This window comes from Cricetulus griseus, chromosome 2 (assembly GCF_003668045.3).
Source record: "Cricetulus griseus strain 17A/GY chromosome 2, alternate assembly CriGri-PICRH-1.0, whole genome shotgun sequence".
Lineage (NCBI taxonomy): Eukaryota > Metazoa > Chordata > Mammalia > Rodentia > Cricetidae > Cricetulus > Cricetulus griseus.
Genome location: NC_048595.1, coordinates 140316112 through 140388200, shown reverse-complemented (window position 1 = coordinate 140388200; position 72089 = coordinate 140316112).

Here is a 72089-nt window from a genome sequence, read left to right as displayed (position 1 = left end):
GTGCTGATATTAACAAAATGTTTAAGTATATTAGGTTTGGGTATATACATGAAATCAAATACTATACAATTTTAATAAACAGAATAATTTATTAGGTACTGATGTGGAATATTTCAAAACACAGTAGGTGAGTCAAACAAGATACAGGGTATTCAAGATTTGTGTTAAAAAGAGATAAATGACTACCTTCTTATACTTGTACAAAGACTAAAAACAAAAATAAAACCTATGATGAAAAACACATAATGAAAAAAGTTACATGGTGGAGGTAAAGTGTAGAAACTAACTGGTTACAGTGTGGGGTGGAGAGTAATCTATTCACTGTGTTTTAATAATTTCATCTGTTTGTGCCTTGTGAAATCGTTTTAGCTTAATTTACACTGTGGTACAGAAATTCTGTTTTAATGAATTCCCACCAACAAGACTGCCTAACGATGAGCTGGAAGTGGTGATACCAGTAGAAATGCCAAAGTCAACAAGAAAAAATCCCCAGGCCTCAGCTCCACACAAAGAATCCCAGGAAACTAAGGAATGCTGGTCATGGTAAAAATAGTTGTCCCCAGGAGAGAGCACAGGTATTGATTGTCCATTATGAAATGGCCAGCTCTGATAGCATATATCCAAGTAACATCTTGTGGACTGAACATATTATATTTATGAATTATATTTACATACATATAAATTCATACATGTAACAATAATTAATGAACGAAGAGCCCATGAATTTGAAAGAGTCCAAAGAGGTTTTTGAAATGAGGGAAGGGAAGGGAAAATGTTGTAATTATATTGCAATCTCAAAAATAAAAAATGTGTAACTGAGTCACTATCTTTGTTTCAAGTCCTGTTGCCCTGATGAAAGGACTTTAACAAAAACAACTTAAAGGAGAAAGTTTATTTTGCTCACAACGTTATAGTCCATCAGTGCTGAGAGGAGTATGTAGCAGCAAGTCATATATAGTAGAGAAGAGAGGAACAAACACTTGCATTCCTCATGGAGACTTCCCTCCTAGCTGACTCTAGGTTGTGTCAAGCTAACAATTAGAACTAAGCACCTCACCCTGCACAAGCGCTCCTCAGAGGCTCTGTGGAAAACCTGACATTCATATTCATCATCATAACAGGGGAGAGGATTGATCAAACGTAAAACAATCAAAGGCTGAAACTGAGCAGAGGCTCATTACTGATTTACAAATGTTTTGTTCCCATCTCCTTAGCCTTGGCTTCATTTTTTTGAGGCCTCAGTTACTGCTGTGTTAACAGCAGTTTGAAAATATTAAATGCAATGCTCCAGGAATGAATAATTCATAAGCTTTAAATTGCAAATTACTGTGAAAAGCATGATGAAATCTTGTACTCCCCTATTCCCTCCTTCCCAGGATGTGAACTTCTGGTTCACCTGGTTAACGACACAGTATTTGCTCCCTGCTTGTACCGTAAGGATAGTTATCTCAGTTTTCAGATCATCGATCATGATATTGCACTGCTTGTGTTTAAATGGCCCTTATACGATTTACTAGTGGCCCCAAAACACAAGGAAATGAGACTAACCATTCAGGTATGCTAAACAAAAGATATAAAAGGCTTCCTTTAACTTCAAAGGTCAGAGAGAGGCAGTGAACATGGCTCAGTGAGCACATATGTACATGAAGACCAGAGTTATCATCCCTCCCTACCACACATCTTGAAGCCAGGCCAACATCCCAACATCCATGAGGCCTTGGCAAGGATTCCCCAGAACAAAGCTGGGAAGCCACAGTAGCTGATCAGCCAGCTGAATTTTTCTGAGAAACTCAGTCCCAATAAATAAATTGGAAAGTGATCAAGAAAAAATACTTTCTATGTGCTCTGGCCTTCACACATATGAACACACAAATATACACAAATACACACACACATACCAAATACATATACATATTCAAGAAAGCAAATAAAAAATGAAAGTCTTCAAGTGAATAAGAAAAGGAATACACCATAGGTTTATATTGCTAGGTTCTATGTTAATGATGAATCATATGCTAAGCCTGAATCAAGCATTAATCATCTGTGTGGAAGCCTATGGTAATACGGAAATCTGTAGAAATCTCAAACTGTAAATGTTTATAGGAATGGATGAAATGCATTAAATTTTCCAGTTGAGCTCATTAACAAAATCTGTGTTCTGATTGACAGCATCATGTTGGCCCAGAATGTCTTGAGCCTATTTGAAGCCTTCAGCAAAGGATCAATGAGAACAAATGATGTTATTATGGACTGCAAGCAATAGATAATTACACAGATTCTGAAGTGTGTTTAAACTGGAAGACATGAAAATTGCTTGCCAGGACTTATGGCATGAATATGAAGTACCCTCCCTTACAAACAAAGGCTTATGTACAAAAAGCTTGGTCCTCAGATGATGGTACAATTTTGGAAGGATCTAGAAATTTTTGAAATTGGTAACCAGTTGGAAGAAGTAGGATGCCAAGATCATGTTCCTGTTGGGGACTGTACCTTTATATGAGCTCTTCTTTCTTCCTGTTCCCCCAGAGATGATTACCATGTACTGCATAATCTCACTGCCATAAAACACATTTCCATGGGCCCAGCAGAAACAGAGGCACTAACCATGGGATGAAAGTACTGAAAAGGTGAGATAAAATTATTTTTTTTCCTCTTTGGAAGTTATTTTTCTCTGGTATTGAGGTATCTGTGACCTCACTTGCAGGAAAGGTGAAGTCAATGAGGCAGGATCCTATGCAATAAAACTGGTCTCTACTGGAATCACATGACAAGCAGAACCTACATTGGTAAAAATGATGAGGAGGAACCAGGACACAGAATAAGAAAAAACAGACCAACGTTGTAGTGTATGCAACAAGGCTAGGTTTCACATACAAAGAATGCACACACTTGGGGGGAAAAAAGAACAAAATATTAACATTAAGAGAAAGACAAAAGGAGAGTACATTGCTATAATTGTATTAAAATGATGAAGCTAATTGTTATATTTTCCCGTTCTATGAGTAGTATTGGTTACTTTCCTTGTTTCTCTGGCTAAATGCCTGATGAGAATCAATAAGGGATGAAAGGTAAAATTTGGCTCGCAGTTTGAGGGTGTAGTGCACCATGATAAGGAAGTCGTGGCAGCAGAGCATGAGGCAGCTGGTAACATTCTGGCCACACTCAGAGATGAAAGATGGTGTTCTTTCTCCTTTTCATTTGGTTCGGGATAATATCTGGTGGAATCATGCTACCTACATTCAGAGTGGGTCTTCCTTCCCTCCTTAGTTAAAGTTGTTTTGAAACACCCTTATAGAAGGATGGAGATGGTTACACCCCATGAAATTTTAAGTCTCATCAAGTGAGAAAGTAACCATCATGGTATTTATCCTAATTTTTTACAATGGAAGTTCTTAAATTAAAACTTTGTCATAAGGGCCGAGGAGATAGATCAGCAGTTAAGAGCACTATCTGCTCTTGCAGAAGACCTGGATTCAGTTATCGCCACATGTATTTGGCCATTCACAGCCAATTCACAACCTGTTGCTACCATACCAGGAGAGACAATGCCCTCTTCTTTATGTGGCAGCTCTTTAATACACGTTACACACACACACACACACACACACACACACACACACACACACACACACACACCAATGAAAACTAAATAACTTTTAAATTTAAAAAAAACTTGGTCATAGAATACAGAAAGGATATACAGGATTTAGAAACGCTTCTGGTTTCAGACATACACTAACCACCATAGAAAACATCTATCATATATAAGAGGCAAATAATCTATTGTAATGATTATCTGTTGCTGTAATTTGGAAATGAATGTCTGCTAACATGACTTGAGAAATCAGACTATGAAAGGAAATCATTGAATTGCACATGTTTTTCACTAAAGGACAATCATCTGAAAAATGAAACAAAATGGCACCTGTTAAGTCATTTGAAGTATTAATAAATGTTTAACAAACTGTTCATCATTGAGCTCTGGGGCTTTGGCTTGTCATGCTTGCCAATTTAATTGGTTTAAGTAATCCTATAATAGTCAATGTGAAATTAGTAAAACAACCTCATTTATTCTTTATTGTTTTCTTTTTTATTTTTATTTATTTATCTGTTTGTTTGTTTGTTTGTTTGTTTGTTTTTCGAGACAGGGTTTCTCTGTGTAGCTTTGTAGCTTATCCTGGCACTCACTCTGGAGACCAGGCTGACCTCTAACTCAGAGATCCACCTGCCTCTGCCTCCTGAGTGTTGGGATTAAAGGCTCACACCACCACCCTCTGGGCATTTAAAACACTTTTGAGATTAAAACTTCTGTTCTTTGTCTACCCCCTGGATTTCCATAATATATTTGTTTCATCTCTATGAGTATACATCTTAAGATATTCTAATATGTTCCTTCTCTTTTCTCTTTTTATTTAAATTTTGAAGTTGTTATTGATATTCATACTCATTCATACTCTTCATACTCATTCTTTCTTCAGCCATGTCTAACAGACAAAATCATCAAAGGCTTTCTTCCATTACATTTTATTTCCAGTAGTTCCACTAAATTGTTTCTTTGATTCTGTTGTCTTTGAGTCTTTTGAATATCTTTTTTTGCCTCTCTGCCCATTTTCCATCACCATACTCCAACATATATTGACTTCTCAGTCTAAGTTTTAATACCCCTGGTGGTTGAATATGCTTCTCATTATACTGTTTTTTTCCCATTCCTTTCTGTTTTGCATTTTAGTTGGTTTTGTAAATATTTCTGTGAAAACCTGATTATAAAAGCTGGAATGGAGCTGGTTCTATGGAAAGCTGGCAAATAGAGCTGAAGTAAATAGACTCACAGTGTGACGTTTCATGTAATCCTGACTAGTTCTATCATATTTCCTGTTTGCTAAAGTACATTAATCAGAACCTAAATCTCTTTTAGCATCCTCATAATTTTTTGGTTGTTTGGCTTTTTAATTGTTTCATTTGTTTTTTTCCCATCTGACTGACAGCACATTTGGAGCTCTCTAGACACTTCTTTCTAAATAAGTCCTGGGATATACAGTCCCTTCACTTCTAAACTTAGTTACTGCATAGAAGCCCTTGTGACACTATACAAATGTAAAGGAATAGAAGCAGTCTAAAGCACTTGTGATTAAATTTCAATATTTTGATGCATTATATTATTTGGCTATGACCTCCATCATGGCTTCTCAGTTATTTCTCCTTATATGAAAAGACTAGAAAAGTCTCAACTTAATCATACATTGTTCTTATTACTTTGTTTATCCATCTAGGTGTAATTTCTTTTATGTTTTTTATTATTTAATTTTAATATCACATATGTGTGTTTTTCCATTTACCTGTTTTTTTCCATTTTCTCTCGAATTGTTTTCATACCCCCCACTCCTTCTTAAATCCATAATCTCTTTTTAAAAAATTATTGATATACACATAGGTAGATAATAGATGATGACATAGATAGATAGATAGATAGATAGATAGATAGATAGATAGATAGAACCTTTGGAGTCCATTTAGTGTTGCTCATATGTGTATGTTTTTAGAGCTGGCCACTTAGTATTAGGTAACTAATTAGAGGACTCATTCCTAGGCAAGACTAATTCTCCCTCTCTTGGAAGTTGTTAATTTGCCAAGAACTCTTCATTAAAGGTGGGACCCTGTCAATCTATGGGGCCTCTGGTAGTGGGTCAGTACTATCCCTAGTATGCAAATGGACTTTTGGAGCCCATTCCACATAGAGGGATACTCTTTCAGCCTAGACACACAGAGAAGGACCTAGGCCCTCCTCCAAATGATATGACAGACTTTGAAGATCCCCCATGGAAGACCTCACTCTCTCTGGGGAGAAGGGAGGGGATGAGATAGAGGGTCAGTGGAGGCAGGGAAGGAGGGAAGGGAGAGGGAACTGAGATTGATGTGAAAAACAAGCTTGTTTCTAATTTAAATTAAAAGGGGGGAAGGTGGGGCCCTGTGATATTTCCCTCATCCACACTGTCATGTCAACTGGTCATTGTTCAGATCTTGTTGTTTAAGCTGCCATATTGTTATTATTTCATGGGTGGAGCTTTCCTATCTTACAAAGATATCCAGTCTCTTAGGGTACGTCCTGGTCTTCTGGCTCTTAGCAACTTTTCACCCTTTCTTCCATGAAGGGTGCTTTAGGTGCAGGAAGTGTGTTGTAGATTTATTAATTGATGCTAGGCATTCCATGGTAAGCTGGTCTTTGCATTTTGACTAGTCGCTTATTTTTTACTGTAGCAAAAAGAAGATTATTTGATGATGGGTGAGAGATATATTTATCCGTGGATAGATGTAGAGAGCTTCGAAGTGCCGCGCCTTAAAGATGGCACTGGTTTCTGCCTTCCACCTTCCCAATGTCAGCGCTCTCTGTCATAAACAACTCCATATTTGGCTAGGGCTGAAGATCTGGCTTGCTTCCACATATGTGGACCTATCTGCTGAAGATCTGGCTTGCTTCCACATATGTGGACCTATCTGCAATCACCACGTGGCATGCTGGGGTTGGCTACTCCTAGGCTAAATAAGCAGTGGGTTGGCTTTCCCCGGGGTCAGAAGATTGTTCAAGGTTCCTGAATAAACTGCTTAAAGAAGAGTCCAAGTGTTGCGTCTTCCTTGCTGGTCGAGGTGGCACGACAGATAGAAGCATATGCATTTGGGATGTGGTTAGAAATTATACTAGTTTAGGAAAGCGGCAATAGTGGGTTGGTTCTCCTATGAAACACATGAATATTATTAGTCATTGCTGGTTGGCTACGTTCACAGTTCCAGGCATGAATTTCCTTCTACTGACCAGGCTTTAAGTGCAATTAGATACATAGTGGTTACCTCCAAGATATGTGCCACTACTGTACTCTTGGATACATCATACCATGTTGTAATTGTTGTGGTTCATAGGCTGCACAGATGCTTATGGCTATTGATTGCTTTTCTCCCACGGCAGTTTGCACAGCACCTTCTCATGCTATGAAAGCTAGTCACCAGGGAGGATGCTGTCAGGTCAGTTCCAGTTAGAATCCTCTGAATCTTACTCAGGAAGTGCACAATGTTTTCAGCAAATGGACTTACCTTCAAATTCTGGGATATAAGCAACAGCAATGGCCTGCATAATTTTAGCAGTTGCTTAGATCCCTCTGATCAACATTTAAAAAGTAGTTTCCTGATGAATGTATAGTGAGCTTGTTTTGTTTTTTTTTTTAGCTAGTCTATTGCTTTGGGGAATGGGAATTGTCACCTCAAGTGACATAACTTCATTTAAACTACACACACACACACACACACACACACACACACACAGATAGACAGATAGGTAGATAGATAGATAGATAGATAGATAGATAGATAGATAGATATAGATATAGATATATGTTTAGCTAAATATATTGTCCTAGAGATTTTCAAACATCTTTGATGCTATTTATCCCTCCTCCCTCTTTCTCATTATTGTTCTCTCTCACACACATACAATTAAATCCCCAAATTTTACATAGTTTCATTTAGTTTAGAAAATAATCTTATTTTACATATCAATCCCAATAACCTCTCCCTCCACCCTCCCATTCCCCCCACTGGCCCCCTATCCCATCCCTTCCACTCCTCAGGGATGTGGGGATCCCCCCAGCCTTGCATGGGGGATCATAAAATTCTGCCACATTATTTGGGGCAGAACCTAGGCCCTCCCTGGTATATCTAGATTGAGAGAGTGTCCCTCTATGAGGAATGGGCTCCTGAAGTCCATCTTTGCACTAGGGATAAATACTGGTTGCACTGTCAGAGGTCCCATAGACTTCCCAGATCGCCCAGCTGGCACCCACATTCAGGAGGCTTGGTTTGATCCTATGATGGTTCCCCAGCTGTCAGACTGGGGTTGTGAGCTCCCACTTCCTCAGGTCATCTGTTTCTGTGGGTTTCCCCAGTGTTGTCTTGACCCCTTTGTTCATCACTCCTCCCTCTCTACAACTGGATTCCAAGAGTTTGGCTCTGTACTTACCTGTGGGTCTCTGCTTCTGCTTTCATCATCTACTGGATGAAGGCTCTAGGATGGCATGTAAGGTAGTCATCAATCTGATTATAGGGGGAGGGCATTTAAAGTAGTGTCTCCAATTTTTTTATTCCGTCTTCCACCTGTATCCTATCACCCTGCACAAAATTCATTCCAATTGTATCACAGACCTGAAAGTGAAACCCTGAAAGTGTTACAGAACCCTATAAGATGCAGTATAAACAAAGGCCTTTCTGAAAAGGATTCCATTTGCCTGGAAATTAAGGCCAACAGTTGATATGTTGGACCTCAGAAAACTGAAAAGCTCCCATACAGCAAAGGAAATCGGTAATGCAATGAAGATAAACTCCACAGTGGGGAGAGAATCTTTGCCAGCTATTCATCTAAAAAAGGTTTACTTTCCAGAGGATACAAAAAGAGAACTCAAAAACCAAAAGTCAACTAATTTAAAAAACCAACTAATTTAAAAGTTGCCTAAGGATCTGCACAAGGAGATCTTAAAATAAGAAATAAAAACTATTGAAAATATCCCCATAAAGTATTCTTTCCGTTTTTAAAAAGAGGAGCCTGGGGCTTGCCTAACATTCACAAGGCCTTGAGTTTGAGTTACAACTCTACATAAAACTGGACATCACGGCATGCACCTGTAATCTCAGCAGTCAAGAGATAGAAAAAGGAGCATCAGAACCTGAAAGCCATCTTTAACTACATAATGATTTTTGAGGGCATCTTGAGATGCAAATGACCCTGCCTCAAAACAAAACAAAAAATGAAAATATACCTACTTAAATTTACTACTTCTTATCATATGTAGATTCCACTTTCTTGTTTCATTACAATTCTAGTAACTTTGTGCTTAAAATTGTACATTTATCATTAAAATAATGTCTCAAATCTTGAAACTGAGCACTCCTCAGCATTTGCTGTTTTTGACACACTTTGTTGACTACGCTATACTCTTGATTATTTCTATTGTGTCAGCATCATTGTCCTATGCAGCAAGGTGAAGTCATTCCTCAGTAGTGATAAGACATGTTTCTATTAAATACCTTAAAGTGACAAGTCCCAGGCTCCAGTGAACATCATTGCATTTGTATTTTTGCATGCACTTAATATTGAGGGACATATTTTTTCTTGGGTTTTCAAGACAGGGTTTCTTTGTGTAGCCCTGGCTGTCCTGTAACAAGCTCTGTAGACCAGACTGACCTCTAACTCACAGAAATCTGGCTGTTTTTGCCTCCCAAATGCTAGGATTAAAGTTGTGCACCACCACAGCCTGGCTGAGGGACATACTTCTAACTCTCCCTTATCCCTAACTCTAGCTCCTGCATGATGATTTAGTCTTCTGGATTCTTCTTTAGACCTATTCATGAAGATAGATGTATACACTCCGTTTTCTGGTTGTCTGGAGTGTTTTGGAGATTTCCAAAGCCCTCTTTGACCTCTTATGCCCTAGTGATGGTTTTTTTGGTTGGTGGGTTAATTGTTGTTGTTTGTTGCTGATGCTGTTGTTGTTGTTTCTTCTTCTTCTTCTTCTTCTTCTTCTTCTTCTTCTTCTTCTTCTTCTTCTTCTTCTTCTTCTTCTTCTTCTCCTTCTCCTTCTCCCTCTCCTCCTCCTCCTTCTTTTTCTTCTCCTCCTTCTTCTTTTTCTTCTTCATCTTCTTGTTCTACTTCTTTTTATTCTTCATCATCTGCTTCTGTTTCTACTTCTTTTTCTTCCTCATCATCTCCTCCTCCTCCTTCTTCTTCTTTTCCTTCCCCTGTTCCTTATATAACTTTTGTTTTGCTCATTACTAGCTTAAATTGGTCAATACTTTGCACAGATTGGTTAAAGGTCAACAATTACCACTGAATTTTAGTTACACTGTAGTAAGCCTTCCATATGGAGTAAAGTTTTTGTTAGGCTACCTAGGGAAACTTCAAAACTGCCTTCTAAAAAGCTGTCAGGGATGTCAAGAAGTGATGTTTCTATTCCAAGGGGTTTTGAAGCACTCCTAGACAATTCTGTTCTTTCCAGTTGCTTCTAGAGTATACCATTATTGATTTTCACCACCATAGTGATCATAGGACGACTGACATTCAAGACAATCCTTAGTCCTGGGGAAAACAAGGCAGGGCAGAACAAGTTAAAGCCTACTATTTTTATTAAATCATCTTTGAGTAGTTTTGTTTCATGGACTATTGGAAGACAGATTAATTTCCAGTATCTAGAATATTGATTTTGATGATTTTTATTTAAAAAGTTTCATGCTGTTGCTAAATTGTTTATTATTAGTTTTCAATGAGGATCTAAGATATATAATCTGTAATAGTGTCTTATTATTCTTTCATTTTTAAAGAGTTGCAACAAGTTTGAGATTTTAACATGACTTCTACACATTAAGTTACTCTGTCACATTTTCAAAATTGCTGTCAGAATATATACACACTAGGATCACTTGACAATAGAAGCTTTTTTTTGGACCTTAAATATCACAGGAACGAGTAATGAGGCAAAGTTTGGTTTTTTTTCATCTATATGTCTGTCTACCATCTGTCTATCACTCCCTTATCTATTACATATTTAAGTATCTCTGTTGGTGCTATGGCTTTCATACATTATAATGTTTTGTGCTCCCCAAGACTTTAGGAGCTAAAATTTAGTCCTCACTATGAACTATTAGAAGCTAAAAACAAAATTTGACTATGACTTTGAGAGGTGGGACATTTTATGGGTAATGAAAGTGAGATAAAGTCAATATGATGTATCTCCATAGCTGGCTGCTGGTGATGTTATAAGCAGAAGATTGAAAAACATGTGTGCACTCCTTATTTCTTGCCACATGAGTCTCCATACCACAATGAAACTTTCATATCAAAAAGGACATATCTAGTTGTGATCCCTGATCTTGGACCAGAAATTAGCCAAAATAAACCTTTTTTCTTTATGAAGTCTTTATAAATTCATTATGCTGCTTTGTCATATCAAGACAAAACAGATCAATTCAGTGAGTGCACAACCGATAAGGAACTCCAACATTAAGGACTTAAATCTTTTCATAATGTACTGGAGGCAAATGTTGCCTTTTCATTGTCAGAAAATAATATTTTTATCAAACTACAGACCATCATTTTTTACCACACAGGAGGAATTGTGCATAAAATTGGTTTATTCTACAGATGTGCTTAAAAAGATTGTCTAAAATAAAGTATTTCCTTATAAGATATGAAGATATACAAGGTTGGCCTTAGAGAATCATTCCCAACATCACAGGCCAGACACTTAGAACCCGTGTATCATATGTATTCTTTAGATATCTGCAGAATAAAGTCTATAATGATTTCTATTCTGACACATTCTGTATCCACTAGTAAAAGCAACACACATGTCATTCATTGAATTTACACAGAATTCTTGTATAAAATCCTGAGTAAATGTTTATGTTGAAATTCTCTACACTGGTATGGTAAACTGAGATTATAAAAACTAGATTGGCTTTGATCACAAATAGAAACTACATATCCATATGGTGACCCTTCAAAGATATTCAGTCTTCTCTTTAGTACCTTTCCTGCCTCAGCTTGTGAAGGACACATTGTTATATTTGATCAAGGCAGGAACATTAGTTGAAATCACAATTATACAGTTTTGATCTTGTCCATTTATCCTCTGAAGTTCATAGAAAAGTAGAGAACTAAAGAAAATGTGTGTGCTAGGTAGCAAAGAGTCAAATATCTCACTTATTTTCTGTCCTGTTCCTTCCATGCCCCAGGTCCTCAGCTTGAAAAGAATGCTATACAATCGTTTTAACTTCAGAGGTAGAAGTAGACAGAATGAGACTTTTGTCTGTCTTTTCCTGAGTACTTCAGGACAGAATCCACTTAACAAAAGAGACCCATTTACTCCCCAATTCATGTCACTGTCATTCTTTCCCAGAACTTTGAACCAACTTCTTACATTAAATGTCAAGCTTTTTTTGGTCCTACTTTGTCTTTTGAAAGACAGACATGGCCTGAGTTCAGGATCGCATATGTATAAACCTCCATTTTCATTCAAATTCTGTGTAAAGCACACACATAACACATTCCTAAATATTAAACACATGCAAAGGACATTGCCTCTCCATCTTGCATTTGCTCATGTTACACATTCTGCCTCATGATTTCTTTAAACAAATAGAAAATGCTATAAATGTTATTTACATAATTTAGCACTAACAAAGAATAACAGCATTATTTTTATATCTGCATAGTTTTATGAGCAAGAATATTATGCTATTTTCACATACAAATTACTTCTCATATTTATGTTTTATTGCCTTTCCTTTGCATGTTTAAAATTTATATAATTTTTGTTGTTTCTTACTTTGTTTTGTCATTGAAATAGATTCATTTTGTATATTCTGCAAATACACTTACCACTGTGAATCATTTATGTTTTCAGTGTCACCAGCTGAAGTTTATACCGTTCTTCTTCTCCACTAGTTATTCTTTTTACTATAAATGTTTAAATTTCTTTATTTAACTCTCATTGAGATTTCTTATTTCTCCAGTATAAATGGCTTTTCCAGATCAGTAATATTATTTGAACTCATTTAAGCTTCATAACTGAAAATATTATTTATTCACAATTTTCTTATTCTTCACAAACCAAATATCTCTACATTCACACTCACAATTACTTTTGAATTAGCTGATTCTAGTTTAAAGGCTATGACAATTACTTTCAGTGCTCAGCCTATCAGAGTGAATAACCATCGATCTTCACAAGCTTTTCATAATGTGCAGGTCGGTCCCCTTGCCTTTCAACCTCTGGTTTAACTGTAAATACAAGGTAACCCTTAAACTATGAGAAATTATTAATAACAAATAAATAATTTTAAAAGAACAAGAAAGAAGGAAATTTTTGTCCAGTTTTCTTTTGTAGTTGATTCTTCTGTTCTCCCAGGGGTGGGGAGGGAAACCATACTAATCTCACATTTATTGTACTTGACAATTTTTCACGTAAAAAGAACCATTCCCCAGAAGTTCTGAAGGTGGCATATAATTTTAATATTCTAACCTAAGCATAGTGCTCAAATGATAGATCCTTAAAACTACTAAATGAAAAATTACAATATGAACTTGACCAAGTAGGATATATAAATATCACATAAAGCTTTTGTGATAATTTTCCTCATTTTTCAGATGAAGAAACTGAGATTAATTTTACACATTTTGTGGTGGTTAAACTAGAAATTAATATGAATTCTTCCACATTACACCTATACTATTTTAATATGACAATTTTATGGATCTCAGTTTGGAAGCAAATTAAAAGACATTTCAATAATGATTTCTCTATCACAAACCAAGTTGTATGTTTTGTCTTAATAGATATTTTATTATGTTATTCAACTTCTGTCTCTTAAAAAAAAATGGACCAAAGTATCAAGGTAGAAAACGCTGAATAAAGGAGACATTGGTTTTAAAGTTTTTTCTTATAAAACTGTTATTTGCAACCTGCAATAAATTTGTCTGAGAGCATCAGACACATCTAAGTAGCATGATGCACTACCTTTTCTGTGTGCCTCTCTTCTGTATACCAGTCATGACAGAAACAGCAGTGGCACTGTGGTTGGCGCGCCACCGTCATGGCTATGCCCTTCTTAGCCTAAGCAGGAAGCTCTACAATGTCTTTTCAAAACATGTTACTGGGGAGAGGTAAGGTTTGAATATTAAAATCTAAAGACATGCTAAAATGGGCAATCTTCAATATGCTTTACAGAAGAGAAAAACCCCTCTGGGACATCTCTGCTACTTTCATTCTGTCTACACATTACCTTATATTTCATTTTTTCTCAGAGCCTTTACACTTTGTCATGTGTCTCAGGAGTAGCTTCAAGTGGCAGGCCTCATGGATTTTTTTTTTTAAGATCTAAAGAAGAAATGTTTTCCAAAGGACTGCAGTATTTACTTGGAAAGGGAAACTCTCTGAAGGACACATCTCCCATGCATAGCTCCTTTTACTGTCCCTTCAGCACTGCTCTGTACATTAACACAGCCTCTTAAAGGAGTGAAGCATGACTTTGGGGGGAAGCAAACTGTATCTTTGGACAGAAAGAAAATGAGGAAACTTCATGAAAGCTGTGTGCCATCACCATTAAGTATGAAAAAAAAAAAAAAACACTTCACTCCAAGTAGAGAGAATACAGATTTTAGCAACGGGGACTTTCCCTGGGTCAGCCCTGGGGCATCAAACCACCTAGTAGAAAAAAAATACTCAGAGAAAAGAACCCTTCCTTTGGATGGGAAAAAAAAAAAAAAAACTCTTCAAAACCTATGTTCTCTCTAGAATAAAGATTGATTGAAACTGTGAAGATCTGATGAAGCCCCTGGATGCCATATAAATCTTTTAGCTTTTCTAAAACACTGAGTTTACTCTAAGGTTACCCTACCATAGGAAATGTGCTTCTGAGTACTCAGTCACCTCATTAAGGATGCTCAGGAGGTAGGAAACTAAGGTCTTTGTAGAATGCTGAAACAATGTGCAGGTAAAACACAAGCACAGCTCTCAGAAACTGTGAAAAATAACCTATTTCAATATCATCTCTTTTATTATATATCAAAATATAGTGTATGAGCAAGTGAAATTATTCAAAATTATGGTTGCAGACTCTAATCATGATATTGGATTTTAGAAGTGATTTGTCTTCAAAATCCCCAAATAACCCATGTTCTGAAAATATAAATGCTAAAGTGAAAAGGGTTGGCTTTGGATATGTTCCTCTTGTTGAAAGCCTCCCTATCAATGTATCTCCACTCCAGTTCAGTTTTGCAGGGTCTTAAAAGAAGAAAGTCTACTTGCATAACTATTGTGCAACAGCTACTCCTTCTTACATAATACAGCAAGCTGGGACACACTCATTTGGGATATGTCACTGGTACACAGTTCTCATGCCTCTCTCCAACTTGTGTAAATGCCCATGAATGCCTGTGTAAATCCATTCAGACTGTCTTAACAAAATAATACAAACTAAATGAACGGAAGAACAGAAATTCATTTTCCTAAAGTTCCAGAGACTAAAAATCCAAGATTAAGATGCCATAACATTTGTTTCTGGTGTGGTTTCCTTGAAACTTGTAGCTGCCTTTTCACAGTGGCCACAAGTGATCTTTCTTCTGTAGGCACTTCCATTAAGGGGAACTTTCAAACTTCTCTTTCTCTCTGTCTCTCTCTGTCACCCATCCTCCATTCTTCCTCCTATCCCTACCTTTCTTCCCTCCTTCCTTTCTCAGAACCCCTGGCAATCTTATTGTTGTCTTACTTACCTCCATTAAAATTACATTCCTCATCAATTGCTCTATTCCTACATTTCATGAATAGTGCTTGGTGAGCATAAACCTTCCATAGCATTTGATGCTATTGCTCAAAAATCACTTTAATCATGACATCATAATCTACATTCCCATTTTCTACCTTGGTACAATCACATCAGTCTTCGACTGGGCACTTTCTTTCTGTATGTAGTAAGAATATAAGGTTCTCCTTCCAGCTGTCATCTGCTTGGCATGTATGATCTTAGCTAGTGCTGTTTATAGTCTCCATTTCATCCAACACTCACACTTCACCATGAACTATTCTATGTCCCTTGCACTCACCACTTAAACACAAGTTAGATAATGAAGAAATAAAAAGAACTCTGAAAGCTGCTACTCTGATCTTCTCTCCACCACACTGTCAGTAAAAATATTTTTTTTGTTTTTCAAGCAAGATTTCTCTGTGCAGCACTGGCTGTCCTGGAACTTGCTCTTTAGACCAGGACGGCTTTGAACTCAGACATCTGCCTGCCTCTGCCTTCTGAGTGCTGGAATTAAAGGCATGCTCCAACACAACACAATAAAAATATACTGTTTACAGAGCTTTTGTTTATTATTATTAGTTCAAGTTAGGGAACAAGATTGTTTCACATATAAGTCCCTTCTCCCTTTCCCTCCCCTCACCTCTACCCTCCTCCCCCACCCCCAAGCTACCCCCCACCCCATCCACCCACCACTCCCCAGACAGGGTAGGGCCCTCAATGGGGGCTCTGCAGTGTCCACCAAATCTTCCTGTGCTGGGCCTGGGCCCTTCCCTATGTGTCCAGGGCCAGAGTTTATCCCTTCATGTGGGATGGGCTCTCAAAGTCCCAAAGAGCTTGAGAGATGGCTCAGCAATTAAAAGCGCTTTTTGTTTTCCAAAGGACCTGATACCCTAACACCCATGTCAGACAACTCACAGTCCTTGAAACTCCAGCTCTGGGGAATGTGACACTATTTCTTCACCTCTGTGGAACACACACACACACACACACACACACACACACACACACACACACACACACACACACACACACTCACACCATTCTTCAGTGTACATTTGTAGTAAACACAACCCTCTGTATGCCTGCAGATCACAGAGTCAAGGTTCTAAATTCAGCTGAAAATACAATCATCTGGTTATTCTATGTAGCACACACATTCCTGAGGACCTTAAGACCTGCTGAATCAGAATTCATAAAGTATAAAATAAGTACTTGGATGATTTTGTACAAATAGCATAAAACTGTTTCATAACCATAGTTATAGGTATAATGGACATAAGTGAATAATCCTTCCAGTTCACAAAGTTTTAGAATACTGCCCTCTATTACTTCAATTTTGTCACATGATGAATTAGAGCAGGTAATTCAGGCATCTAAACTTGATAATTATTCCATTTTGCATTTTAAATAGATAAAAATCAGAGCAAAACTTTCCAAAATAAAAGGTATCACATTTTCACCACATGGCCTTACTTAGGGAAAGAAAGTTAAATAATTGTAAAAGCATCTAACCAGAGAAATGAAACACACGAATTTGGGTCATTATGCCATATGCTGAATACAACTCTTGTGTAGATTTAAGACTTCTGCAAGCACCTCTCTTTAAAATAATCCTGTGTAACTTATTTTCTTAAGAAAAAAAAACATTTTTTCTTATAGGAAATATGACACTGTACTTTTTGTCCAACCTCTTTTGATACCTTATTTTCCTTCCACTTACCAATATACAGTCTATGCTACATGAGAGTAGGAGGGAAAAGATCCCTTGCAGTTCTTTTTCTCCCTTCTAGATTGATCTTTAAGATGGGTGTGCCCTTACTTTGCTTAATTGGAAAATTCCTACTCATATTCAAATCCTGACTGGACTCCTGACTCCTGACTGTTAAAGCCTGATCTGTGGCCCTTCACAGGGATGCCTCCTTCCTGTTCTGTTTCTAGTTCTGTTTTTATGAGTATTAAGTGGCACACATCTACTGGATTATTATGGGGTATGTGTTTACCTTCACTGTCTTTGGAGTTCCTCTGAGATTTAGTTCCCTGGCTGTGTCTGGTGTATGAGCTCATTGAGCCATGCAGCAGAGGGTGCTTTGATAATATTGTGCATATGGAAAACCCATTCCCAGCTGTGATATTCTACAACTGCTTAATTGGATGACTTCAGATTACCCCTTGTTTCCTAAAAACTTCTAGTAGTATAGAGATGGTCTTTCAAAAGCAAACCAGTGTCCTCATAAACTAGATTTCTCATCAGGCTCATGCACACGGTTTCCCCAGGTAGTAAGTAGTCCTTTCTTTTCTAAACTTCTCTTCTAAATCTTTCCAGTAACTCCCATTTCTTATTCACCAAGTTGAAACATTTCTCCTTGATTATTCTTAGTATCATCATTCTTAATTAGCCTACTCAGAAGCTCCCATTGATCTGTGGACCTAGAATTTCAGTTACATCTTTATACCTACTGTGTTTATCTGTGGAGCCTAGATGATTCTCAGTGTCTTGTGTTGATTTTCTCACAGGGAGTCAAATGAGACTACGATGTTGATGAACAAATTTTAAGTGAGCTCAATAATGATAGGATGTTGTTCCATCAGAAAAGCAGCTTTGGGAACAGACTAATTTTGAGCCCAAAGAACATCATCCAAGCCAGCTACACATGGCAGACACAAACCAGTGGTTTGCCTTTACCTGGCCTGAGTACCTTTCCTAAGGTACTTCACCTGTACCTGGAAGCATTTTGAGATTTGGTCACTGCTTCCTGATTGATGACCCCTCAGTGGATCTGGTCAAGACTCACCATCAAAAGTGTAGATTTTCAAACAGGATTCTGAACACTTTCCTTTTCAAAGAAGGAAACTAAAGCAAACCAGATGACAAGGATTTCAAATGGTACAATGTTCTGGTTGTCAGATTTAAATAGAGATTTCCTGTGCAATGAGAGGCTAGCTGGTGCCAATTTCACATTTTGTTCTTTAGTATCTCGTCGAAGCATTCTGTGCCAGAGCTGACAGGTCGACAGTGCTCCATGAATGTGGGCACAGGGAACATTTTGTTTTGCCTCATGTTTCTATGTTTCTCTGGGTAAAGGCCCTATTCACAGTGAAAAGTGCTGGGATTAATTATCAGGAAAGATTCTTCCATTTCCTGGGTACCCACATTGGGATCTGGTTTAGTCAACAGTGCCTATAAAATAAATGATATATTGAAATGAAAAAATGTATCACCGATGTGGCCAGAGGGATTAAGGGAGTTGGCCACTCTGACCACAGGAGATGCCTCTGATTTAGAATCTTAACCATGAGCACAATGATGGTGATGAAGGAGCTTACAGCACATAAGGAAGTCAGAAGGCATATTAATCCACCTTTGGCAATACTTCTGATTTAAAAGAATGATTAGCCTTCCTTCCCACTTGATCCCACCTGGCCTGGGTTTTATGTCTCTCCAAATGCTAGCAGTCTCCATGCTTATGGCTTCCATTAAGTAGCATTTAGCATCCACAAAAACTTCCTTCATGAAGTAATTACGTTTGAGACCGTAGACATTTCAGATGGGAAGAGAGAAAAGAAAAGGAGGCACAAGAAAGGGGAACTAGGAAAAAATAAGAAAATATAAAAAAGTCAAAGCAGCTTGATTCAAAAGGTACTTTAAAAATTATTTGAAAACTGCAGGAGTAATGCTCATTCACTCTATTTTAAATAAAGCACTCCTTTAGATGTTAAGAATTGTGACTACTTATTAATTAATGAATCATAAAAGCCTCTAAAACCAACAATATAAAGACAGCAGTCTCAGGATACACAGACCCTAAAGCCTAGGAACCTAACCCTTACTGGAGACTAGGTATCCTTCTATGTGTGTGCATAAGAAAGAGAAGAAATATTCTAGAAGTTGAAGATTACAAAATTTAGGTGCAAAGTAATGCTTTGCTTTAGAAAAGTGGGTGCATCTTATTTTTTCAGAGACTCCCCTGGGAATTCTGTACTTCTAAAGAAGAACATAATTAGCAAAATACTCATTTGTTTGTCTCTGTTTTACCTCACTAGCAACATCCAGACAGGCTTTTCTTCACATTATTTGGCTTAGAATTCACACCTTCCTGGATAGATTGCTTCCTGTTCTTTTTTTCAAACCTATCTCCAGGTTATTGGGCACAGTGTGATCCTCAGATAAACTACAAACAGTTCTGGAAAAATCAGAAAAATGTTGCTCATTATCAGTACTAGTAGGATTCGATCAGAGGCAGAGTAAGTGATGTCATCAGAACATCTTCCTGATACACTGGTACTCAAAATAGACAAATGATAGGAGGAATCAAGGGGAAAATCAAACAAGGGTAGCATTTAATTACTTTGTAATTATTAAGATAACAATGAGTTTGATCATATTCCATGAAAATAATAATGTAAAATCCCTCCAGTTGACACAACAACATAGTAGAATCTCACAAATCCCCAATCTTCCCTAAATCATACTCAGCCACTAATACTGCTCTGCCTGAAAAAACTAATGAAAAGAGCTACTGACCCAAATCAGTCATATAAATATTAGAATCAGACCTTGTGTAGATGAACATTCATTCTCTGAAATGAAGTTAATTCAAATAAAGAAGAGATTCTTAGCCGGGTGTTGGTGGCACACGCCTTTAATCCCAGCACTCGGGAGGCAGAGGCAGGCAGATCTCTGTGAGTTCGAGGCCAGCCTTGTCTCCAGAGCAAGTGCCAGGATAGGCTCCAAAGCTACAAGAGAAACCCTGTCTCGAAAAAACAAAAAAAAAAAAAAAAAAAAAAAGAAGAAAAGAAGAAGAAGAAGAAGAAGAAGAAGAAGAAGAAGAAGAAGAAGAAGAAGAAGAAGAATAGATTATTTCTCCAAAAGCTATCATTGGAGGCTGCTGAGATGGATCAACAGGTTAAGGCATTTAGTGTCAACTGTGATGACCTTAGTTCCATTCCCAGATGTCTTAAAATGGGATGAGAGAACTGACTTCGACAACTTTTACTCTGACTCCCACTTGGGCATGTAGATGTGTAGCATGCATCCATGCATATACCACACACACACACACACACACACACACACACACACAGAGCAAATTAATTAAATAAGTGTTAAAAAAATAAAAATCACCTTTATAAAAGAACTAGGGCCCCTCAGTATCATGTGCAATGTTTTGCTCTGCAAACGATATATTAACCAGAAGGAGAACTGACCAAGAATAATTTTCCCAGGGAAATTTTTAACTTATGTATACATAGGAGAATACTACAAAAGCTTTGCTGAATTTATTAATGTGGAGAAATTCTATGCCAGCCCCTTAAATACAAAGGCATGTTAGGATGAAATTTTGAGATCCCTACCTATTTAAGAGTCAATTGTATGAACCACCACGGTGTAGTAAATCTGGGCACCAATGAGAAATTGAGTTTCTTCAATAAACTAATTACAGAGCTAAATCATGTCTCTTATGATGAACTTTCCTGCAACTGATTCTTGTGGCTCAAATGTGAAGGCTAATGTTCAAAAGCTGAGACAGAATCCTTCCACTAGAAAATTGTCTTAAAATGTTGCATTAGAAAATCTCAAAAAAATTAAAAAAAAACACTAAAAAATAAAAAGAAAGGAAATCTCCTCTCTTGGGCCAATGAGATGGCTCAATGTTGTATGCACATTTGTTCCAAGCCTGATAACCTGAGTGTGATCCCTCAGACACAGAAAGGGGAAAGAAAGAATTGACTACTTCAAGTTTTCCTCTGATTCCCACACAGGAGCTATGTCTCCCCTACATTTATAAATAAATTACTCTTTTTAACTGTATTTTATTTGGGCTGGGGTGAAGATCAATGATAGGGTCCCTGAAGAACATAAGGAAGGCCCAAGGTTCAATCTCTAGCACTAAAAGTTAGCAATCTCCTCTGCATATATTCCTTATTGTTAACACTCTATACTTCAGAAAAAAAACTGATTATTGATGTTATGATTTACAGGCTAGAGTCACAGGGGAATAGTGAACCTTTGACATATCCAGGTCACAGCCCTTGTTAAGAGAATTCAGAGTGCGAGCCAAAGTATATTGAGAAACAGTGCTTACTTGCTTGTTTGCTCTTGCTCATGCTTAGACAGCCATCTTAACTGAACTTGGGAAGACTACAATTTGCATCATATTCTATTTAAAAAGGCAAAAAAAAAAAAGGAGAGAGGGCTGACTTTCCCACAAATGCCCTAATCAATGTCAGCTGTGGAGAGAAACATGAACAGTTGCCTTATAGCTCAGTGGTGACCGATCTGCATTCTCTCACCTGTGTATGCTGTGGAAAACACTGATTGTGGGGATTTGCATGCAATTTGGAAGAGAAACCAAGTAAAGCAGACTCATTAACACTACTTAACTAGTGCAGCTAATGGGCTTCCAGAGTTCCAAGCAGAAGGAATGGGAAAAGAAATTTAAATCTCATACATTCTTTAAGAAGGCAAAAAACTGAAATGCTTCTACCCTGGTTTTATGGTCTAAAGGGCAACAAGCGTAATTGCTCCTTGTCAAAACAAAAATCAATGTTTTGCAGAAATAAAATCTAATTAAGAAAACTAGAGTAAGCACATTATACCAAATACATTTGTTTCATTCCTTGGCTTTAACTACACAAACTCTATCCACAGTTTCCAGAGTGACCGTTGATGTTTCCCAAGAATGCTCCCACAGTGATCCATTCAATTAGTGGATGCAATGATGTCTCAGAAAGTGAATGTGTTCAGTGAGCATGATGGAGGCAGGGGGATGGGAGATAAATGGAATGAAAGCATCTTCTCACTTGGGGCATTTAGAAAGCCTTATCTTCTCATGGGTCTTCTATTTCCTCCTTATCTTGTATTTCCTAACGTGTATTTTATAATATCTAATAAGATAAAATAGAAAATTCTCCAAGAAAATGGATAAAAATAGTTCAGTGTAGAAAATTCTTCCTGTTCAAAATGGAAATAAGCTGGACATAAAAGGAAATATAACATTTCTGAAGTAAATTAATGAAGCATAGATGCTTTCAAATTGTGCCCACATACTCATTGAGTGGTCTATAAATGACTTTTCTTCACATTTTAAAGAGGATAATAGGTGAAATCTCTATTTTATAATAAAAATATATAACACTAGTTTACTTTGTTTTGTTTTACTTTTATTTCTTGATTAAGGTTCCAGCAAATGATGTAGTAGAGCAATCTGACCAAGATCCCTGTCCATGAGCATTGGTAACCTCAGTGGATGCTGCAGCTGAAGATGGTATCAATCACTATGTACAATATGATTTTCCTATAAATATATGTCCATGGTAAGATTTAATGCATACATTAGGGCAGTGAGAGAGTAACAATCAAAACAAAATGTATCTTAACAACATATTTTGGTAAAAGGTGTGGCCTGAATGCATCTTACTGTGCAAATCTCACCATCCATCTGTTGATTTGAGATGACACAATGACTACCCGATGAGACTGAGGTGGATGGTTTAGCTTTATAACAAAGTTCGAGTATGAAGGGAAAGTTATTTAGCATAGCATTGAAATACTATAGCAGCTTATCTGAAATGAGTCAAGCTACTGACTAATAAGAAGAGGGTAGGGAGAATGAACAGTGTAGACATACTGCACAAGGAGATGGTTGATGTCTCAAGTAGAATTAAACAAGAGATAGCAAAGTATCCTCATGCTGATAACAATGGGTTACTATTTTAAAAACATATAAATTATTTATTTATGGAATTTTCCCCTTAATGTTTTCTGATTACTTGATTGCAAGAAGCTATGGGAAATGAAACTGAAACTGCAGATATCAAGTAACTTCTGTAACAGATGTATACATTTTTTAAAAAGTGGAACTAGAATGTTCCATTAATGTTGAAAAGATAGCCCAGGAAAAGTTCCAGTATACTCATAAATGAATCATCATCCAACAAAAAAATAGGCTTGCTAAGTATAAGTAGCAAATGAAATGGCTTTCAGATATAACTCAGATGTCATCAGCAATAGCTTTGTAATGATGAGTATTTTAATTGTTCACAATTTTTCAAACCCTTGTGTAGTAGTGTTATGGATAGTGAAATCTTTCCTAAACTCAATACCTGTGTTTTTATGTTGCATAAACACAGAAATTACCCTGGAATATCTGGTAAACTTGATAGGAAATCCAGATGTCAGTAATTTGCTATGTAAGATTTCAAGTGGCCCACACAGTTAACCTTCATCAGGAACTGTACTTGTGGGCCAAACCACAGGGGCTCTCCCATCCATCTCATTCACCAGGGATAATGTGAGTAAGAATCTGAGGTCAGTCAGATGGGGAGCACTATGCACAGATTTTTGCTGCAAAGAAATAGCCTCTGGCAGTTCTTGTTATTGGGAAAAAATAACCCTTTAAGACCCAACAAGAATCCTATTTTAAGTTTTAGAGAAAGCACTATATGGCTAAACCTTTGATTAAATGTAATTCTCGTGTGAGCATCATGACGTTAGCATGTAATTTCAGGACCTTGGGTTGAGGCATGAGGATTACAGCAAGTTCAAGGCCAGTTCTGGTGTACCTAGTGAGTTCAAGTCCAGGCAGCACTACACAGTGATACCCATTATAAGTCAAAAGAAAGAAAGCTTTGTTCTTAATGTCTCTTGTACTGAGTATTCAGATACAAAGGCCTCTAGGATTTCACAATGGAATAATAGATTTTACAGAGGAAATATTTTATACACACATTTTTCATAGAAGATAAAGGAAACCTTTTGTTTAAAAGGCATGAAGAAGGTCCAGAAAGATTGTAAAAGCCAGAAGAACAGGGATTTTTCTATCAGAGTGTGCCTCTTAGAATTTTCAGAATCTACACCATGAAATCTCATCAGTGTAAAAGGCAAAAGCTCCTAGGACTTCAAACCTGGCCAAAGAACTATGAGAAATTAGGGTATGAGAAGAATGGGAAAGATGGTTTTCTTCAGGAAGAGTCCATCAGGTGGTTATCCAATAATTTAATACCAAGTGGCCAACCCTGAAATCATATACATATTGGCAACATTATACAAACTGATCAGATTGTATTCATTTATTTATTTATTTGCGGGAAAGACAGAGAGAGAGGGAGAGAGAGAGATTGAGAGAGAGAGAGAATTGTGTAGGTTTCACCAGTGTAGTTTTAACCCCTTTGCTCATCACTCCTCATTCTCTGCAACTGGATACTGGTGTAACCCACAGAAACAGCTGACCTGAACAAGAGGGAGCTCTTGGCCCTCAGACTGATCACTGGGAAACCAGCATGGAACTGATCAAGATCCCATAAATGTGGGTGTCAGTGAGGAGGCCTCAGAAATATACGGAGCCTCTTGTAGTAGATAAGTATGTATCCCTAGCGTAGGAATGGACTTTGGGATCCCATTGCACATAGAGGGATACTCCCTCAGCCAAGACAGACTCTGGAGAACCCCCAGAGAAGGCCTCATTCTCCATGGGGAGCAGAAATAGTATTGGATAGATAGGGTATTAGGGGGCGCAGGGGAGGAGAGGAGTGAGCGGGATCTGGGATTGACATGTAAAACAATCTTGTTTGTAATTTAAATAAAAATAATTTTTAAAAATGTGTGTAGGAAAAAATAAAGAAAAATAAGTAACAAACTTAAGAGAGAGCAAGGAGGTCCATATGATGAATTGGAGGAAAGAAAATGAAGGAGGGAAATGTAACTATAATTTCAAAAATAAAAAGTATTATTGGATGAAAGAAGTTTATAAGTGGTAAGTCTTCGAATGATTCTCAAAATGCAATGACTCAGTAGAATGTAGAGAATGAAGATAAAGAAGGATAGACATTCAACGCCCAGTTCACCTTCTCTAGGGTCAGAACATGAGGACAACATTATATTAACTAGTTGATTTTCCAAAATTACCAATGTAATTATTGCTTGGGAGCCTTCACTTATTGCCTCTTGACTTAATGACAACCTTCTCATGCCCATTTATTTTTTCATCTGTTGTCTTCAGAAGGGGTTTACCTTGTATAACTATTGTAGCAGTTTGTTAGCTTATATGCCAACAGTGAAGGTTTCAGGTCCCATTCCTTTCCTTATGCTTCTCTTCCATTTTACCTTGGCTTGTGTGACTTGTTTTGCCAACAACATGTCAACAAATGTGGCATGAAGATCTTGAACAATAAATATTATCTTGGACTAGACTAATAGAAGCTCTTCCTCAGGCAGTAGCTGCTTACAGTGCTCAAGGATAACAATTCACAGCCCTCCTAGAACATCCCCAGCCTCAAGGTAACCATAAACGAAAGCAGAGCATACCTTCAAAGTCAGAAGTCTCCAAGTCAAAGTTCTAACTCATAGTAAATTATATTCTTATAGACCTCTAAATATTTTATCCCAAGCTTTCACATCTACAAGCATTTCATATGAACCTGCAACTTTACAATATTGTTCTAAGAAATTAATAATTCTATGTGTTTGGTCTAAATTTTCTTAGTTTATTTTACTTAATGGAGAGAATACATGATACACTAATAGCTATTAACCCTGAGTAAACCTTCTTGTGCAGTCTCATTCCTCGGAGTTTCAATTATCAGGGATCAACCAGAGGCACAAGCTGTTAAATAGACAACTTCAAAAAAAGAAGTGTTTCATAACACAGTGTAAAAATAATGGCTATTGTATTAAGGGCTAATAATTTGGCAGGGGTTATTCAAAAGCTTGACATTTGAAAACATACAGATCTTTGTCACTATTAATCATCATTTTGACAAGATATTTGTTTAAACATTTAGCCTGTTTAAAATCAAAATGAGAAAGAATTTTCTTAAATAATTATTAATAAACATTATGGTTTTGAGATATAAACTTTTGAGAATAAAGGTATTTTTGCCTACCAAATCTCTGCATACTATTTACATTTTCCCAGTGCCTTATCATGGATGTTTTAATTTCAAAGTTTTTTCTTTTCAATATTCTAAAATGGGAAAATTAACTTTTACCTTTTAATTCATGACCACATTAAAAATGAAAGCAGTCTTTGTCCTTTGCATGTATGTATGCATGTATGTGTGTATGTATGTATGTATGTATGTATGTATGTATGTATGTATGTATGCATAGATACAGTACACATAGGTGTTAGACATCACCTTGTCAGCTATGCACACTCTAAAAATGTCTGCCATCACTGTCAGGGTCATTAATTTTATTTTTCCTTTGGATGATTACATATTTCACATTTTACAAACATAAGTTCCCCAAAGAACATTGACCAGAATCATCTGCATGGAATTAACATTTGTTTCTCCATACCACATCAGTGCTCTCAGTATGAGTACATCTTGGTATATGTTTGACTATAAACAGTTACAGAAGCAAACTATTCAGACTAAGAAAATAAATGACATTTGAAATAGACTATGACTAGCAGAGTAAAAGTAGCTTGAAAATCCCTGACTATAAAAGGAATCCACCTGCCCCCAATCTGCTGATGGTGAACACATGCCTGTGAACCAAATGCCTTTTTAATTTGTAGTTGTGGGAAGTGTTGCAACAAACATTGTTCCAAAGAAAAGAGGGAATTTATTTCTAAAATGTTCAGCTTAATTAACAGTCCCTGTTGGATGAAATTGTGTGAACCAAAGTATTCAAACATCTAAATGGTCTATTTTTACATTTTTGTATGAAACAAACAAATGATTCTTAAAGCTTTCCCAGGTATAGAAACTACTCTTTTATTGTTTGTTTTGGGGGGGTTGTAAAGTCATAATTTATCAGGCTTTCCTTCATTATCTAAGGTTCTTTCTTAGTGCAAATTAAGCTGTTCTTCATTTAGAGCTAAACAACTTAAAAATCATTAGTGGTGATTACTTCACTGGGGTAAGGAAAGGTTAAATTGGACCAACACTGACCTGTGGGAAATGGGCCTTTAGTGACTTGCCCAAGAAGGAGTCTCCTTCAAGCAAGACTTGAAGTGGAATTTGGATTCTGATATGGACCATTAAACCACAGTCCACCTTCCTTTCTCAAAGCCACAGGAAATGAGCATGCCACCTGAGTTTTGAGATTCTGCAACAAGACTGTATTTCTGTCCTTCATGCCTTCAATTCCCAGAACCCTCTCTTCAGTTCTAGCAGTGACACAATGAGTCCAATGTGGTAAGAAGGGCAGCCAGCAAACTCTTGTAGCCAACTTTCTCTGAGAATAAACAAGATGTTTTACACAATTATTAGTTCTGGGCGCTTTGTTAGAGAGGGGGCTCAACTCAGAAGATAGCTTTGTCAGCAATAGTTTTGTACAATAGCTCGTCTACAAGTCATAATCAAAATTCGTATAGCAAACCAAGTTCAATCCCAAATGCAGAAACTTACTACTTCTTTAAGACTGGAGAAATATAATGAAAGAGGAAGAGGGATAATTGTATAGCTTATGCCCTCTTTATTCCACCATCTTGTTTGTTTACAGTTTCTTCAGAAAATCACAGGATTTTTATATCCTTTGATCAAGTATTTAAGTGGATTGTCTTTCTGCTTTATTAAACACCCCAAGTTATAGAGATTAATTATTATATTCCTTTAAATCCCAAGCATGCTTTAAGGGGTCTTTGGGTGATATGGGGGTATTTGTTCCCACACTAATGGCACTCTTCTTTGCTTCCTGCTGATGTCTCTGTGGCTGTTCCATGCCACTCTTTGCTTTGAGATTAGGAGAGTAAAAACAAACATTTTCCTTCTAGAGAATATCGGAAATAGATTTGACCACTATTCATCACTGTTAGAAGCATGCTTTCCACTTACTCAAACTTATGTCTATTAGGATAGTGCTAAGGTAGATGCCTTAGCAATCTATGGGTATATTTTCTTATTATTTGACTTATATTCAGAGCATCACCCCAAACCATGGCCTTTGCCAGAGATGCAGCCTAATCCATTGCCAGAATCTACCAATATTCAGGGGTTCTCACTATGATAGCAACAACTTGGTCTTGAATGTTAGTACCTTTGGCCATCTGTAGGGCTTGACTTGTATTCAGTGCTGATAAAGGTCCATTTCAGCAGAAAGGAGATGAAGGAAGGCTGCCATACTGAGGATGCACAGGTGGACCAAGAAAGTACAATGTGAGCTGGCAATGATGGACACACCCTTCTTAATGTCTGCAATGAAAGAGAAACCAGCACAGCAGCTATCCCTGTGGCAGAATCTAGGATGTCTCAAGAGGGTTTTCATGTCAGATGCTGAACAAATTATGAAAAAGAATGATCTAAAAGTGTGCTCTATAAATGTATTTTTAACAACTTTCTCTACATGCTGCCTGCCTTCAGCTCTTCTCAAATAGAATAATTAACACTAAACAGTAATTCCCAAAGTCTTTATCATCAGCCCCCACACCAAAAGAAACATTAAGTTTGATGGACCACTCAGTCAAGACAAATACGTTCTGTATTTTTCTTCATTATTAAGAGCCCTGATTTCCAAGTGGCTGTACAAGTTTGCACTCCCACTAGCAATTGAGGAGTGTTCCCCTTGCTCCACATCCTTTCCAACATAAACTGTCATTTGTGTTTTTGATCTTAGCAATTCTGACAGGTGCAAGATAGAATCTAAGAGCTGCTTTGATTTATATTTCCCTGGTTATTAAACATGGTGAATATTTTTTAATGTTTTCTGCCATTTGAGAATCTTCTGTTGAGAATTCTCTGTTTAGGGGTCTATACCCTATTTTTAAATGAATTATTTGGTTATTTAATGTCTATTCTCTTGAATTCTTTATACATGTTGGAAACCAGCACTCTGTCAGATGTGGGTTTGGTGAAGATTGTTTCCCATTCTCCAGGATACCATTTTGTCCTATTGACAGTGTCTCTTGCCTTACAAATGGTTCCCAGTTCCATGAGGTCCCATTTATTATCTATCTAATGTCTGTGCTTCTTGTGTTTTATTTGGGGATTTTAATAAAAAAATAAATACTCAAAAAGTTTTTCAACGAAATAAGGTTTTACTAATGTTAGTAGTTGAAGTTACAGTGAAAATATGGGGACAAGAGAGGCATGACTACCCTCTGACTACCCACTGCCCTTCATTCTCTCAAACCAAATTAATTACTATTCAGACTATAAGCCATTCTCCAACACGAAAACCAAACTTCCCCATCACCACAATTCCCTATGCCAATAGTTACTAATAATTACTATTTGATAGTAGCAGAAGATATGAAGGAAGGAATAATAATTATAGTACACAACATTCAATGGTGTGTAGTTTATGGTAGAATTGAACTATAATTTAAATAGTTTTAACGATATATTTAAATTATATTCTTACAATATTTTTGTAAGGCCAACACATAGTTAAGTTTCATATTCAGAAAATATATTTAGTTGGTATAAATGAAGCTCAACTATTGTTCTTATTTGGAAGCAAAAAAGGCTTTGTACTGTCAAAAATCTTATAAAAATAGCAAATACTTAATATTTTTGAAATATGTGCAAATCATCAGCTTTATTAATTAGTTGCACTAATCTGAATTCTTCCCATCATGCATTCTTAGCTGGTACCTATGCAACTAACTAAGTCATTGGTTCCTTGAAAATGCCCCCATTCTCTGCCTCAACCATGCAATAATACAGCCTATTATAAAAGGTGATCAAGAAGAAACTTGAGGTCAGATGGTGGAAACAGAAAGCATCACTTCATTTCATGAAAGCAACATTTCATAGTCTGCTATTGTGACCTATGTTGTATCTGATGACCTAAGAGGTTATAGATGAATGGATTCTTGCTTGAGGGAAAAAATGCACAGTATTTACATCTTAAAATTCCATCCCCACAGAATGTAGTCATTATTAAAGAATAATAGGAAAACAGTTCTCTGAATCTTAGTGACTAAGTTATGAAGGGTAGCAGTTATTCTCCTATAATGCCCAGATGTATAGGAAAAATATACATCTGGGAGAGTAAATTAAAATCTGAATGACATTTAAAAAACAATAATTCTTCAAGTGGGAAAGGCATGATATTTGTAAGGGACTGGTATGAATATACATTAGGAATATGAGGAATTTCAAAAATCTCTTGTAGGAGGTAATTCTAGTTAATAGTGACTGAATGTGGATAGTTAAGAAGGAAGCTAGTGTGGTGGTTGGAGTGAGAATGACTCCCAAATGTGCATATATTTTGATACTTGCTCCACAGTTGGTGAAACTGCTTGGGGCGGGTTAGGAGGTGTGGGCTTATTAGGGAAGGTGTGTCACAGGGGCCAGCTTTGAGTGTAAAGGCCGCTTGCCATCCTCAGCACAAAGCTCTATCTGCTTTCTGTTTGTTGATTGGGTTATGAGTGCTGAGCTGCTACTCCAGCAACATAACTACCTACCTGCCTGCTGCCCATGATGGTGATGGACTTTGGAAATGCAAGCCCCAATGAACTCTTCCTTCTGTAAGTTGCCTGTGTCATGGTGTTTTATTATAGTAATTGAAAAGTGACTAATACAGAATATTTTAATTTTTATTTATTTACTAAATTTTCTTTCATCTTTCAATTTTAAGGGAGCACTGACTTTCAGGCATTTTTCCGAATAAAAAAATAAAACGAAGGACTGATAATAATACTGTAGCCAAACTAACATTATTTTTCGCATCTAATATTTATTGAGTGCTTTGTCTATGTCAGGTATTTTGCTAAAGATTTTGTCCCCAACTTACAGATGGAGAAGCTAAATTGTAGGGAAAAAAACACATAACTAGTTTGCAGCCAGGAAATTAGTGGCCTAACTTGAATATAATCATCCTGGATCACTTCAGACACAGTTGATATTTTGTCAAAAATGAGGTTTGGTGTGAAGATATGTACAAGAAACCTATTTTATCTCTAAGGTCATGGAATATGAGGATTTAAAGTGTTCAGTCTAGGAGTTAGTTAGACCTTAACCAGACAATGAGGATGGAGCCAGACCCTGAAGGCAACTGTTGTTGATACCCTGCTGCTTAGTGACAGCCACTTTCTGACCACAGCTAAAGACATTCTAGTTCCTAGGAGGAAACGCAGAGGCAGACAACTAACAGTGCAAATTGTCAGCTCATGCCAGCCCAAATTTGAAGATGTAGTGGCAAAGCTGGTGAAGTACAGCCAAGTCATCTGAGTTATAAGCTCTCTAAACACAATGTTAAAACAGTGAAAACATGTATCTTATGTGAGAACAGCATTGTGTCTCACTTTATAAGTGACTTAACTTATAAAATCTAAATCACTTGGAAAACTTACCTTGACTCCTATCATTTAAAACATCTAAGAAGAGGAAATCTGGGTGCAAACAGCCTCAAATTTTATATTTGGTACAAATATATATGTTTGAACTAATACCATCTCCAGTCCAATTTGCTGTAGAATTGCTTAGTCAGGCTCTAACATGCAGGGTGAAAGGAGGTTCTTCTTCCTTCGATAAAATCATGGGCAAATGTGGTAGTGAGAAATCAAAGGACAATCTCAATGGAATGTAGTGGTCAGTTGTTAAAATTTCTTTGAGATTTTAATTACAACATGTCCCCTGCCCTTTTCTCCCTCTGAACCCTCACATATAAACTCATTGCTCTTTTTCAAACTCGTGCCTTGTTTTTCACTGTTACACACACACACACACACACACACACACACACACACACACACACACACACACACACATGCCCATGCACACTCCAAAAACATGAGTATAAGTCTCTCTAAAGAGTAGGAGTTTCAGGCTTGAGAGATGGCTCAGAGGTTAAAAGCTCTGACTGCTCTTCCAGAGGTCCTGAGTTCAATTCCTAACAACCACATGGTGGTTCACAACCATCCATTATGATATCTGGTGCACTCTTCTGGTATGCAGTTGTACATAGAAACAGAATGTTGTATACATAACAAAATTTTTTTAAAAATTTTAAAAAGACTAGGAGTTTCTATTTATGTAGCTTTTCTGCCAAAAGATACTTAAAAACAAGTCATGAACCTGGGCTAGAAAATCTTTTAAGTGTTTGACATTGAATCACAATGGACTGAGTTATGTTCTTTTCATCAAAATTGCATTACTAATAAGTGTAGTAGCTATTTCTACATTGTGTGAGTATAAGTCATGATCTACAGTTCTATGGTATAAGTCCCTGTCTTATTCTTTTGTTCTTTCCCATAAAATCATAGTGTCTGTAGTGAAAGTTCATTAATTTGTACATTTTTCTGAAAGAATATTCACTAAAGGGACATTCTCATTTATGAATTGCAATACAATGAGACAGGTTTTACATTTAATTATCACAAAATATTTGAAGCCCCCAAAATCATAATTTAAAGTAACAAATATACTTTTGATGGCTCATGTATTAATTACAATAAATATTAAAACCTTCAAAGAAGTTTCAAGTCTCCATATTGTATTTTTAATATTGAAAGGAAAAATACCCTAATCACAAAAGTTTAGGTTAAAATGTAATTATATCATGTTGACTTTACTATTTAAATTTCAACTTGTTTGTTAACTGAAAAACCTGGGCTGGACAGATGGTTTGGTAAATAAAATAAAATAAAATAAAATAAAAGAAGTAAAATGCCCTACTAAGTATAGCTATTTGGAAGTTAAATGTGCTTATTCAACATTTTAAAATGATGCTGTAAAAAATGCTGAATAAATGGGGATTGAAAACTAACTTTAAAATATACACAATATGCGTCTTCAAAATAAAAGTGTTTGTACATTTGCTATCTAAAGAAAAATCTTATAGGCTTTTTCTCTCTATTGCTGCTGTTTTTTCCCCTATTGTGTGTTTACTGTTAATTAATAGAAACTTCTAGATTGGGAGATGATTCTATGAGACAGAGGAAGAGTAGTCAGAACAGAACAGGGCAGGGAACACTGAATCATGGTGACAGAGGAAAGATTTCCAATCCAGGTCCCTCTGGTTGTGTGGCTATCATGGTCTGATATAAAGCCCAATTCTTATCTTAAATCATATCTCTAAGAGATTCATTTTTCCACTAAAGGGGCATTTCCTTACCATGAGTGTCATCAATCCTGAAATTTTAAAAAGGAGGATTTCATTCACCTTCTCAACCTGCTCAGGCCAGTAGGAAGCAAGAGGCACAGCACTAAATCAAGGGCTACATATACTGATTGAGCAGGAGGCACAATAGAAGGTGTCTCTGCAGGCCATGCAGCTGGAGGAGTTGGCACTGCCTCCTCTAGAAGGTAGGGATTGGGAGATAAGTCAGCCACCATGGTCTGTTCAGATAATTGCAGCACAGGTCAGACCCAGCCACTGTCTCCTTAATCGGCTCAGCAAGGTCTATATATACTTAGACATTTATCTGGAGACTAGTCTGACAATTTGAAAAATGGCCCATCTATCCTTTTGAACCATCTCGCACAATTCAAGCATCACTAACAGAATAGGAGATGAAAGAGGTAATCTCAATCACTGAAGATATGATAGAAGAAATAGATTCTTAGGTCAAAGAAAATGGTAAATCACACATTGATCCTCACATATTGATAGTGGGAGACTTCAAATACCCCACTCTCACAAATGGACAGGTCATCCAGACAAAAACCAAACATTGAAATACTGGAGATAACAAATGTTACGACTCCTAGCAATAGGGGACATATAGACTGAACTGGGTATCTCCTGTGACCAGGCAAGACTTCCAGTGTAAGGAATGGGACCATCCCAGCCAGATAAGCTTACATCAGCAGTCCTGCCTAGGGAATTTGAGGGGTAAAAGTGGCACAGAGACTGTGAGAGTGCCCAAGAAATGACTAGTCCAGTCTGATAACTATGCCACAAGTGTGAGTCCAACCTGATACTGCCTGGAGAACCAGGACTCAGAGGCTGGAAGGCTCAGAGACCTAGAATAGATCCAAACACAACTGTACTAAAAAGAAATGTTAATGTAATTATGCCTTGGGATATTCTGCTATACTCATAGATTGGTGCCTAGTCCAATTTTCATCAGTGAGACTTCATCCAGTAACTGATGAAAACAGATAAAGAGACCCTTTGCCAAACATTGGGCCAAGCTTGGGGAATCCTTCTGAAGAGAGGGAGGAAGCATTGTGAGAGCCAGAGGGGTCAAGGATGTCACAAGGAAACGCAAAGAAATGGCTCATAGGAACTTGACAGAGTCTGAAACAGCAACCAAGAAGCCTGTATGGGACTGACAAAGGACCTCTGCATATGTAAGGCAAAAGAAGTTCTTTGTGTAATGAGATGCTGGTTAGGTTTAAGGCCTCTGGCTTTGGTGTACTATCACAATGGGACCCCCACTGACATTCCTGTCTGATATCCTGCTGTTGCCCCAGTCATGAAGCTCCTGCTGCTATGGTTCTGCAGCATCAGTCTCTTCAAACACTAGGGAAGATCATACCTGGGGTAGATGTGGGTAGTTTTGCTTTATAAATAAGTACTGTCTAGGTGTTTTTACTTATGCTTCTCATTCCCTTGCATAAATTTTGGTTATTTTGCAGTGTTCTTTGTGCCTATTCAGATGAATCATCTTGGTAGTACTTAAGGAACTAGTTTATTAGCAACGAAGTTTCTTCCTTTTTGTGTTATGACACTGATATCTTCACAAGTTTTCAAGTGAACTTGTACAAGTTGTACAACTTTATTATATACATTTATTCAATAAAAATAATACTTATTTTATGCAAACATCACACTTTTTCTCTTATCTCCAAAAATTCTGGATATAGCATTAGTCAGTTTTTTTTTCACTCTAATAAATATCTGGCAAAATCAACTTACAAAGAAGAAAGGCTTTTTGGAGCTCACAATTTCAAGATTTCAGTGCATTATCAATCACCCCAATAAAATTGGGTCTTCAGTGAGTGTACATGCGGCAGGGAATGTGTCTCTTAGCAAAACCACTCACCTCATCTTCCAATAAACAAAAACAATGACTAAGAAAAATCCTTCATAGGCACACACTAGTAACCTGAAACTCTCCTATTAGAAACTTCCACAGAAAAGTAAGATGACTTCCTAATGTCATCAACCAAGAAAAAGGCCTATAAGAAGCAAGCCTTTGGGGCATTCTAGTTCTAAATCACAACACCTGTGCCAACTTTCTTTGCTGATCCAAAACACTTCATATAGAAAAGCAATTAAATTCACAAATTGTCTCCATTGTTTGGTTTTAATAGTTGGACATATCCAGAACAATATTTATCTCTCATTGAATGATACTAAATCTTTCCTATATTTCATTCAAGAGTCAAAGAAAGCTAACCAACATTGTTTCATCCATCTTTCAAGGACTGAAAACATTCAAAATGTATAGAAAATAAGTGAATGCAAGATCTACTAATGGTCACCATACTGATCTGATCTTTGGGAAGAAGGCTGATATATGGTGAGCTTCGGAGCCATATGTCTTCACACAGTCACAAAGGAGCTGAAATACAGGTCAGATGTTAAACAAATCCCTCTCTTTCTCCCTCCCTCCTCTCTGTCTCCTACTCTCTCCTGCTCCTCCCTCTCCCTCTCCCTCTGTCTCTCCCTCCCCCCTCTCCCTTCCCCTCTCCCTTTCTTCTTCCTCTCTTTTCCTTTCCCTCTCCCTGTCCTTCTCCCTCTCTTTCTCCCTTTCTCCCTCCTCCTCTCTCTTCTTTTCCCTCAGCCTTTCCCCATCCCCCACTCTTTCCCTCCCCCTCCCTCTCCCTCCCTCCACAATCTCTTAGCTTTTACTACCGTTCTAGTGGCTTGTTTCACCTCTTTCCCAGATGAACTTCATTTTGGCATCCCTAATTTTCCTTATTTTGGTTTTGCTACAAGTTCATGTGACATAACCTAGAACTTTTTTCTGAGAAATTGTATGTGAGAGGTATATGTTTTGGATTGCATATCTCAAGTATCTTTATTCTCTATGTCTGCCTGATAAGGAGTTTGCACACATATAGAATTCTAGGCTAGATATAATTTACCTCTAGAGTACTGAATGTATCAATGTGCCATTCTAGTTTCCAGTATTGAGAGTGAGAATTGTGCCACAATTCTGAATCACAAAACTCTACACATTATTGTTTATTTTATGTAGGCACAACTAGAATGTATGTTTTCCTATGGGATCCTCTTGATGTCATAGAGGTGTGCTTCATTATCACATTATTTGTTTCCCAGGTTGGTCTTTCATGGAGATAAATGTATTTTCTTTGTCTTGAGAGGACTGTGTTCACAGTTTCTGCTTTGACTTTTTCCCTTTCCATCCCTCATAAACAAAATTATTCAGATCCTTAATCTCATTTTTTCAAATATCTCTCTCCTTTTGTCCATCTATATTTTTCTTCAATTCCTTGACATTATTTTTCAAAAACAACCTCTTCTGCATTCCATCTTTAGTTTTCATTTTCTCCTCTAAAATGTTTTAGAGTTTTTGTGGAGAACATAAAGGTTTTAAAACAGGGTTACTTAGAAACTTGTTGAATTAAAACTGATCAGGCACTGCAGTAACACTAATATCTTTTGCTTTAGACTCAATGAAAATAGATTAGCACATAACAGACTGAATAAAGTACTTAGTAGTGAACTAAATGATTCATAAATACAAACCTTGGTCTAAGTCTGGTTTTGGGGGGGTTAAGTCTGGTTTACATGCCTTTCCCATCATCACTGTCATTGTTTGTCTGTCAGTCTCCATTTCTGTGCAGCAAGTCTAAGCTATCTTCCTTCTATCATTGATATCCTAAACATAATTTTATCTTTATTCTGTTCATAAAAATTAATCTGCATTTTATGAACTGCATACTTTAATTGTTTTGAACATTCCAAAACATATATATGCAAGTGTGTGTAGTTTAGTCATTAAAAATACTTTATCTCATACAGAGATGGAAAAATTACTGTTGACATCAGAATAAGTAAAAAGAACTCTAATTTCTACTTATTTAGGGGATGGGTTTCAAGACAGGGTTTCTTCTCTGTGTAACAGTCCTGGCTGTCCTGGAACTCTCTTTGTAGACCAGGCTGGCCTCAAAAATCACAGGAACCTACCTGCCTCTGTCTCCCAAGTGCTGAGATTAAAGGCATGCGCACTACCACACAGCTAATTTCTATTTTTTAAGAAATAAAATCTGAACCCTAATTTATGATTTCTATTTATACACCCTAGATATTTTCTATAAACAAGCAAAATGGATCAGTAATTCTATGGTTTGATAAAGTATGTTCTTCTCATAAGAAAATTTTTAAACTTGTATTTCCTGGAGTAAAGGCACATTTTCCAATTATACATATATATTGCAGTTTTAGGGGAAAGTCTTAAGATTACATTGTTATTAATGTATTAATATTTCTATGCATGAAGTTGCTTGTGTTTATGTTATCATGATTGGTGCTGTGATGCATTTATTTAGATTCTGTTTGGAACTTAAATGTTCCTTCCTGGAGAAGAACAAAGGTGACTAAGGAAGCTCAAAAAACTTTCCAGACTCAGGAAACTTACAACACTCAAGAGGTCTATTTACAAGGAGGTATAAACAGTGAACACCTTTGGGATGGGAGTATACTCTAGTGGGGCTGCCAGCAAGCTATGCAACAGATTTCAGTGCTCCATCTTTATGAGTTCTCATGTATGATACTTTATATGCAGCTTCCTTGAGTCACTCACGTTCCTTAGCAAGTGCTATGATTCACCAAGCTGGACTTGGGTGGATTTATTTCTGTAGTCTGTCATGGGTACCCTCTGGGGTGAATAAAACTTTCCCCACTTCTTCCCAGGAAAGGTCACACATCATTCAGAAAGGGTTCCATGAAGATTTCTGTCTTTAATCTGGTTAGACAATTAAGAGATTGTTTTTAAATATCTGCCTCGTTAGTATGTGTTCTTCATTTTTCTTCTGAAGGAAAAGCAGCCTGTCTACTCTTCACTCACCATCTGTTTAAAAATGTTTATCTGGCAAATGTAAAGGAAGAGCTTGGATTGGGAGCTCTACTATATCTTCTGACGTTCTTTATGGGAAGGTAGTTCTCAAGTTGTCGTTACATTTACCACAAGAAAATTGGAAATGATTTGTTTGGAGACATGTAGCTATTTCTAGAAACAAGATGTTTGGACAACTTTAGAAAAAGGTTTATTATCTGACTGAACCAAATACAGTGCAATTACATAACAATCAGTATGATTTTTGTTCTGTGCACTCAAGTTATTAATACACATAGCACATGCATCCATAATATGCTCATTCTACAAAATTATACAAGAAGTTTTTCCAGCCAAGTTTGTGAAAAGTGATGTTTGAAAATTAAGGTCAAGAACTGATTAGATTATAACAATGTTTCTGATTACTTCCATGTTTCTTCTGGCCTCCAAAATGCAAGCCAATCTTGTTTCCACACAGCCCTGTGTCTTCATTTGTTAGTGCTCATAATACTTGAGGACATCAGTTAAATATCTGTTTTTCTATAACAAAAAATTCACCCATTAGAACTGATAACTCTGTTTATTTTCTTCTGTATGTTTAATGATGCAAATTCATATTTGACAAGTGAGCATCTCAATTTTATACTTAGACAAAGATGATGGGATTTTCATAAACTGTGATATTTTTATTGTGGAAACTCTTTAAATTTGGTATTTTTATTAATTAGGAAGCACCCTAGCATTTTAAGGATATTTGGGGCATAAAATATGCAATATTTCACTGTAGACATACAAACATAACTAGAATGTGACCAATACAATGCTTCAGATATAATCTGAACAAATACTCTAATTTTCAACAAAAGATACCAATGCTTCACAACAATGCTCAGTGTATGGGTATATTCCTTCTTACAGAACTGTTAGTTTGCTAGAGACATTTGTTTCTTCAAACTTCAGAATAAAATTATAAACTCTACTCAATGAGTCTGCATTCATACTAACTGAGTTTCTTATTCACAGGAAAAGCTTTAATTACACATAGTTAGAATTTTGAGTGTCAGGAGCAGCTTAGGCTGAACAGTTCAGAACTTTCTTTCCCTACTTGTTTTGTAATAATGTTGCAAACACTGAAAACAGATGAAAACAGGACAGAGAGCCTTCACCTGCCTATCAACAGATCTATTAGCTTAGTTGGTTCTTTAATCCTGAGTTCAGTATCTTTCCCTAGATGGAGGAAGTATCCATTTTCTACCAAAGTCAACTTAGTCCGGTAGAGTCATCTCACAAGGTCTTCACCTCTGAAACTGTGTCTTTCTGTCTTATGATATCAATTTCATCTTCTAAAATAAAATACATGTAAAAATACATAAATATGCCCCAAGTACATGTATTTATCTATTTTAAAGGCATATAGTGGTGTCTCATGCTGAGACACACACACACACACACACACACACACACACACACACACACACACACACACACACACACACACGACTTTCCTTAAATTCTCAGTTCAGACTGTTTCAATACTTTTTGCTAACCACCACTGTAAGGCCCCTGAAAAATCTGTCTTCATAGATGAGGTTTTCCTTGAGTTCACAAGCTAAGGCTCTCTCAATTATTTTCTGCCATGTGTCAGATTATTTTTCATTATTTTTAAATGGTTTCTGAGTTTTTCAATAACCATTTCCCTATTGTCAAAAATTCTGGTAAAAAAATCATAAAGTCAATGTGTGGTTTAATCTGTGTAACCTGCCTCTTCTGGTTTCCCTTTCCATTTCTAATGTCTCATATGCTCATTGCCTCATTGCCCTTTACTAGTGAATCCAACAGACTTTTCTTTTTTTCTTTACTCTTTACTCATATAATACATTCTGCCCACAGCCTCCCCTCCCTCCACTCCTCATAGTTTCCTCCCCTCTCCCCAGATCCACTCCTCTGTTTCTCTTTAGAAAAAAGCAGGCCTCCCAGGAATATTAACCAAACAGGGCATAACAGGAGCCAATAAGACTAGGCATAAACCTTCATATCAAGGCTGGATAAGGCAACCCAGTAGGCATAAGAGTAGGCAAAAGAGTCAGAGTCACCCCCACTCTCAATGTCAGGATTCCCACTAGAACCCCAAGCTAAACAGCCACAGCATGCATGCAAAGGACCTAGCACACACCCATCTAGTCTCAATGATGGTTGCTTGTTTCTGTGATCCCCTATGAGCCATGGTTAGTTATGGACCTTATTCTGGTGTGCTAGACTCCTCTGGTCGTCACAACCCTTCTTCCCCATTTTCTGTAGTTGGGGGCATTCCTTGAGTTTCACCTAATGCTTGTCTGTGGATCTTTGCATTATGCATTTACTTAATCCTTGTTTCCTCCCAGCAGTTTAATGTCTCTTTGAAGAAAATCCTTTCAGTTCTTTTGTTCCTTACTGCATCCTGAGTTCATGCAAAGAGCAAAGCAAACAGCAATTCCTCAGTAAACTGTTCCAGAATGAGCACACACCCACAAAACCTAGTTCTTGGGGAAAATCAACAATATTTGGACTCTTCAACTAAAAGTCTGTCCCAAGTACAGGGTCAAACTTGGAAAGATGTTGTGTGCCACATTGGACTTTTCTATTCTTTATCATTGCTTCCACCCAGGAACTGAAGAACCATCTACCCTCTCAAAGGAGTCCACTCAATATTTTCTCTTTGAATAGAACCTCCAGCTTAACAACTCTGACAAGAGTTGTTCAGCTTATTAACATGTTTATCTTACTTGACTTTCAACATATGATTTTTAACTATAAAGGCTCAAAAGGATTATCAGCTTCTGTATTTAGCCATTGACAAATTGTTTTCAAAGCTATCAACAGAAAGGCATAGTATCTCCAGTCATTCCTCTTGCTGACATCTCACTTGTTCCAGGTTATTTGAGGTCCTTGCCTTGAACCTCCACCATAGGTTCCACTCCACACAATCCCTTTTCCATACATCTAGTCTGTTCTTGCTAAAATGCTTGTTATCAGGCCATTTTTACTTACAACAAGAAAATAGTCCTATCAGGTTCTAAACTTTGCATTTTCCTCAAATATCATAGTCACAAAACAGTATCAACTCAATTGAAAATTTATTTCATGTTGTGTTCTAAACATTTAATATGGACAATTCTGTTTGTTCCTTACAATACAACATGATAAAAGTATTATCATCATAATTCTTTTTAATATAGACAAAAAGAATCCAACAAAAACTGATTATCTCATGTTGATTATAAAGACTTAAACTACAGTAAAACACAGTGTGAAGTTTGGAAGTTGCATAAAAACATCATAGAATTCTAAATGAAAAAAAAAATTGATCCATCTTTGGGGGAGGGGAATGAACCCAAGTTAGCCTTAATCCATCAACCTGGCCCTCTTCCATTCCAGTCCTAAGAGGACCTCATTTCTCAGTCAAGGGGAAGAACCTCACAAACTATCTTCTAGAAGATTCTTATTATTTACTGTAACTATTAAAGACCTTACACTGGAAATGACAAGATTCAAAAGGAAAGCTTATATATAGGAAGACACCACCTTCTCCATTCTCTCAATGTGCCTTCTGCCAACAGTTTAAAGACAATTATAAGAACATCAAACCTGTGCTCTTTTCCTGTGCTCTCTGGGGAAAAACATTAGTTTACATGAAACAAAGCATGTAATTAAAGCATTAAGTTCATTATCTCACGACTATGTGAAAGATTTGAGATGAAGTCTCAGATGACAGTGCATTGAGACAGTCATCTCATAAGCCAACAACCAGATACACTTGGATGGCCAAAGTGTATCCATGGATAGTTAGACTGCATATGGATTTAGAAATCCCTTCCCTTTTGAATGAAGATCGACAATAGTCAATAGAACAGTGCCTCCTAGAACTCTAAACAATTTTACTGCTTTCCCCAAAGCATAACAGTATCAGAAAATAAATTTGATATCATTGACTCTGAAACAAAAGTGACCACCACTGAATCTATCTGTGTTCTAGGAAATTAGCATTCAGATCTTTCTGCTATTATTTATTATACACCATGTAATTGTAAATAAATTATAATGAGAAGGGCTGTAATAGTCCTGATGCAGAGACCACACCAATTTGGGGACAATTTTTTTCTTTTTTTCTTTAAATTAGAAACAAGCTTGTTTTACATGTCAATCCATGTTCCCTCTCCCTTCCTTCCACCCCCCACTGACCCCCTATCCCATCCCCTTTCTGATCCCCAGGGAGGGTGAGATCTTCCATGGGGGAAGTCTTCATTGGGGACAATTCTTTAAATGCATTCATTGCCCATAGATATGAGTCACAAAAATCTTTTCTCTCCTAAAAAAAAAAATCTGTATTATTTGTATGTTCTATATCATGCTAGAAAGGGCATGGCAGCTACCAATAACTGGTGATTACATGAGTATTCTTTCTGCAAATATTTGGACAGTTTCAGTCAAAGTGTGTAACTGAAAAGAATACAAACCAGACAAAACAATGAGCAATGGTGCTGTATAACTGGAGATGATAAAAGCAGAGACACTGAAGCTCTGTTATTATTAGTTAGTTTTTGGCACTGAATAGCAATAAAGCCACACGTGTCCAGTTTATTGTGAGGCTGCTATCAAATCATCAGTGAACCTACATTTTCTGCTTTTTTATCTTCTATAATAGCATTATTTAAAGGAAAACCAACAATCTATGGGACTTCTGGTAGTAGATCAGTATTTATCCTTAGCATATGAATGGATTTTGGGAGCCCATTTCACATTGAGGGAAACTCTCTCAACCAAGATACATAGGGGCGGGCCTAGGCCCTGCTCCAAATGAGATAACAGACTTTGAAGATCCCCCATGGAAGACCTCACCATCACTGGGGAGCAAAAAGGGGATGAGATAGGGGGTTAGTAGGGGGACAGGGGAGGAAGGGAGGGAGAGTTAACTGGGATTGATATGTAAAACAAGCTTGTTTATAATTTAAATAAAAGAATAGGAAAAAGGGGGAACCAATTTAGCTTTTATTGGCCATAAAATAATTGACTATACACCATTTGAATAACTTTCTTACATAAATCTTTTAAGCCAGATTTGTTACTTACAGACTTTGTGTATGACAAATGACAATCTAACCATCTATTACTCATTTCAGATGGTCAAGGACAAGGTCGAGCTATGCCAAGATGAACCCTCCCTCACTGCCAGTAATTCTCTCATTAAAGGCTCCAAAACTAACCTGCTAACTTCAGTGGCAGAAAACATGAACAGAGCAATCTGTTTAAAATGGTATTCTTACTGTGAAAAACTCCCAAAAGTAGGGGAAAAGAACTAACTGTACAAAAAAGCAAAGAGTAAGAACAATGCCATTTTGAGCTTAAAAAAAAAAAAGAACCCTAATCACAGATGGTATAGGCAATTATTTGTATATGACATCTATGAGATACAATCTGGAATAAAAGACTTAAGAAAAATTATAAATACTGCAACTATCTTTGCGAGAGAGAGAGAGAGAGAGAGAGAGAGAGAGAGAGAGAGAGAGATTTTTAATCCAAATCTTGGAACAAATATTTACCAATATAGATGTCATTTTGTGCTTCACTAGCTTTTTGATTATTATGCTACCACAATGAGGGGAACAACAGAGCAAATCCACACTGAAATCCACCAGTTGAATGTGAGGTATTTTAGTAAGACCATTTCCCTTTGAGTGACAGGACATCTGATATTTTCTCTTGTCACCATAACCCCTCTCCTCTATAACTCTGTCCTGTAGACTGATGCTTTCCTCAGAGAGTTCATTTCCAAAACTTAACCCATTGCAAAATAAATGAGGTCACACACAAAGTCATTGCCACAATCACCAGTTTGCTTTCAGAGCATTTCACATCTGCTTGAGCATTTCACATCTGCTTGCACAGGAGCCTTGTGAGGACAGGAAAGATAACCATGGCCATGCTCATTATTTCTTCTCCGTGTTCTAATATAATGTAATGAGTTCCTGAAAGATGCTTAATAAATATTTGTTGAATGAAATGAAATAATTCATAAGAACTAGTGTGCAAATGCAACATTTGTTTATTTCACATATTTACAGTATTTTCAAAGACAATAAACCAATAAATTAAAAAAAAACAATTAAACCTTTATGTTAAACTTTTAAATCAAAACTTCCATAGCCACAACAACAACAAATTTTTATGTGTTGTTTCTATGGCAACTTGTAAGACTACAGTGAGACTTTTGATACTTGTAATGAGATAGATATAATTATTTTCCTCTTATAAATGAAAAAAAGGAGACTACAAGGTCAAGATTTCTGCTCACAGCTTGGAAATGTGAACCCAATTTTCTATGGTAAATTGTGAAAAATCATGTACTACATTAAATTAAGTTGCTGAAAGTAAAGAAAAATGTTTCAGCACTGGCAACTTAAAGATAGCAGGCTATGATAGCCATTGTCTAATGAGTTTTGGGAAACTCAAGCTCCAGCCTTCTCACTTTTCTAACACAATGCATTATTTTCTGTGTCCTTTGTCAGATTCTATGGAAATCATTCAGGTTTAGGTACTTAGTTTGGTCAATCTTAGAGAGCAAATGCAAGAAACTTAGAGTAAAATATGCCCTATGCTTACACAAACTGTTGCGAAAAGAAAGCAAGTGGCATTGTGGATAGCCACATTCCAACCATGCTACATTCCAAGAGGAGCAAAAGAGACCCAGTAGCAATTGTCAAGGATGCATTAGCACATTATAGCTTGATTCATTTAGAAAGAAAAAATGTAGCAATTTAATCATCACATGTCACCTACTCTAAGATGCATCTTTATTATAAAGATTTTAAAAATGTAAAATGTGGCATCTTAGAAACAATAAATTAGAGCAAATTATCTATAAGCAATTTACACTCAGCTGAACTCTGGAATCCAATTGCAGAGAGGGCGGGGTGATGAGCAAAGGGATCAAGACCAGGCTGGAGAAACCCACAGAAACAGCTGACCTGAAAAAGGAAGAGCTCATGAACCCCAGACTGATAGCTGGGAAACCAGCTTAGGACTGTTCCAGACCCCCTGAATGAGGATGTCAATTTGGAGGTCTGGTTAATCTATGGGGTCTCTTGTAATAGATCAGTATTTATCCCTAGTAAATAAATGGACTTTGAGAGCCCACTCTACATAAGGGGATACTCTCTCAGCTTAAATACATGGGGGAGGGTTTAAGCCCTGATCCAAATGATATGACAGACTTTAAAGATCCCCATAGAAGGACTCGCCCTCCATGGGGCGCAGAAAGGGGATGGGATTGAGGGTTGGTGGGGACAGGGGAGTAAGGGAGGGAGAGGGAACTGCGATTGATCTGTAAAACATGCTTGTTTCTAATTTAAATTTTAAAAAGGAAAAAAGGAGTAAGAATAGAAGTGAATTTATATAAGGACTGTGATTTTGTGTTTTATAATTTAACATGTAAAAATTCTTACAAAGATTGGTCTTACCACAGGATTGTAATAGGTATATATAAGATTATTGGATACAGAGGGCATAAATATATCTGTATAACTATTGCTGTAGATATACATAACCTCATTTTATTTTCTTGTACAAAATGGTTCCAGTTCATTAATGGAATACAGTATCAGTATCACATATTGTCTGAAGGCTGAATAGTCTGGCATGGTATCTTCTACTACTAAAGCTACTCAGCTAAGTAGGATATCCAGTTACATTCCACTTTGGGTTTTATATATCTTGCAACCAAACTGTGTGGTGCCTTCAGTAATAGGGTCTTACTTAGTTCTGGTATTGTTTAGGGGCCTTAGATAACTTTTAAACCAACAACCCATAAGAAGATACCCTATTCATGAATCTGGGCTTTTATTTAATAGCCTGGGGATTCTAGAACCAGCATAATCCAGAAAATAGAATATTGGGCTTGTAAAAATTTTAACATCATTTTAATAGGCTTACAAAATAGTAATGTTACACCTGAGACATACGGCAGTTCCACTTCATGAGTTTGAGGAATTCTACCCTGACTTTCACACTAGCCATACCAGTTACATTCCCAACAAGAGTGAAAAAGGGTTCCTCTTTCACCACGACCTCACCAGTATTTTCTGTCATTTAATTTGTTTGTTTTATTGTCCTTTATTTTTTTACTTTATGCCATATGTGGGTATTTTGCTCGCATATATGTCTGTGCAGTATATGAATGCCTCATACCTGTAAATGCCAGAAAGAAGTGTCAGATACCTAGAGTTGGAGTTACACAGATGGTTTTGAAGTGCCTTGTGGGTGATGAGCAGCCAATGTTCTTAACCTCAGAGGGATCTTTAGCCCATTTCATTTTTTGTTAATAGCTGTGCTCATAGGATGAGATGGAATATCAAAGAAGTTTGAATTTTCATTTGGGGAAAGTAATTCAACGTCCCTTTCACTTCCCAATCAAGAGTCTAAGAGTTGCTGCTCAGATAAAAAAGAATCCTGGCAGTTGGGAACCAAGGAATACCACAAAGTCAATCTAAGTGTAGCAGTTTACAAAGCAGTTCCAGGGAAAGGTTTTCCCAGTGTAACAACTCTGCTCTGGCAGGGGAGGGTTTCTCCAGCGATTAATTACAGCTCTGCTCAGGTCCCAGGAGTGTAACAATTCCACCCTTCTAGGGGAAACTTTCCCCAGTGAAAGCATTACAGTTCTGCTCCACTCTTCTCCACTCAGGCTCCAGGGAAAGCTGTTACTTCTCTGCTCTGTTGAAAGAAAATGATCATCCAAACCTCATTCAAGAGATTTATTGGGAGGAAGGAACCCAGGAGAATGGCTGCCTCTGCCAGAATGGAAAGGACATCTCCCAAACTGAACAGGTACAGGACTTATATAGGGATTCTTAGGGACAGAATTTTTCCAGGATGAAGATTTTCAAGATGTGCATTGGTCAGATTTCAATCCCTGAGTTTGGACAAGCTCAGAGATTGGCTGAATTTCACGCTCAGGGATTGGTTGGTTTTCCTGCTTGGGGATTGGTTGATTGTTGTGCTGAGTTGGTCAAAGACAGAGTGTAGTTCTTTGTTTCTGGTTTCAGCACCAAAATGTGTTTCTTTCACTGGCCCTTTTTAATTTTTTGGCTCTCGTTTTAGAGCCAAATTGTGTTTTATTGGCTGGCCCTTATCCCCTACAAAGAGTACTGTTCTGAGTGGGAATAATAACAAAGAATATAACATGAGGTTAGAACTATAGCAGTATCATCAAACATGTAATTAATTTCCTTCTTAGAATTTTAGCTTTTCTTTTTATTTTCTTTACAAAGCTCAGTCCTACCTACATGAATTATACTTCTTGTTATATATTAGAGCTTTAGAAACAACTGGGATTCTTCCTGCCCAGTCCTCTAGGAATGCTTTAATTGTGATCCCATAACACATTGAATTATCAAGGACTATGTTACTGTAATTCCACAACTTTCTAATTTTAGGGGCCGTATCAAGTGAGCCAATGTTTTACAATGAAGCTGAGACTCTTTAAAAAATAATAAGCATCCATTACACAATAAACAAGGAATAATATGATGCAAGGCTCAATTAACTTCTCAGCCAGGATCAAAAGAAGGATTCAGGCCCTCCCACCATGAAGCATTGATGATTTTATGTTTATGAGCACATAAATGTAGCTTGAATCAGCAACTGACTTGTGAATCATGTCCAGTTACTTGTGTTAATATATCATTAATTATTAAAGTCTTTGCAATATATCTCCATTGTATTGTGGAGCATAATGAAACCATTCCAAGATTCAATTCTATCAATAAACAACTAAATAGTGGTAAAGATTTTTGCTAAAGTAAGCAGAGACATATGAAGCCATAATGGATCTGTGTAATAAACATCTGGGCTTTGTGTGTCCTACGTCCTATGCTGTGGCACTAAGTCAGGCATCCTCTGGTCACATTTGGGGAGTAGATGATGGAAGTCAGTAGTGGTGGTTATTTCTGCAGAGGAGAGGAAGGAAAAATGAAGACATACTTAAAGTGAAGAATACCAGTATTTCATTCTAATGATTTAAATTAATCGATATCATTATAGAAGGCAACCTAAGATGCTACAGAAGCACAGTCAAACCAAAGTGTGGAGTTCCTTAAGTACTCTCAATAGTAGCTCATTCATCTCTGTCCAAAATAAACTATTTGAGTAAAAACTTCTAAATTCTAAAATTGTCATCAGAGGAGTTTTGAGATTTTATCCATAGACTTTAAGACATAAGAAAAGTGAAACACACACATAAACACACACACACACACACACACACACACACACACACACACACACACACACCTGTACAGAGAGACATACAGAAATAAACAGAGAAATAGAGAGAGGGAGAGAGATAAGAGGGGCAAGGAAGATAGATTGAGAAATCTTCAATTTCTTTGCAACTAAATTCGGTTTTTAAAATCCTGCAAAAGACCACATTCCTAAAATGTTCTGCTGCATGTGACTATCATTAAATATTTTCCTACTTTCTAAACTACACAATACATATATGTATCAATGAATATATATATATATATATATAATATATATATATATATATATATATTCCTAAATATGTGTGTACAACTACAACCTGCTTAGTCTGCATGGCATGTGCTCAGCTGCACATACTATAAAGATCACATCTGTGTCTGACTTACCTGCATTGTGTATTAGTGATTCACACCCCTTTTTGATGAAGCGTAGGCAGTAAGTGCACTTTCTTCTTCTTTGTTTTAAAAATCTAACCCATAAAAGTTCTTTTTAGCTTGTGAACAAAATAAAATAAAACAAGATCTGTCAGACATGGCTTGATTTATAGACTGCAGCTTCACCATCTGTATTCTATACTGTATGTGTGAAGGAGAGACATCTCCTAAACCCACCTCTTCTCTTTCTTCAGCACATATCATGTGACCTTCACACTCTGTATGTGGGCAAGAATACAGCAGATCCTCCCCCATACAAGCAATGCCTGAGACCTAGTATGTATTTCGTAGTTCTCAACAGGAATAATGGCAGTAAAGAGACACATGTCAATGAATGAAAATTGAATATAAAAAAAGTTTTTCCATTTTTGCTTATTTTTCCCTGCATGTCTTTAAGCATCCCTCCTCTCTGTGCTCCTCCATGCTATCCTGTTTTGTTTTCTGTTAGTTCCCACCAAAATTAAATGTATACTCATTAGGATTTTTTTCAGGCTTATTACTACAATAATTTATATTGCAATTAAAAGTTATATGAATTTAAAAGCTTAAATCATATCCTGTTAATTTTCTCAAAGTTGCCTTGAGTCACTTCACATAGTTGTCAGAAATGCTAGGCTAAGTCCTTGCTTAAGATTGAACAAGGGCTTCATCAGCCTGGTCCCAACGTTGCCCTTTGATCTTCATTCCTCCCTCTCTGTAACTGGGTTCCAGAGTTCAGTTCAGTGTATAGCTGTGGGTGTCTGCCTCTGCTTCTATCAACCACTGGATGAGGGTTCTTGGATGACATATAAAGTAATCATCAGTCTCATTATAGGGGAAGGGTGATGGGGAATGTACTTCTGTGTATGTTTATCTTATTGATTGTTGAATAAAATATTGTTTGGCCAATGGCAGCAAGTTAGGCAGGACTGGGAGTCAAAGAGGATTCTGGGAAATGTAGGAGAGAAGTGGTGTTCTAGGTAGGAAGTGACATAGCAAGGAGATACAGGAAATGTCCCTTTTTCCCCTCTACTCTTGCTCTGGCAGTGCAATGTGATCTACCGGCAAGGAGGGACGCCAATAAGGCATCCGATAAGATAAGTCTTATAAAATATATACATTTATGATAATTAAGACTGAGCTAGCAGATGAGAATCCTAGTCATTGGCCAAGCAGAACTGTACCTAATACAAGTCTCTCTGTGTATTAATTTGGGCCCTAACTCAGGTGGATGGCTGGCGAAGACCGCCCAACATGGCAGTGGGGCTCGGCGGCTTTGGTAGAAAGATTTATCATAACAGAAGGGCATTTAGGGTAGCCTCTCTACCATTGCCTAGATTGTCAGTTCGTGTCATCCTTGTAGATCTCTGGAAATCTCCCTAGTGCCAGATCTCTCCTCGCACCTATAATGGCTCCCTCTGTTATGGCATCTCTCATGCTGCTCTACTCTATTCCCCCCAAAACTCAACCTTTCTGTTCCTCCATTTCCTCCTCTCCCCTCCACTTCTCCTCCTCTCATTCTGCCAGCTCCCTCTCCCCTACCCTCATGCTCCCAATTAGCTCAGGAGATCCTGCCCCTTCCCATTCTCTGAGATCCATGTAGTTTTCTTTCAGAGTCCTTCTTATTTCCCAGAAACAGCTGGCCTGAAAGGGGGAGCACATGGACCTCAGACTCCTGTCTGGAAGGTGAACACAGTACTGATCCAGACCCCTGAATGTCGATGTCAATGAGGAGGCCTCGGCACTCCATGGGGCCCCTGGTAGTGGATCAGTATTTTTCCTTGGTGTAAGAAGGGACTTTGAGAGCCCATCCCACATGAAGGGATGCTCTCTCAGCCTGGACACATGGGGAAGGGCCTAGGCCTGGCCCAGGATGATGTGGTAGACTTTTGGGAGCCCCCATGGAGGGCCCTACCCTCCCTGGGGAGCAGAGGGGGGATGGAATGGGAGCTGGTAGGGGGGTTGGGGGAGGGGAGGGATAGGGAGAAGGGATTGATGTGTGAAGCAAGCTTGTTCCTAATTTGAACTAATAAAAAAAAAAAGAATATGAAAACTAAAAAAAAAAAAAAAAAAAGGAAAGAAAAAGATTGAACAAGGGCAAAGTCAAGGCACAGGTATGAAGGTGTGGGTGGCTATCCTGCTTTCATAAAGGAAAAATCGGCTGTATTTGTCATCAGCACTTGAAATGGTAGGCACTGCTTCAGCAAGGGTTTACCTGTTCAGCAGAGCATCTTGGCTCCCCTAGTACTCCTAGTAAGGGTTTCTAAATTCCTCTATGCCACCCCTGTTTTGTTTTGCTTTATGTTAGTTTTCCCTCTGTCAGAAACAAGGCCCAAAACAAGAAAACAAGTTATAAGATAAGGCAAAATTCAAGGAGTGATAAAATAGATTGAAATTCAATGGTAGAACCTGTGACATACAATTCTGTGGAAAGATTTAAGTGTGGGAAGATGAGTATCTACAAACATCATTGTAGTCTGTCTTTCCCAAATGCCCATTCTCAGGAAAGGGACAGTAATTTGTAAACTTTCGGATCAACATACTGGCTATTAGTGTTTAGAAGTGTGCATGTGTTTGTGTGTATGTGTGTGTTTGTGTGTGTGTGTGTGTGTGTGTGTGTGTTTGTGTGTATGTGTTGAGTTGGCTTGAGGATAAAAGATATATATACTATAAAACATCTTTAAAACCCAGAACAAGATTTTGCTTCAGATAGATAGAGCTAGAATATTGGAAGCAATATTTGGGAATAGCAAAATGGCATTAGATTTCCATTAAGGAGTGTAATAGATGCAAAATACCTGGAATTCAGAAAAGGATTTTCTAGAATTTCATGAAGTATACAATAGCAAGAAAAAGGGCTAAAATTCTCCATGCTTTCTCTCATGGATATCCTGTTTCTCTTTATATTTCAAAAACTATTGCTCTTTTCAATAGCCACCTCATATACTTCTCAATAATATTCATCCATACTTCTCAATAATATTCATCAGTGGTGGAATGTATTTCTTTTTTGTTTTTGTTTTTGTTCTTTTACTCTTTGGGGACCTGCCACCCATCACCCAAATAAATACAGAGAGATTTATTCTTACTTATGAATGCCCTGCCTTAGTTTGGCTTGTTACTAGACAGCTTTTCTTTCTTTATTTTCTTTCCTTTTTGTTGTTTTTTTTTTAATCCCTGCCCCAAGCTTTCCTAACTTAACTTAAATTATCATCCCATTTGTCTTATTCAACATTTTGTCTCTGGGCTTTTTATCTTGCTTTCTTCTATATATATTCTTTCTTATTCTGTAGCTGGATGGGTAGTTGGGTGACTGGCCCCTGGCATCCTCCTCTCCTCTTTTCTCACTCCTCACTCTTTTCCTCCACAGCCTAAATTTCTCCTTCTATTTATTCTCTCTGTCTGGCAGTCCTGTCTGCTTCTCTTTCCTGCCTAGCTATTGACCACTCCACTGTTTGTTAGAGCAAACAGTTAGTTTAGACAGGCAAAGTAACACAACTTTACTGAGTTAAACAAATGCAACATAAAATAATGCAACACATCTTTGTATCATTAAACAAATATTCCACAGCACAAATGAATGTAACATGTCTTAAACTAATGTTCCATAGCAGTAGAAATCTACACTTTTTGCAAGCTTCCACCCACAAGGGATGAGACATCTACATGAGATTATTGTGTTTCTTTGAAAATTAATATAACACAGTGGTATATAATTAAGTGTGCTATAAGGAAAGCTAAGCAATCTTATCAGTTAGCTTAAGGGATACATTACTAATGACAATAAAGCCTTCTCCACATCTGTTAATGCATCCTCCTCTGATGGGGAAGTACTTCTGTGTACGTTTATCTTATTGATTGTTAAATAAAGTTCTGTTTGGCCAATGAAACAGCAAGTTAGACAGGACTAGGAGTAAAAGAGGATTCTGGGAAATGTAGTAGAGAAGTGGTGATCCAGGCCGGAGGTGACATAGCAAGGAGACTCATATTTAGCAAGGAGAAACAGGAAGTGCCCCCCTTTCCCCCTCTGCTCTTCCTCCATCGGCACAATGTGATCCACCAGCAAGGAGGGATGCCAATAAGGCATCCGATAAGATAAGTCTTATAAAAAATATAGATTTATGATAATTAAGACTGAGCTAGCAGGTGAGAATCCTAGTCATTTGCCAAGCAACATTGTACCTAATACAAGTCTCTCTGTGCATTAATTGGGATGAATACTTCGCATTGGTATAGATTTTCATTTATTGATACAACTTTAAAGTCAATTTTGTGATGTGTATATGTCTCCTCTTGTTTAGGTATTGTGTTTATACAGATTTTTTAAAATGATATACATAATTAAATACAGATTATATAGTCACCTATAATAGTCAGAACTTATAATTAGGTTAGTTGGGTTTTCTAGATATACAGAGATGTATTTGAGATGGTTAGGCATTCTTCAAACCTTTCTAAGACCTACAGAAATATGGCATTTAAATGGTTTAGGGCTTATCTTGGCAATGAGACACAACTGCTCCTGGCACACCAATTACATCAGAAACAAGGATGGGCATCAAAGAAACTTGTTATGGAGTTTGCTTTCAACATGGCAAGATTAGCCATTTGGGCAAGAAACTGCTCTTGCCTGGACTGTTTGTTACAGTATAAGCTGGACATACAGGACCCACAAGAAAGTGACTGTTGAACTTACAAAACAAGACAGTACTGAAGGCTTCCTGTTGAAATGGAGAAGTGTGCCAGACTCCTCCCCACCCCATACTTCTCAACATTATCATCTCCCACTACTGCAATTTTGTTAGGATTCAGGCATTATGCTGGCTTGTCCCCTGTCACCTGCCATAATGCTGATGGGGGTTGACCTTCTGTGCATATGTTTCTTTTATTGGTTAATGATTATAACACTGCTGGCCAATAAGGCAGGAAGATAGTTGGGACTAGGAGAAGAGGAGAATTCTGGGAAGCATAGGCAGAGAGTAGTCAAAATGTGAGCACAGGAAGAGAGGATGCATCAGGCATTCTCCGGTAAGATAAGACCATGTGGAAATCCTGTAACATAATGCATTCAGGCAGTGTCCTGGCCAGCCTAGGATCCTATGGATGGCTGCTATGTCACTGCTTACTCTGCATGCAGGTGCAAATATCCCTTTAAGAGACAAACCATGCCCACTTCCTCTCTCTCTCTGTTTCTCTGAAGAAACAGACAGGACTTTTCCTCTCTCTCTCTCTCTCTCTCTCTCTCTCTCTCTCTCTCTCTCTCTCCCTCTCTTCTATCCCCCTATCCCTTCCCTCTTTCCATTCCCTTCCCTTTTCCACAATAAGACTTCCTACTTAAGCTCTGTCTGCTTGGCATGCTTATCCCTTGCCAACCATGAGATCTGCCATCATCACACCTCACGCTGTATTATAACAAATTTCAATATTTGAAAACTAAGAATGTATATGGATGATATGGGATGCCCTTCTGTATGCTGTGAACATATGTTTTTCTTATTGGTTGATGAATAAATGTTGATTGACTGGTAGCCAGGCAAGATGTCTAGGCACGGCTACCCAACTGGGAGAATGCTGGTAAGAGGAAGGCAGAGAGGAGACACTGGAGAGATACCATGCAGGTACATATCCAAAGAATGCTCTACCATAGTACAAGGACACTTGCTTAACTATGTTGATAGGAGCTTTATTCCTGTTAGCCACAAACTGGAAACAACAAAGATGTCGATCCACTGAAGAATGGAATGATGAAGAAAACTTGGTACATTTACCCAATGGAGTATTACTTATCTGTTTAAAACAACAACATGAAATTTTCCAGCAAATGTAAGGAATCAGAAAAGATCAACCTGAATGAGGTAACCCAGACCCAGAAAGACAAGCATGATGTGTACTCACTTACAGATGGATATTAGCCATAAAGTAGCAGGATAGCCTTGCTACAATCCAGACCCAAAGAAGCTAAGTAACAAGGAAGGCCCATGAAGGAACAATGAATATAATGGGCATCACAATTGGACAAGGTGGGAGTGGTCTGAATTGGAAGGTGGGCATGGGAACAGGAGGGATTAGATGAGGGGAGGATAGAGGAAGAGAGTACTGAGAAAGATAACAGGGCATCATTAGGATGAGCTAGCAACCTATTGCCATGGAAACTCCCAGGAATCTATGAGGGTGACCCTAGCTAAGATTCCTAGCAACTGGAGATACAGAGCCTGAATTGGCAATCTCCTGTAACCAGGCAAGACATAGAGTGGAGGGATTGAGACCCCCAACCTAGCCACATAGCTTCTGACCTACAATTAACCCTGCCTACAAGATATGCTAACACTAAGGTATTGAAAACTTTAGAAGGCCAGCTTCTAATGTCTTTGCTCAGGGTTCAAAAAAGGAGCCACAAATAAGTGAAGGAACTAAAATCTAAGGGGAAAAGGAATCTACTTACAACATGATCTTTCTATCCATGTCTCTCTATTATTCTTCTTCCTCTTGCAACAAAATGTTTCCATTTATATATCATTATAACCAGCAATTTTCCAGCACTAGTGGGATTTGGGAGCTGGAATTCTTCTCACCATAAAAAGACAGATAAGAATTTTTGCAGATTTTTTTTATTTGAGTTAGAGACAAGATTGTTTTACATGTCAATCCCAGTTCCCTCTTCCTCTCTTCTTCTACTATGACCCCATCACATAGGGGAAGTCCTGGTTGTCAGCTCAAAAGTGACAGTGGCTATTAAACATCCCATGAACTCTTTACAGGGGAAGAAGGTTAATTAAGAGATTGAATCATCAGAGAATTCTAGAAAGGGGGACTAGTGTGCTACACTGCATTTAAGGGGTTAGATAAAAAGCTAAAAGTTTATATTCAGTAAAAATCTCAAGTAAGGTCTCATAACTCAGCAGCCACTTTTTTCCCAGCAATCATAGGAATAATCAGGTAAACAGGCAACCTAGTAAACAACATTGTAATGTCAAATACCACCTTTGTATTGGCTTAGAAACCAATGACTATATGCTTTCTGTACAGTCTTGTGTCTTGTAGCTCAAAGGCAGCACACAAACTATGGAAGTGATCAACAAACAACTGGTCCATCTGAAAACTCATTCTATGAGAGGGAGGTCACTCCTGACATTGTCAGGAAGGCCAGGACCCAGAGGCTAGACAGTCCAGAGACCTAGGACAGAACCAAATATGACTGGCAAAAAAAGAAAATAAAGTCAGTGAAATGATCCCTGATGATATTCTTCCCTACTCAATAGAGCTTTGCCTAGACCAACTATCTTCAGAAAGGTTTCACCCAGCAATTGTTGGAAACAGATTCAGTGAGAGACCCACAACCAAACATTAGATGGACCCTGGGAATCCTGGGGAAGAGGGTGGAGGAAGGATTATGGAAGCCAAATGGGTTAAGTGCTGGTGGTCATATGTGAGGAGCAGCAGATGGCAGTTGACTTCAAGGTGTCAGCCCACCAGAAAGAAAATCTCTGATAGATGAATCTCAGAGAGACAAGGCCCTGAGACACAGACTCCAGAATGTCTTTTGCTCCTGCTGTGCCTTCACATGTTTGCTGCTGTCATCTTTCTCTAGATTCTGGTATGGTATGAATGGATGTGGAGAGATCCCCACTGCCTGTAATGTAGTGTGTTTATCTCCTGGAAACATCCCATTCTAGTGGACATTTTTACCTGTGTAATATTACAAAGATGGCTTCTTCCTAAGCTGTACTATCTAATTGATAATAATAATGTTAGTTTAAATACAGTCTTGATGATAAAGTGTCATGTAGCTAGAACACATGAGTTTCTATTGAGGAGCCATTTTGACTGTGGCTTAGTTTGATGATTCAGAAAGGTGATTGAGTCCCAGGAGCCCAGTGAGCTTAAATTCTTCTAACCTTAACATTGGAAGATGTGCTCACAGGTTTCAGAGAACACCATAGCTTAAACAAAGCTTTCAGAATAACTCAAAATTAGACTTATTTGTTTTTGTCAAATAGCTTTGTGTTTAAAAAAAACCAAGAAGATGATCTAAAATTTTAGAAATGCACACAGTTGAGTGAGGAACTCTTTCAGGTCAGGGAACAAGAGAAAAATAGACCAATTCTTATTAGCTGACATGCTTCATTTGCTGGGATTGTTTGAACAAAAGTGATGATTCATTCATTATACCCATTTCTGCCCTCAATCACCTGATATAAGAAACTATTGATGAGCAGGTATACACACTAAAGATTTAAGGTGCAGCTGACCTTTTTTCATATATAAAAGTTTATGTTTGTGATTCCCTTTTGATTCCTTCTAAGATTACCTTTTTAAGATAAAGAATAAAGTAATTGGTCAGGCATAAATATATGTGGATTCTTGGGATAATTTGTTTTTCACCTGTAATATGTAAAATGTTTAATCATATAAGAGATATGGAAAGCACATTATCTTTTACTTGTATTCATTGTAATCATTAACTTGAAAAATAGAATGTAACCACATTGTAATTTTTATATTGCCTGAAAGATTTTGCTAGGAGTATATAAGCTTTAAGGGAAAGAATAAAGACAAAGTTAGAAGGAGTTAGAAGGAAACCATCAAGAATAAAGGTGGAGTTGGAAGTAAAATATCAAGAATGAGATAATTGGAAGGAAAACATCAAGAGATTTAGAAGGAAAAATCAAGAGACAGAAGAGACATTTCTGGATAGAGATAAGAATAGAGAATAGGGAATGCAAAAGAAAAATAAAGAAAAGATCTGAAAGAAACTATCGAGAAAGTATGTGTCTTTTCCCTAACCTCCTCAGATTAAAAACAAAAGAGTCAGTGTGCTGACTCCATGGATTCCCTTTGAGCCCTGTGCTGCTGAAGGCTGACCGTGCTCCAGGCAGAGAAAGCCAAGGACACCACAAGAAAACCCACAGAATCAACTGACCTAGACTCATAGGGACTCACAGGGACTGCCAACCAGAGTACTTGCATGGGACTGACTTAAGCCATCTACACATATGTTACAGTCTTGTAACTTGGTATTCTTGTGGAAGTTCCTAAAAGAGGAAGCAAGTCTTACTCTGTTACCTACTTTTGGGACAATTTCCTCATACTGGGTTGCTTCATCCAGCCATAATAGGAGAGGCGGTGTCTAGTCTGTCTGCAACTTGATACGCCTTGGCTGGCTGATATACATGGAAGGCCTACAGTTTTCTGAAAAGAAAGGTGGTGGTAAGGTTGGGGAAACTGGGGGGGGAGAGAAGAAACTGTGATTCATTTGGGAAAAATATTAATTAATTAATTAAAAAATATGCCCCAAGTTTTAAAAAAGAAAAAAAAAAGTGCTGCAGATTTCTTTGTGAGGGATGCTTCTCTTTGTTTTGATGTAATCCTAAATACTTAGCATCTCAATGCCTAGAAACATCATTGTTTCATTTTATTTTGGAGGTGTTTTTAAAATACATAAATCTTTGTCAACAAATACCAATTTCCAATAATTTATAGGTACTGCCTTTAATATGGAAAAGTTAAATGTCAGTTTATTATATTCTCTTATAAATGATACTTCTTTTAATTCCAGATTAATTTATTTGGACTTGTAGAGGATTCAATTTCTATTTGGTTATCTTTTAAATACTCTCAGTATTTGTTTACATTTTAAAAAGTGTATGCATGCACATGTGTATACATAAAATGTATGTATATATAAATAGATACAAATTTAGAAATTCTCCTTGCATTTGATACTTTCTAAATTTGTACCTACAATCAATGGTTTCAATACCCGAGCTTGAAGTTGCTATTTGTAGTGTTTCTGCTTGGATTTTACCGTAGTTACACATTCATCTTTTATTAACTAGGCTAGAGATGAATATGAAGAGCTAAGCTAAAATGATCCCTTCCAGAGCATATTTCCTAGGTTTCTGCTACCATTAGGATATTCCAACAGACTGTAATTACTAATATTTAACTTTGAGGTTTTCAATTCCTCTGGGGTCCCAGGTTTTAAAAATCAAAATCCTGGACTTACATGAGGCAAGCAATCTTAAGTAATACATTCAGAGAAGCTACTCTCCATCATCATTACCCCCAACCTGTTGCTATTGCCAAAATAGGCATCTTTCCATGGCTATCAGTTTTTTCTTTGGTTGGCTGAGTTGGTCGGTTGATGTCTGGTTGGTTAGTTGGTGTACTGTTGTCCTTGTTGATGTGACCTCAACCAAGGTCTTTATGGAAACCAGTAGTCAAAAGTGTATTAGCACTTGTCTGCATCTCCAGTCCTTGTTTTATTGAAGCAAGGTTTTCTACATAGCCTTGGCTGGTGTCTAAGTCAAGGTTTCACTACTGTGAAGAGACACCATTGCCACAGTAGCTCTTATAAAGGAAAACATTTAACTGGGGCTGCCTTATAGTTCAGAGGTTTTGTCCTTTGTCTTCATAGTGGAAAGTATGGCAGTTCACAGATAGACATGGTGCTAGAAAAGGAGCCAAGAGTTCTACATCTGGAAAGTTCTACAACAGGAAAGGAGAGATACTGGTCCTTGGCTTGGGGCATCTGAAATATCAATGCCCAACTCCAATGACACACTTCCTACAACAAAGCCATACTATTCCAACAAGGCCACACCTCCTAATAGTGCCACTCCCTGGTGACCAAGCATTCAGACACGTGAGTCTATGGATAACATTCTTATTCAAACCACCACAGCTGGCTTCAAACTTGTAATCCTCTTGTTTTCCCCTGCCAAGTTCAAGGATTATAGAGTTCTTACCACATTAAGCTAGTCCTGATTTCTGATAATATTTTCAGCTTGAACCAGAGGCATTCCCAGAGGCAAGATTAAGAGGAAATTTTTTATTTTAGATGTAGTTTCCCCTATTTCCATACACCAAAGACTTAATGTACCAATTCCTATTCGACTTCAGCATGTTTCTTCTCACCAAGTAAAAAGAGGAGCCCTAGATTTATATCACTTTACAATTAAGTTTCTCTGAATCACGGAAGGATCCCATGCATCTACATATTCAGAGTGAATCTGAAAGAAATAAAATTGTGCTTTTAATGCAGTTATACTCCAAAAACCTAAGTTCTGTTTGAAAACTATGTGTCTGTGTGTATGTGAATGTTCTGTAATATTTATTTATGTTATTGAACATTCAGATTAAATGAAAAGCAGAAACACAAAAATAAATAACTTTTATAATTTCTCACTACTTGAAATCTAAAGAATAATATAAAACTAACAACCAAGTCTGAACTATACAGATATTATATTAAATTCTTTTACATATGCCTTGATTTTATTTTTGAATAATACATGTTAACAAAGCTAAGAACTTTGAATCAGAGTAACTGAAGAGTAGGGAATTATTCAGGCATTCTTTCAATTAATATAAGCTGACTGAAAGTTAAGTATTAAACTCCATGCATAACACTAGAGATTCAAGATAAATTATATGATTTAAAACACTTATGTTGAGGTCAATACTGGAACGATGCCTTTTAAAATAATATTTTACTATGACTACGTTATTGATGATTCAGTCTAGTTCTATAAACATTTATTGAGCACCAAGTAAAAATCTTGCAGTGAAAATAAAGCAGAATAAAATGCTATAATTATGAGAAACCTCCTTTATTACCTACCAACATTGTATATCTAAAAAGAATTGACTCATCTGAGTATATTACCCCTGAGTTTCACCTCAATTTTGATTATTTATTAATCCTTGACAAAAAATCAATATATTGTGAATCCATTTATATACTCTCAATATTGTTAGATAAAATATAATTATGGAATTACTATTACATAAAGAAATACAAGATAGAACTTTGATACTTAGAGATGAGCTATGTCTCTCTCATTTCCTGTACTATCCTGAGCAAGTAGATACAATAATATTTCTTTGCATATGAATGAAATATTTTTAAATTTGTTGAAGAATCTGTATAAAGCTAATGAAAAGTATTATTATTCCCCTAGGTGGGCAGTGGAAAGTACACTATAACTGGTAGCCTTCATGTCAGAGTCCTTGGAATTTCTTCAACTGCTTTTGCAATTGGTCATCTTAATTGTATAGCCCATTAGCTGAAATCTGTATCAAAAGACTACCATGTAAGATTCTTGCCAATTCTGATCCATTCATTGTAAATCAAAGACTTCCTGTTCATTGTGAAATAAAACTAAATATATTAAGTCAAAATGTTTTGGTTCACTAAATAAGCAAACTCAAGTTAGTGATTGTATGGCATACAAAAATTAATTCCACAGACAATGCCTCCAATACTTTCAGAATATTTTATAATGCAAAAATAGTTCTGTTAAAGGTTTGGACACCTTCAGGAAGTTGGAAAACCCTGCATTAATCATTGACATTCTATTTTCTGTGATGTATGTACTGGCCCACAGTGTTGACACATGTCTCAGTCTAACTGATAATAATCATGAGTATGGGTCTAAATAAAAAGATGATTCAAAGCCAACTCCATGGTTAACAGGAAGGTTTCAGGACTAAAGCATCATGTCACATTAACAGAAGCTACTTTGCAATATTTGCTTAATCACAATTCTTATGAAAGTGTGTTTAGGTAGCCAGATATCTAATTGATCAATTCCACATTCATCTGTTTACACAAATATTAATGTTTTTGAGCATCTATTATGTTTTCTGTGCTGCCACACCAAGATAAGCAACAGATACCCTATGCCCTCAAGACATTTGTGACCTTACCCATGCTAATACTTCAACAAATTTAATGAAAATTTATCAAGTGTTATTGTCTGAGACTTTATTTCTCCATTTTTTCCAAATGGTACAACAAAATAATTACTCAGAATTTCTGCTGAAATCCAAGACCATGTGTCTCTATATCTCAAATTTTATTGACTTTGTCTAAATCATACATATTTTCACAAATTAGCTGGATAAGTATTGAGTACATGTTAGCAGATTTAAAAATTATAACTACTCATTTTCTCTATTGGAGAAAATGGTAACACTGAGTATCTGTTTCCCATCTTCCTTTATTTCTTTATCAATTGCACCCGCAGTCTTACAAATCAAGAAAATTCTAAATGTATAACTGAATTCTTATGGTAGCTAATCTGTTCCTTTTTGTTTTCGGATGGCGCCTAAGTTACTCAACCTTAGAGTCTTAGTTTTTCCCTTTTTCTGTTTCTGTGATCAAATGCCCCAACAAAAGCAATGTATGCGAGAAAATGTCTAATTTGCTCAAAATGTTAGGTTAGGCTCCATCATTGCATTTCAGGGGAAACCATGATATAAGAACTTGAAGCATCTAGCCACATTACCTCCACAACAAAAAGCAGAGAACAGTTCATGAATTCATGCAGGCCAGGGCTCAGGGTCCTTCCTACAATTTAGATGGGTCTTCCCAAATAATTTAACTTAATAATAAGAATATCTGACAGATGCCAAACTTAAACTCCTCAATTCCTTGTAAGTGTGAAGAAAAGGCTGCCACCTATGCATCAGCTTGACAATTAATCCATCTGTTGTCAATGTGATAACCAAATGCATTAAATATTAGCCCTAGTCTTACACCTCTTGTCCCATAAGTTCATAATTATTTTGTTCTGAAACATACATTCAAAAGCAACTTTAAAAAGTCCCCAGAGTAATTACTAGTTTCAATACTTTAAAAGTCTGAAGTCTCATATCTGTAACAAAAGGAAAAGAACAAACAAACAAATAAACAAAAAACAAGTTACATACTTCCTACAAACTAATGGCAGAGTAAAAATTCATATTCTAAAAGAAAGAATTGGGGCATAAAAAAAAAACAGTTACAACCAAACAAAAATCAAGGAAGTAAAACAAAATATTCCAACTTCACATCTTCTATCTGGGTCACACACTGGAATCTAGACTCCAAAGAGGCCTTGGTAGCTTTATCCATCAAGCTCTGCTCAGGCTGGCTCTATGACAGTCCTTAAGTTTTTCTTGGGCAACAATTCATGGTCCTAATACATACAATATCCTTGTCTCTGTTGTAACTGAAGCTTCATCTTCCCAGCTTCATACAATGGCTTCTCCACACACATTGCAGGGAATCTGACCCTGGCTGACATAACCTGGCCTCAGCTGCTCTATCTGACCCATTCAAACTTGCATCATCTTTTCCTTCAAAATACCATATGGAAATTTCCACATTCCGTTGCCAGCTGGAGATGTAACACGGACCCATTGAAACACAACTAAATCAACTTGTGTGTGTTAACTCTGGGGGGGGACACTTAATTGTTTTTTAAAAAACTCATTAATTACTACTCATATTTACATATCCATCCCCCCATTCCCTCACTCTCCCATCCTCCCATGTTCCCAACCAACCCTCCCAATCCGTCCTCCAACTCCTCCCCAGGAATAGTGAGGTCCTCCATCAGGGACCTTCAAAGTCTGTCATATCGTTTCGGGGAGGGCCTAGGCCCTCCTTGCTGTATCTGGGCTGCAATAGTATCCCCCGCACAGGGAATGGGCTCCCAAAGTCCATTTGTGCTCTAGGGTTAAAGAATGGCTCCACTGCTAGAGGTCTCACAGACTGTCTTGGCCTCCTAGCTGGCACCCACATTCAGAGGGCTTGGTTCGGTCCAATGCTGTTTCCCCAGCTTTATGACTAGGGTCTCCATGTTCTCACTAGGTCAGGTCAACTGTTTCTGTAGGTTTCTGCAGCACTGTCTTGGCTTCTTTGCTCATCCCTCCTCATTCTCAACAATTGGATTCCAGGGGTATTGTTCAGTTCTTAGCTGTGGGTGCCTGTTTCTGCTTTGAACAGCTACTGGATGAAAGCTCTAGGAATGGTAGCCAAGGTAGACACCAATCTCATTATAGGAGAAGGATATCAAAAGCATTTTCTCCACCACTGCTTAGATTCTTAGTTGGCTTCATCCCTATGGATCCCCAACATTTCCCCTGTGCCAGACCTCTCTCCAAACCTGTACTGTCTCCCTCTATCAAGGCATCTCCTTTCTTGCCCTCCTCTATTACTCCTCTGTCTCAGTCTTCTTGTTCTCCTCCCCCTCCCCTTCTTCCCCTATCACCTCCTTCGTCTCCACCCACACCCTGTGCTCCCACTTTGTTTAGGGGTTCTTGTCCCTTCTTTGAGGGACTATGCAATCTTCTCTTGGTGTCCTCCTTGTTACCTAGCTCCTCTGGCAGTGTGGATTGTAGACTGGTAATCATTTGCTCTATGGCTAAAAATCATATCTGAGTGAGTACATACCATGTTTGTCTTTTTGTGACTGGGTTACCTCAGTCAGGATAGTTTCTTCTAGTTCCATCCATTTGCCTGTAAATTTCAAGATTCCATTGTTTTTTTGTTTTTTTTTTTTCTGCTGAGTAGTACTCCATTGTGTAAATGTACCACATTTTCTCTATCCATTCTTCAGTTGAGGGGCATCTAAGTTGCTTCCATGTTCTGGCTATTACAAATAATGCTGCTATGAACATAGTTGAACATATGTGCTTATTGTATGAATGTGCATTCTTTGGGTAAATGCCCAAGAGAGGAATTTCTGGATCTTGAGTTAGACTGATTCTTGGGGAGCACTTTCGTAGGCAGTTACTTTCAAGGGGCAGGAACCCCATTCAGCCTAGGTTTTCTTTTTTTTTTTTCAAATGAGCCTAAGTCATCACAATACAGAGCCCTAGGTGTGTGGGATTTGACCACAAGCAGTCCTTCTATTGTCCCAGCACAGCACAGGAGACATCTCTTTACCAGGCTCATGGACTGTTTTGTTGCTACATGATTGGACTATTATGCACTAGCCCAAGCAACAAGAGCCCAACAAGGCCAGGGCTGGAAGACAGATTGTGAGTGGTGACAAGTAGGGTGGGAAAGAGCACCTCTGAGGCTGTGTTAGTGGACAGCTCATGTATTCCAAGGGGGCAAGTGACAGCTACACCCTAGGAAGAATAGCCAGTTGGGTTCATGGGTCATTGGTGCTTCATTTGCATACTCAGGGACAACAGGGACCAGGAGGAAGATTCTTATAAGGACATAGAGGGAAGAAAGGAAGTCCAGCCCAGGATGTTTTGGACATCAGATAAGAAGCAACTGGTCCCTGTAGCGTTGGAGACATATGAACTTATCAGTTGCTCTCGGCATGGGGCACTTCTGCTCTCTGGTATGTTGGCATCCAAGCAAGGAGCGAAGCAGACAAACTCCTGCCACTCTCCTCCAGGATTTTGGCGTGCTTTGACCCCTTCTTGTCTTCAGACTCCTCCTGCATCTCTTCAGTCTTACTAAACTCTTTAACATTTATAGATGGTTTCTTATCACAGGCCTGTCCCAATCAAACCAGTACAGTATCTCTCAATTCAACTTCACTCAAGGTCTAGGGACATAGGTAGAATAATGGTTTTTGGTTTTTTTTGTTTTTTTGGTTTTTTTTGCCAAAATAGGCCACTAACAGCCCTATCTCAGTTCCTGATAGAATCCTTGTTGCCCTCAGAAACCTCATGAGCTGTTTCTCCAATGTCAGTGATTCTTCAGTATTCTTGTCTTCCATGCCCTTCCTCCAACCTACAATGGCCGATGAAGCTCTGCTTATAGCATTTAATGGCTTTTCTAGCCCAAAATTCGAAAACTGTCATTCCTCCTGTTCACAGTTCTAAATGCCTAAAAACTATATAGTCGTGTTCATTACAGCAACTAAATCACTTCCTTGCACTGATCTCTTTCTTAGTTTCTTGTCCTGTTTCTTTAATAAAATGTCCCTACAAAATCACCTTTAGAAAGAAGGGTCTGAGCTGAATCATAATCCCATGGTACAGACAATCATTGGGGGGAAAGCAAGGCAGTAGGAACTTGAAGCTGTTGGTCACATTACGGCCACAGTCAGAAGCAGAGGTAAATAAGTGAATGCATACCAACTAATGCTAAGCTTGCTCTCTCCAAAAACTGCTCAGGAAAGGGTCCTACCCACAATTAAGAGGAATCTTCGCACACCAACTACAATTATCCATCACGTATGGTTGCACATCAGCATTTATTCTGAACCTCTCATTTGAACATTACCTCCTTTCCATAAATGACAGTGGGAATTTGAGTAGCCCTACTTTTTAATTCTATATTAATGCCTTTAGCCTGAATGCAAGATCACATCTTAACTGTCTTGATGCCTTGAGCAAAATAACAAAATAAACAAAATAAAAAAACTTTGGTATTTCACATGAATCTTTCTTACTGCATTTCTAAGCATCCACAGCACATCTTACACTGTTTGGTGTGATCCTACTTTATATCTTAGATTAAATATGAAAACTATCATATTCGAATTTTTTCTATCTTACTGAACTGGATCATATATATATATATATATATATATATATATATATATATATATATATATATATATATATATATGATCTCTTTCTCATTAGAATCATTGCATTTGTAGAGTATGATATTCATTTCAAAAGACTCATGGCCCCTTAGCTCATCCTCCCTTTTAGTGGGTCAAGCGCTAGAATCAAATCTCTTGTGGTGGAAGCTTTAAAGATGAAAAACTACTTAAGTCAAATCATTTTATACAACTCTGGCTGGCTGGAAAGAGAAATGAAGCAGTTTCCTGGAATGAACTGTTTAGATAGGATAAGCTCTATGGCGTTCAATCTACTTCCTAATCCTATTAGTCCCAGGGAAAAGAGATAAAAGGACCATTAGAGTGGTGTGGATATGCCCTGGCCTGGTTATTGCAAGCCAGCTTCTGACAGTGGTGACTTCTCTGTGATCTGCAGAAAAGATGCTGGTGAGGAAGAGTTCCAATAAGGATGAGCTGCACCAGCAGCCACAACAACAAAGGGAACCAAATTCTACTTGTATGTTTCTTAAACGGAAACCAAAGATTTACTCATTGAAACATATTATAAGGAGCTGGAAGAAATGTCTGCTATCCTCAGAAGAAGATAAGTGAGAACATGGGGTTATTGGAAGTTTTAAAGATCAAAATTAAAAATGAAAACATATAGAATTATTATTAACTATATCAACATAACTTAGTTCTATGGTCATGTCTCTGGATTTCTGAATCTACGAAATACTTGTTTCAGTGTGTGTGTGTGTGTGTGTGTGTGTGTGTGTGTGTGTGTGTGTGTGTAAAAAGAAAACCAAAGGAATAGGCCTTTTAAAACTCATGAATTAAACTTTGTTTCTAATTTCTTGTTTTACTTACAAGTTGGATACAAGGCATATAGCTCCTTGTCCCTTTCAGTCTCTGCCTTTGCCACTTTGCATTACTGTTTCTCCAACAACCTCCACTTCTGTCTTGGCCTTTTCATCTTTCATTTTCTTCAGATGTGGATTAATTTACCTCCTCACATGTTACATCCTGTGGTCATCAGTCATGCCATCCTTGAACTGACAAGAAGAAGCTAAATAAGAGAACATCCCATTTGTTATTTGGATGTATCATCAGAAAATGACAACAAAATTATTAGATGACACATTTCTGCTGTGTATTTCACACTTTTCAAATACTTTTTATGTATTCCACACTGAGTGTTAGTATTTCTCAGGCTTTTAACGACAATGAAGTGTATAATATTCAAAAAGAGGAAAGAAGTTGTCACATGACATTTTCTGATATAATAGGGCAATGACAAACAGGAGAAAAGATTCCAATCAAGTTCAACTTGAAACTCTAAATTATTTATTAGGGTTACTTACAAGACTCTCTTGTTGATGAATGACCAAATACCCAGACTCCAGCAGATGACTCATGGATAGTCGAAACATTGAAGCAGTACCCAATTAACCTTCTACCTTCTATATAACTTTAGCATCATTCAGGATCATGTGCAGTCAGTTCAGGTGTTGTGTTTGGAACCTCAGGGGAGGGTCTGGTGGGCCTTACTTCACATTCATTCCATGAGGAAATATGAACACAGTTTCATACCATAGACCTCACTGTCTCTGTATTCTCTGATATTTCTTTGCTATGACAGTGGATCAAAAAAGTCTCCTTCATGTGACCAAGCAGCTCTGTTTCATGATGGAGAGAAATATGACAATCAAGAAGTAAATAGATATATTTCAATAGAAGACATATGCAATCAATAAGAAATATCCCACACTCATCCACAGTTAACATATATCCACAGAGTTTCATCTATGCCTAATGAATGGACACAAACTGAGTTTGGTTTCATCAAGTCCATGGTAATTCATGTGGGGGTTGATGATCTACAGTGATGGTACTGGATAATATATCTCTTGATTTCCAATGCATAGTTCACATTCCTGTATTGTATCCAAACCCTCTATATCTGTCTCCATTTCTGATTAATTTAGATCCAGCTCCTTCTAACTTTATTTTCTTTTGATGTCTATGACCTACCCATCACTAGGAATCTTATGACGGATTAAAAAAAAATGGTTTCTACAAATTCAAATATCCATAGCTAAGCACTGGGCTGAGTTCTGGGAATAATGTTTTTTTTTAAAAAAAAAAAGGAATAAAGAATTGTACGAGGCAGGTGGGTCACAAGGGAACCCACAGAAACAACTAACCTGGGCTCATAGGAGATCACAGACCCGAGACGGTCAGCTAGAGAGGGAGTCTGCATTGGACTGACTTAGGCCCTCTACATATGAGTGACAATTATGTAGCTTGGTCTATTTGTGGGACAACCAGCAGTGGGATCAGGGCCTGTCCCTAACACTTGAGCTGGCTTTTGCAAACCTATTCCCTATACATGTATGCCAAGCCCAGCCTTGATACAAAGGGATGAGCTTAGCCCTACCTCAATTTGATATGCCATGCTTTGTTGACACCCATGGGAGACCTGCTCCTTTCTGAACAAAAACAGAGGAGGAATGGATGAGGTAGGAGGAGGGAGAGGCAGGGAGGGGAACAGGTAGAGAGGAGGGAGGGGAAACTGCAGTCTGGTTGTAAAATAAATGAAAAAATAATAATAAAAAAATAAAAAAAAATTGGTTTCTAAAGGAGAAAGATTTATTTGACCTTATGGTTTCAGAAGTCTCTGTTCCCTTGGTCCCATTCTCTGGGTGTATGGAGAGGGAGGATGATGTGGTAAGGAACACATTCAAAGCAGAGTTGCTCACTTTCTCCTGGCCAGAAAGCAGAGAAGAAAGAGAGGGGGCACAATTTCAAAATTACCTCAAAGACCATGACTCCAGTGATTTTACTTACTCCAACTGTCCCCACCATCTTTTAATTCCAAGCTTTTCTAGTAATGCCATCAACTTAAGAAAAGCCTTGAATATATTCGCTTTTCAGACAATTAAGATCCAAACCACAAAAATCACACTCTATATCTATGATTGCTCTAAAATATTTTTAAAGATTTAGCCAGCTCACTTTCACAATCTAACCACTGAGTTTTTTAATTCTCTCAGCTCCAAATATACTTGAGGATATTATGTTCTTTTTTATCATTAGTTGTTATGTCTTCTTTAGATCATTTGTGGCTATAATTGTGTTATTTATTTCAACATGTTTGTGAGTTTTCCTATTTTCTTTCTGTTACTAATTTCTAGATACCTATCATTATGGTGGCATGATATACTTGAATCTCAATCTTCTTGAATTGTTTTTGTTTTATGTGCAATTATTTTCCTAGAAAAATTATCTGCTTTAGAAGATTCTATGCACACAAACTGGGTGTATATTCAGGCTCAATTTCTTAGATTATTCTGTATATATCTGTTAATCTACTTGGTCTGTAGGGATATTCAGTCTGGTAATTTCTGTAGGTTTTCTATCTGTGCAAACAATCCTTTGTAGAAAAGGGAGTATTGGTATTCCCAAGTATTCCTCTATTGTTATGTCTATTGTCACTTTCTTTGTACATCTAGGTGCTCTGATGTTGGGAACATATACATATTGGTGGTTTGGTAGTGTGTTCTTAATAATTTGCCCCTTTATCATTACAAAGGAACCTTTTATCTCATCACATTTTTTCATGAAAAGTTTTTGCTTACTATGGCCCTTATATAAAGTCTCAAATTGTAAATATCTATGTTAAGCTGACAATAACTGAACTTCAGCTACATATAAAATTCTACCTTTGTTTTTCTCACACTACATTTTGGCTATCGATGCCACAGTTTGCATATTTTATATTGCAGTTTTTGAATATACTTTTGAAGCATAGTTATTTTTATTATCCTTGTTTTAAAATTAAGCCTGTTCTTAACAGTATATTTAAAATGGAAGGAATTGTAATTTTGGCAATAATAAAATCTCTAGAGTAGCCCAGTATTATTAACAGTGCTTCTTATATACACTTTTTCTCATGTCAGTTTCGGTACCTCATTTACTTTTACCTCAGGTCTTCTTGAGCAACAATGATCAAGGTGTCTTCTACAGAATAAAGTTTCAAAGATAAATGAATCTTAGATATAGGCAATGGAAAAATAAAAACCAAAGTGTACAATTCTAAGATTTTTTTCCCTAAGACTAGAGAATGGAAAAGTAATTTGGGGAACCAATTTATTTTTCTTAAAATAAATACCAGTGTGTTTCATGTCTTTAATCCTGATGGCTTACATTACTTTAGAGTGAGCACTCAAACAAAACAAAACAAAAACCCTAATGGACACAGTATTATTCATAGAAAAATTTGAAAGAAAGAAAATCTGAGGATTAATGTCCTTAATCTTCATTTCTGACAGGCACTGTTCACGTTTGGATTGTCTGGTCAACATTTGGGTCTGATTCGTAGTTTCCAAATCATGGTGTGTAGTGTTCTAAGTCAGTTCCCTGGGAGAGATTTAGGGGTAACTTTTCCACAGGTTTTCTCAATTAGATTCATCTAGCTCTTTGCCCACATCACCCACATCTGCTCATAAGAAACGAATAATGGAACACACATGTGCTGACTTTCGATCCATTTCAGCCTTTGCAGGTGCAAATGCAAGTTTTAAGGTGCAAAGTGGAGCCACAAACGTCGCAGACTTGTTCAGCTGAAGCTCTGTGCTTTAATCACATCTAAATAACTCCTTAGCGCCACAATCACAGGATATTTCTCACGTGTCAGAAATGCTGCAGATTGAACTGGTACATATTAGCAAACGAGATGTTATTTACAGAAAATAAAATGTAACAGTTTTTATTTATATCTGCTATTTGCTAAAGCATTCTTTTCATATATTAACCCCAAATTTATATTAGTGGTTTTCAAGGCAAATTTTACCAAATAAAATATAGAAAATAAGATACTTTTATTTGTATACATAATCTATCTAGAGGAGCTACACTGATACTTCTACTATAATCAGAACATATTCTTGCAGCTGTACTTTATTTCTAGCAGAAAATTAGTGAACACTTGATTACAAGGAGTAATAGAGGCTCTTATGGAACAATAATGCTAAGAAACAGAAAATCCCCATATGCTGATTTACTGAGTATGCATTTGAAAGACCCCTTTCAGCAGACGTGCATCCCTAAGTTCATTTTTTTAAAATTAAGATTCTTTGAATTATACACCTTAGAAGTGATTAAGTCATTGTTTCATGTTTTCATTTACTAGGATAAATGTGTACAAGTGTCATTTGTTGTTTAAGTTGCTACTGGTCCTGGAGTTCTGGGAAACTAGGTTGTGAGTTTTGTTTCTCTGGAGACACATCTTTGCAATGGCTTCTTCTAACCAGACATCTTCCATGGAGTTGATTAAACATGATAGTCTCTTTGTCTTCTGGTGTCCAACTATATTCTAATTTTCTTTATTTTTCTTGCATAGAAAAAAATATGTGTGTCTCTACTCTGATAGAAAAGAATGTGCAGCCACCTTGATGATCTAGAGAAACTGGGTTGTAGCAAACACCACAACACTCATGTTACAGAATGATGCACACTTGCTTTCATTTCCCAGGGCAAATAGGAAATTTTCCCAATCGGGGCACTGTGTTATTTTCAAAGTGGTAAAAATGAATATACCTTAGACCAAGGGATTGTAATAAAAGTAGAATTGTCCAGAGAGTTTTATTTTGGAAATTATTCTGTGATAATGGGGGTCCAAAGCCAATGAAAAGGGGAGAGAAGAATATTTCTCTTTATGTTTCATGTCTGAGTATGTTTATCTCTTCTCTTGGAGCCCAAGGCAGAAAGAAGGGCATAGTAAGCTGCATTTGCACTTTTCTCTTGTTCTAACACCTCGAGCCCAGCCTTCCTTGTTCTGATTACCCAAATCCTGCCCATTTTTCAAAGTG